The 72089-nt window shown below is 36.0% G+C and overlaps 1 protein-coding gene across 1 annotated transcript; it reads left to right on the top strand.

The window, feature by feature from the left end:
• The first annotated feature begins 38375 nt into the window (after positions 1-38375).
• LOC145587575 (dof zinc finger protein DOF5.3-like) lies at positions 38376-41275 on the top strand. The gene is made up of 2 exons (XM_081644306.1): positions 38376-38739; positions 40099-41275. The coding sequence occupies exons 1-2, from the start codon at positions 38704-38706 to the stop codon at positions 41017-41019; spliced, it is 957 nt and encodes a 318-aa protein (XP_081500432.1). The 5' UTR covers positions 38376-38703; the 3' UTR covers positions 41020-41275.
• Positions 41276-72089: the final 30814 nt, after the last annotated feature.

The raw sequence follows: 72089 nt of genomic DNA on the forward strand, positions 1-72089 counted from the left end.
TTTTAATTTACAGAAAACCAAAAATATTTTTACACTGTAATACTAATTAGATGCATATTTTACAGATATGGCTTATGGAGAGGTTAAAGCTTATTAATCCTCCTGACGATATATACACATACGTCCCAAATTGCATAGTCCGGCGAAAGAAACGGTTTTTGAAGATAGGTCGCCGTGAATGGAGCAAGGTGTTTGCTGCCGGTGATTTTACCATAAGCTGGATCGTTCCTTGGTGGAAGATTGAGGCAATGGTTGGTTGTAGTAACCAAGCATACTGTCGTCTCCCGAGCCTGTCAAGATTAACTTTTTATTTTCCTTGTAGAGTTATGAGACAATATGGTCTCGCACAAACCATTCCTACAGGAGATCTCCGTCGCCCTTATGAATTTCCTGTGTCACAAGAGATCGAGCGTTTTGACAGATATTGGAGTGGTAGGCCCTTATGGGAGGTGATTACCCACAAGGATCCACCTTGTCTTTCAATCAAAGTGAAACAATGGCTTGATGGAAGATTCCAGAAATCTCAAGTCAAAATTGAAAAGACCAATGTGAAGGATCGTCTAGGTGACAAAAAGGTCCCTGCTAAGGAACGCCTAGGGGAAAGGAGTGAATTCAAAACTCCTATTATGCCAAAGAAGAAAAGTTCTAAGAAAGATAAAGGGAAAAGAAAAGTTGATTCTACGAAAAAGGAAACTTGGGTAGAGAAGAAACATGGGGTTTTAGCGGAGGGGGAAACTATCTATACTAAAGTAGAGTGTAGGTCTTCTAATGGTTGTCTCCTAGCAAAGGTTATGGATCAAGAGGAAGAAGATGAAGACAAAAATTGGAAAAGAATCAAGAAAGAGAAAAAAGAATAGAGCATTGCTTTTCTTTTGATTTCTTAGACAAAGTAAATTTGTTTTAGTTAATTTTTTTTTCAGCTTTTATTTTATCAATAATGTAATTTCTTTATCAAATAATAAAATTTCAGCTTTTATTTCAATTAACTTTTAATTAAAGCAATGAGAAACAATTACAATATTTATTTTCGGAGAATTAATTCGAGTACCAAAGTCGAATAAATTTCCAGAATATACGAAACCTGCCCAGACACTCGTAGAAACTTGGCGCTGCTACCCAATTATCTGTCGCTGGGAATTTGGCTCTGTCGCCTGGCGACAAAATTGTCGTCTGGCGACAGAGGCTATCGTCTGGCGCCAGTTTTGAAATTTTGCAGACATGTATTTTTTACTTCGGGGATACAGAATTTGAAAAGATTAAAGTGGCCGCACCCTGTCTGGGTTGCCTACGTATCCTTTGTTTAAGGAATCAGGCCAAACGTAGCTCTCTTGAGTATTTTACTCAAGTACTTATGGGTAGTATTTCTTAAGTTGGTCAAGGTTTGTCATGTTTGAAAATTCATTACCATCCATGTCAGTCAATTTAGCCGCGCCTCCTGACAGGATTGTTTTGACAATATATGGTCCGGACCAATTAGGTCTAAATTTGCCTCTTGGGTCCAAAACATTTTTTCTTAATGCTTTTAATACCAAGTCCCCAACCTTGATATTTCTAGTCTTGACCTTCTTGTTGAAATGTCTAGCCATGCGGGTTTGATAACATTGAGTGTGATGTAGAGCCTCTAGTCGCTTTTCATCTAGTAGGATTAGCTCTTCATACCGTGCTCTAGTCCATTCGACTTCATCGAGTTTACTTTCTAACGCGATGCGTAGCGAAGGTATTTCTAACTCTACAGGTTGTACGGCATCCATTCCATATACTAAGTTGAATGGCGTATTTCCTGTTGATGTTCGGATTGACGTGCGATAACCCCACAGTGCGAAGTGAAGTTTGTCAGGCCAATCCTTATAATTTTCAGTCATTTTCTCGATGATTGTTTTTAAATTTTTATTAGCGGCCTCAACTGCTCCATTTGCTTGAGGTCTATAAGGGGAAGAATGGTGATGTTGAATACCATACTTTTGTAGCAATTCTTCACAATCGGCTTGAAAGTGAGTTCCATTGTCACTTATCATTTCATGTGGGACTCCGTATCGACAAATTATGTTTCTTTCGATAAAGAGCGCTACATGTTTGGCAGTGAGCTTGGCATATGATTGTGCTTCCACCCATTTTGTGAAGTAATCTATTGCAACTAAGATGTATTCGTGACCTCCTGTTCCGGGAGGTGTGATCTTTCCAATTATGTCTATTCCCCATGTAGAGAAAGGCCATGGTGAAGTGTAGGTGTAGAGAAGAGATGGTGGGATATGTTGTAAATTTGCGTAAATTTGACATTTTGGGCATCTTTTTACATATTGATGACAATCTTTAGTCATGGTAGTCCAGTAATATCCTTCTCGCATTATCTTTTGGACTAGCATTTTGCCATTAACATGTGTTCCACATATACCTTCGTGGACTACTCTCATAGCTCTTCGAGCATCCTTTTTGCCTACACATAATAGAGCTCGACCCTTAGGCACCTTTTTGTGTAGTTCATTTCCTATGAGTACAAATTGGGAAGCTAAAAGTCTTAGTGCTCTTTTCGCTCTTTTGTCAGCATGAGGAGGATATTCTCCTTTGGTGACGTAATTTAATATATCTATGAACCATGGTTCTTCTTCATGTTCTTCTTCTTGGATCACTTCATCATCTTCTATAGCTTAGATGTATGCTGGTTCGTGCCTTTTTTCTATGTTTAAAGGCATTTGCTCAATTTCCTTAGGAATTCTAACCATTGAGGCTAGTCTTGCCAAGGCATCGGCGAATTGATTTTCCTCTCTAGGTAGATAAGTGTATTCCACTTTTTCCAGCTGATCGGTGAGAGTTTCCAAATATATTTGGTAGGGAGCCAAGCTTTCACTCCTAACCTTCCATCTTTTGGAGATTTGATTAATGATTAAGGAAGAATCTCCAAATATCCGGAGTTTCTTTACGCCTAAGGCTAAAGCGGTTTCGAGGCCTACCACACATGCTTCATATTCGGCTGCGTTGTTGGTGACGTCGAAATCTAATTTAATGGATATAGGAACATGTTCTTCTTTAGGTGATACTAGTAAGAATCCTACGCCGCATCCCTTTTGATTTGAGGCTCCATCGAAATATAGAGTCCATGTATCGTCCTCCGTCATCATTAAACTTTCATCTGGGAACTCGTTCTCTTCTAAGGGTGTCGAATCTTCTATTGGGAAATCTGCTAGAAAATCCGAGATCACTGATCCTTTAATTGCCTTTTGAGGCATAAACCTTATATCAAATTGGGCCAAATTCACTATCCACCTTGAGATACGCTCGTTAAGTGTAGATTTTTCGAATAAGTATTTAAGGGGGTCCATTCGTGAGACTACGTAAACGGTATGCACGAGCATGTAATGTCTTAATTTAGTTGTGGCCCACACCAATGCGAGGCACAGCTTTTCTAATGGTGTATAGCGTGTCTCATACTCGAGCATTTTCTTACTTAGGTAGTAAATAGCATTTTCTTTATTTTCTACCTCTTGTGCAAGCATAGCTCCCATTGTTTCCTTTGTGACGGTTAAGTATAATCTTAGGGGTATCCCAGGGAGTGCTGGAGCTAATACAGGAGGATTCGAGAGATAGGCTTTGATCTTTTCAAAGGCTTTTTGACACTCATCGTCCCATATAATTGGTACATTTTTCTTAAGCTTCTTGAATATTGGTTCGCATATCGTGGTTAACTTGGATATGAACCTACTTATGTATTGCAACCGGCCAATAAATCCTCGAATTTGCTTTTCGGTTTTGGGCGGTGGCATAGACATTATTGCTTTGATTTTGGTGGGGTCTATCTCTATTCCTCTAGAGCTTATGACATATCCCAAGAGTTTTCCTGAGGTAACTCCAAAAGCACATTTGGAGGGGTTTAATCTCATGTTGTATTTTCTTAGCCTTTCAAAGAACTTTTTTAAGGCTATTGGGTGCCCTTGGCGGTCTTTTGATTTTACAATCATGTCATCCACATAGACCTCCACTTCTTCATGCATCATATCATGGAGTAGGGCAGTTGCTGCTCGTTGGTAAGTAGCACCCGCGTTTTTTAACCCGAATGGCATTACTGTGTAGCAATAAGTACCCCAAGGTGTTATCAATGTTGTCTTTTCCATGTCTTCTTCGGCCATGAGGATTTGATTGTATCCTGCGTACCCATCCATAAACGAGAGAAGTGCATGATTTGTTGTGTTATCTACCAAAATGTCGATGTGTGGTAAAGGGAAGTCGTCCTTTGGACTTGCCTTATTTAGATCTCGATAGTCGACACACATTCGAACTCTACCATCTTTTTTCGGAACCGGGACGACATTGGCGACCCATTCGGGGTATTTGGATACCCTGATAAAACCTGCAGTTATTTGTTTTTGTACTTCTTCTTTTATTTTAAGAGCTACGTCGGGTTTCATTCGACGTAACTTTTGTTTTACAGGTTTCATTCCTGGAATTAATGGTATTGTGTGCTGAGCTATCTCTCTATTAATGCCTGGCATATCTTCGTATGACCAAGCGAATACATCAATAAATTCTTTAAGTAGATTAATTAAATCGGTTCTTTCTTCTTTACTTAGTGTTAGTCCGATTTTAACTTCTCTTTTAATGGTTGGATCTTTTGAGATATCAACCGTTTCTGTATCCTCAATTATTGGTGTCTTGTTTTCAAGTGTTTCCATTGCTTTTATAATTTCTTCATCATTTTCATCATTAGTTAAGCAATGCTCGTCGTCTTTAGATAAAGAGAAACAAGAAGAATACGGGGAAGAAGACATATTATTGAATTCAGAAATCATTACATCAAATAAAGAAATGTCCGTTGGGACTTGATTGCTAACTATCCTAGGAGTAGAAATAGAAGGCGAGGGTGCTACAACTAAAGGTTTAGAAGACTCGATAGGGGAAGACTCTAACTCAGACTCTGACTCAGACGATTCTTCGAACATTGGTCCTTGTCCTGTGGTTACTGAAATCTTCTTTCCATTTGTAGTGGTTATCTTTACCGTCTTGCGCCATCCACGCTCTTGGTCTTCTATTGGGGTGATAAATTCCGAGGGATCAAAGCCTTCACTTTGGAGAACCGTTTGGATAAGTGAAGAATCATCCTCCGCGTATTTTGGTTCATTCTTTTCTCTTCCAAAGAGGAGCCCCATGACATTAAAGTCAAAGCAAGAGGGTGTTTTCTCCTTATAAATTGGAGTTGGTATCTCGTCTAGGAAGTAACAATCCAAAAAGATCTCAAACCCAGGTTGTCTTATACCATTTATAACAAAAGGTTCAGGAAATTCATGACAAGGATAATCTTCTCCTTCTCTTATAAATTGTCCATTTAAGGTGAGAGGATATTGATCCATGGGTATCTCCCTTTTTTGTGTGCGGGCATTCTTTCGTGCTCTTGATTTTTCCCGGGCCCACTTAAGGTCTTCATGAGTTGGTTCAAAACCAAGTCCGAAAGTATCCAATTTAGGGAGGCCAGGTAGTCTCATATGTTTAGCTATTCCTTTCTTCTTTCCTAGAGTCATTCCAGGAAAATGGCCTTGCTTTCTTAGGATAGCATTCGTCGTCATGTTTGAATGGAGGTCGTAATGAAGAGGGGTCCTTTCGTCTTCCTCTATTAAGGAGACCTCTTCGCTAAAGCCCCACAAATCCTCATCATTTTCATCATGTTCCACATTAATTAATGGATTTTCTACTGTTTTGATCCTCATGGATGAAGCATCAATGGTAATTGGAATTCCTCCAACTATGGCTTTTACTTATTGATGAAGAGATGAAGGGACGGCCTTTAAATCATGAAGCCAAGGGCGTCCCAATAGCAAGTTAAAGGATGCCTTGATATCCACTACTTGAAATGTAGTGGCATGCTCAATTGCACCCGCCGTTATATTCATGGTAATTGTCCCTAGTGTCTGACGGCGTGAGTTATTATAAGCTCTTATGCCTTGGGTTGATGGGGATAAATCCTCATCTCTTATTCCTAACATTCTTGCGGTTCTAAGTGGGCACACGTTAATTGCTGAACCATTGTCCACAAGAGTCATAGGAACGTTCATCCTTTTGCATATGACTATGAGGTTTAGAGCTTTATTGTGTTTATCACCTTCCGGTGGTAGATCTTTATCCAAAAAGGTGACTAAATTGATTGGACTTGGAAGGTCACTCGTGAGGAAGTTAGCAAGTCCCTCAGGAGTAGTGTCCGAATCTATGCCTACTTTAGCCAAAGCATCCATGACTGCAACCCTATGCTCTCGAGACGTGGCTAAGAGTTTCCGTACGTTCATTTCCACTTTAGTCCTTTTTAACTGTTTGATGACATCGTTGTCTTCTATAATAGGCACGGGAATTTGCTGGATAGAAGGTATAGGTTGTGTTGAAATGGGAGGTTGTACTCTCCCGGACCTAGTGAGGACATCTATGGGCGAATCCTCCTCGTCCCAAATGTCACTTACTGGGTATATTGTTGATAGAGGAGCCTCTTCAATATCTTTAAGGTAAACATCCTCATCATCACTGTCCCATACTCCATTAATCGTGGCGTCTTGTGGAAGTTGAACTAATTTCTTTTCATCAATCAAACGTTGAACCAAGTCCTTGAACTTGAAGCAGTGTTCTATTGTATGTCCCCCTGATTGATGATATGAACAATAGTATTTGTCCACTCTTTTTAGTGATTCAAATGGTCTCGGTTCGAGGGGTTGAATTTTACCATTTTCGGAGAGCATTTTGAACATGTTTGCATACGACGTCCTAATTGGAGTATATTTACTATTATTCTTTCTGGGAGTGTCAATTACTTGGAGGGAAAAAGGTTTTTGTTTGGGTGGAGGTCTACTTTTAAGTAACTCATTTTTCTCTTTTATAGCCTCAAAGGTTTGTAAGATCAATTTTTTTAATTCTGTCAATATTGATGTCAACGCCACTACTTCTTGCTTGGTTGTAGGTTCCTGGCCATGGAATTCGAGAGCATCTTCGAAGACTTCTTCTTCAATGGTCTCGATAGGCTCTATGAGGCTAGATGGATCCACTTGATTTTCTTCGTCGGAAATAGCCAAGGAATCCGACAGCGGTGCGGTATTGATACTTGGTTTCTTGCTTGCAGGGGGCAACGGGAGCTTGTTACTATCGATCAAGTCTTGAATGGCTTCCTTTAGCCTCCAACAATTTTCCGTAGGATGACCCCTTCCTTGGTGATATTTGCAATGTGCATTTGGGTTCCAGCTAGCCGTTCTCCTTTCGACAGGTGGGTCTCCAAATGGTCCAATGGGAGTTATGAGACCTTTCGCGTGTAGGCGGTCAAATGCGGTGTCATAACTCATACCAATAGGAGTATAATTCTTCCTAAATGGTTTCTTTTGTCCTTGATTATTGTTCATTGTCAAAACTTCATTTAGATTAAAGGTGCTAACATTATTTGAGTGGGTAGATTTGGATGAAGAAGGATTGTCGTTCTTCTTATTTTTCCAGCCACTACTTGAGTTACTATTAGCAGCTTTTTGTTTAGCGAGGTCGTCTTCAATATTAATTCCAATATCATAGACGGCCTTGAAGGTGTTTAGATTGCTTTGGTACCTAAGGTGCTTAGAATATTTTTCTTGGAGATTCTTAATGAACATCCTGACATATTCTTTCTCACTAGGTACTTCAACCATCTTTGCAGTAGTTTCCCTCCATTTATTAAAGAAGGAGGTGAAACCTTCATTTTCTTTTTGTTTTAGCATTTCTAGCTCTCTATGATCGGTTTCAACTTGTATATTGCATTTATACCTCTCAATGAAAGCGCTTACAATAGACTCCCAACTAGAGGTCTTTTCTTTATCAAGTGAAAAGTACCACTGTTGACATACAGCTTCTAAGGATAATGAAAATACAGAGTGAAATGCTTTTCTATCTATCCCCTTAATGTTCATTACAGTTTCAAAAGCTCTTAAATGAAAATAAGGGTTATCCATAGCCTTAAATTTAGGGATGTCATTGGGATTGAACTTTTGTGGGAGAAGGTCCTTATCCACCAAGACCCCTTGGGAGCTAATCTCTTGGAATCTAAAGTCGTTGGACAGCTTGCCTAAGCTTTCCTGGATTAGGTCCATTTGTTTCTGTTTTTCAGGATTACTTATTTGCAGTGATAAGTTTTGTAACATCTCAGCCAAGTTGGCTACCTGTCCCTTGACTTCATTAAGTTCTTCTTGACTAGCCATTGCCTTCTTAGCTTTCCTTTTCCTACCGATTGGTTTGTCAAAAAGTAAGACTTGAACAAAAGTGTTGTCTTTGATTAAACGCCCTTCCTTTCTTGCCCACGCGCTGTAAGTTAAACCATATTTGTTATAATACTTGACTCTAGTTGACTTGACTATGGAAAGAATAGGCAAAAAAATGGGGTATATATTTTAAGGGAAATTTTAATGGAGTTTTAAAATTGGAGGATTAATATCCGACTTACCCCCCAAAAAAAATGATGGAAAACACGCATTCAAGACTCTCTAGACATGGTCATAATGTGACAAACATATTATGTGTGTGCTTTATGTGTGTGTGAGTGACATGCTTTGACTCTTAGTGTATGACCATTGGACTTTAAGTGCCTAAACTCAATTAAAGACTTAAACATGGTTTGAACCATTAATAAATTGATTAACCGATTAGTAAACTGCTTATTAGACTCGGGTGTGATGACTCGAGCAAGAAAACTAGACTGTCGCTAAAACAACAGGACTGTCGCCACTGTTTAGAGCCTGTCGCCAGACGACAAAACTGTCGCCAGGCGACAGACACTAAACTGCAGCGCCACAGTCCAAATTTCTGTGCCATTGCTGGAACATTAATCTAGACTGTTTCCAGTAATTTTACTCTAAATGGACATACCTAAAGTCGTACTAAGTCGAATTGATTATTTTATTAGCCTTTAATTAATTCAAAATTAATTAATTAATTAGACAAAGTCCTTTTAGTCATTAGTCAATTTATTTAGTCTTTAACACAAGTCAAACAAACGGTTAACACACATATAATATATACAAGCAAGGGTACAAGTAGTTCACATAGTCACAAGATGAGTTTGCAACCTAACCATGGCTCTAGTTCTCTAAAGTTCGAGGATATGGGTTAAGTCAAAAAGGTCCATGGTTAAGAATCCATATGCATTGCACACAAGCCTACCGGGAGGGTTGGAGCGAATGGACAGGATTCCGCGAGTTCGTGATGAAATCGAACTCGACTCCATGGTTTGGTGGATTCACAAACTTTGCACGTACCCAAATCTGAACTTTGCACATGATAGTGGGATATTCCATTGGGTAGGTGAAGCAGGAACCCCCAGAGGGTTATTTCCATATGTAGAACACATATGGGTTCAGAAAAGTGAGAAAAGGACTCAATCAATAAGTAAAATCAAGCAAACAATGCTAGAAATGGTCAAAGCAAGAAGGCAGACCCCTGGCTCGGTATTGGAAGAACTTGGCGCCAGACTACAGGGACTGTCGCCGCAAAAAATCTCCTGTCGCCAAGCGACAGAACTGTCGCTAGGCGACAGAAACTTTTTACGGGCGACAAGCCCTGTTTTCTAGACGCTAGTTCCTACATGCCTTGGCAAGTTTCTGTGTTCTTCGAATTTTCCAGATTTCGCATCATCTTTTCGATTCTAGTCATGAAAGATATTTCTCAAATTTCCTACGTGTAAAATTCCTATGGATTGACTCATGGGGTGCTCCCATGAGGACCTTTTAATGCATATGACAATAATGTTAATCAAATCACGCACATGAAATACTTAGAATTTTTCGAGTCTCATCCGCTCATTCTAAATAATTGCCAAAATTAAATAAATTTCAGGAATATAAATAGAAATCCTCCCCAGCGGAGTCGCCAAAAACTGTAGGGAATATTTCAAGCATTACGATAACCCCAAACTTGAACCCCACTGTGATCATACACTAAAGTACGGTGGCGTTCCAAAGGGAAAGACAAAGAGCAAAAAGAGTCGCCAACAAGTTTTAGGAACTTGTAAACCCAAAAGATAATCCAAAAGGACCATCAACTACTCCATAAGGTCTTGAACCAAACAGGGTCCGGGGATGAAGGTACGAATCCAATCTACAAAAGAAAGGACCCGCCCTATAAAATAGGCCTCTACTTTGTTCTGCTCGTATTCATGTGCGCTTTTCGAATAACATACAAACATCATATTAAACCTAACCTGTTTAATCTATGTTGGTTGAAATTTAATGCACAAATAATACTATTATTGGCGATCACTTGAGTTAAAATCACATTAGCCTAAACCAAATTATTAATTATCTTATTAAGCGTGATTTCAAGTACAAATTCCCTTTAAACCTGCATAAAAGGTGTGATCAAGCAATAACAATAAAATATATCAAGCAACATGATAATAAATCAATAACAATAATGATAATAGCATAATAAGGCATAATAAAGCTCAATAATAATAGCAAGATCCTAGGCATGATACTAATGAGATTAATAACGAGTCCCTAGCATGTCACTAAACAATAAAGATCAAAGCTTTAAACCTAACATGGCATTAACATACTAACATGATATTAGAAAGCATAAAGGCATCCTAAACATGATACTAGAAAGCATAAAATAACATCCTAACATGATACTAGGAATTAAACAATAATAAGCATGCAATCTACATTGAAAGAGAGTAATAAGATTACATACTTTGAAGCCTCGTATCTCTTTCTAATAACAAAATACACAAGTTAGTAACTTCAATGAAAATAATAAAGAACAATTAAAGAATTAAATTAAAATCAAACTAAACAAAGTTTAGACTAGTTTTGGACCAAACCCTCAGAAATTATCAACCTTGCACGTCTAGGGCGAAGGCAACTTCGAACTTGGCTAAGAGACTCTAAGTCTTGTGAATGCGGAATATTGTTTGTAAAAAGCTAGTTTAGAAATAGAGGGAGAAAGAAAAGAATTAAGTAATTCTTGATGAGAGAATAGAGAGAATTGATGAAAGAATTGATAATTGTGAATGATTTTTGAAAACAGGAATTCGGACCCTATTTATAAGAAAAATAGTCCGGAAAAACATAGAATTTGATAAGGAATAAAACTACACGCTGTCGCCAGGAATCGACTCTGTCGCGACGCGACAATGTCTGTCGCGAGGCGACAGGGTCTGTCGCGCGGCGACAGGGTCTGTCGCGCGGTGACAGAGTATGTCGCGTGGCGACAGACTTGTCGTTTGGCGACAACCTGTATTAGCGCGTTTTCTTCACGCGGAATCCGATCTTTAATCAACTTGATCTACGGAATCCGTACAGAAGATAAAATATGTATTTTTAAGATGATAAAACGATATTTTACTCCAAATAAAAGTCTATTTTAAAATAATTAATTATTAAATCTAATAATATTAGAATTAAAAAGAACTTTCTAGAAACTTCCAGAAAACTGTAATTAATCCTAATAATTTTAGGAATAATAATTAACATGGGGTTCTCCTCTAGATCATTGGGCCGTATTTAAATAATTAACCAGGCCCAGTTTAGTATCTTGGCCATAACTTCCTCATTATTCATCGGAATTGGGCTTATAATATATCGTTGGAAAGGTCTTTTCAAGCCCCATCCAACTACACCATTATTGGACCCTTATCATGGACCAAACTAAACTGGTTTGGCTATTTTCAAATAAATAAAGTCATTTTCAAAAACAGAGAGAAGAGAATTTGATAAAAACTAAACCGCAACACTTGACTTTCAACCACTTTCACCTTATTCGATAATGGTTCAACGTGAAAGGCATTCATCACCGGGTTTGGTTTTGGGGAGACACAAATGGGTGTCTACACTACTGCATGGCAGAATATTAGCTCCAAGGTATTCCACCTTAGAGTTGGTCCCTCACCAGCATTAACTGCTACCAACAAACTGCAGTGGATATTAAAGGATGTTCACATATCAACGGATGATAGCATTCCATTTCCAATAAGCATAGGACAGTTTGATGCTTCTACAGCAGTAACTGAGAAACATAGAGGCAAAGAATGTGTTGAACATGAAGTGTTTCCTAATTGGTCAGCACATAAGCGGCCACGTTCTTCATCCAACAAAAGAACCTCAAAATTAGTCAATGAAGTTGGATCTCCAAATCTATGCCAACAAAATGCCGAGACAATCACCACAGACTGTTCAACTGTGCAAGCTCCTACATTCAAAAGCAGGAAAACCAAACAGGCAAGTGGTAAGAACATCACAGCAACTTCTTCCAACCCCTCAACCTGAATCCCTAATATGAGAAGGTTTGACGAAGAGCTGCTTTTGCTAATATTAAACTTTAAAATATAGTGCATTTTGCTGATTTTGCAGTAAGTTAATCCAGTATAAAAACCATCGGTAGTAATAGGTTGAGAATTTTTTGCTGGGTTATGAAGGAACATCAGTAATGACTTGTGTTCCTACATAACACTCACCTTAATAGGATGATACTTAGATGTTGCATTTTGCAAACTTAGCAACATAGTGTTTTTAAAAATGAACAAAACTAATCTATTTGTATAGGACTACAGCTCATAAGTCTTTTGAAGGGCTGTGCAGGAACACAAGTAATAGCCTGTGTTCCTACAAAACACTTTGGTTATATATAGATGCAAGTATTTGTATTAGTCACATATGAAATATTCTAAATTTTTTGAACATTCTGGATGACCATGTAGGGTCTAACAAGCTCATTGTGTAGAGGTGTTTCCAGTATTATATGCTATATATATAAATCTATCAAATGTAATGGAAACCAAAATTGTTAATCATGTAATTAATTAGATAGTATGTACTTGGTTATTTTTTTGTCTTCAGTAATATATATTATCTGTGCAATGCATTTAAATCAGTCAAAAAATACAATAGTATATGACATGCCATATACATAATTGATAATTTGTACGCAAAATCCTACTGCCAGCTTAATACTCTATACTCTCAAGTAATTTGTACTCTGAAATTCATATTATGGTTGTATATCGATTTTTAATCACTAAAATACTCGTTCATTTTAACTACACACTATAACAAGAAGATTTTGAGGTCTGAAATTACTAAGGCAAGAAGTCTAATTGTTCAAAACAACACTAAACTTCTATGCAGCCATTTTATTGGTGATCAAAATATTTTGTGATATGTATTTCGTTAATTAGTTAGCTGCAGAAGATGAATATTAGAAATTCTTCATTTCAAAACAAAAAATGAACATGGTCTAATTCAACATAATGTAATAAACTTACACAGGGGTAGGCATTATAGAAAATAACAATTTACTTATGTTAGGAGGTAGCTTTGGGAGTAATTTAAGAATTAGTTATAGTACAAATGAAAAGAAAACAAATTATTCATATATAGTAGTGATCAAGGAGATTAAACAGAATTAGAAAATTACTGAGCAACTTCTCACTTTGTTATGAGCTTGTAGTTAAAAAAACCCTAGGCATTTGGAGGTCTGGAATTGTACGTTCAATTTAGTTTTAAAATCTTATATGATAATGACCAAATTATGTAAAAGTACTTTATTCTTAATAATAAATTCAAGATTATGCAACTCCAACAGTCATTGCTCAACAAAAAAACCAGAGAACTTAAGTTATAAAATATACGTCCCTAATTAAAATGACTCCTACTAATTTCTATAATAATAATTTAAATTAAAAGAGCAGAAAAAATAAATATCATGAAAATCAATTTGGAAATAAATAAATTTCAAACATTGATAAACTACTCATTACACTTTAACCCAGAAATTTAAATTTCTCAATATTCAAGCACACTTTAACCTAGAAATTTAAATTTCCCAATATTCAAGCCCAAGACTTAATATTAAAATTACTGAACAATTTGTCACATTAGAAGTTTTGATAGTTACTAAAAGACTACACCATTGTTTTATGCTACCTTCAAATTAATCAACTATGCTATGTCTAATATCTTTATCTTAATAAGTTCATTTGATTGTAAATTAATTGAATTAGTAGTTGCTACACTTTTTTGGACTTATTACTTTGTTAGTTATCCGTACAATAATACAAGTTGCAAAAATGTTGGAGTCAAAATTCGTTACTTTTTGAACTACCGGTGCAACATATACGGACAATATACGGAGTAATTAAGAATTATGTACAAAGCCATTAAACTAACTTTAAAATTCAATTGCTTATTGATTCAAAATAACGACATCAAACATTGGTATTCAATTGCAAATAAATATTAAAAACAATACAATTGTCCCGACTAAGCTCGAGTACAGCACCTTCATCAATTTGCACTTGATAATAATCAATCAATTCCTCAACTCCTTTCCTAATAAAACACTTGATAATTTTATTTTTAGAAGTCCATATTTTCAATTCAGCTTCATATTCTGTATCATAGAAACGCAACATAATCTTGGTTGTTTCTCTAAGGTTCCGAAAATGTGCTCGAGCAAAATCTACAGGAATATTCTACATTAAAAAAAAAAAAAAAAAAAAAAAAAAAAAAAAGGTATGAGTATCCCTATATAATACCATTCACAAGTGTAAACATTCTACATCTAAACAAAGCAATATAAAAACACAAACTATGATTCCCTGTTAATGATATGATTCAAAAAATACAAATTTAAAATTATGGCCTTCCAAACTAGCTGACATAGTATTCACCCAGGTATTTGCCTCAATCATCATTGTTGAACGACCTTGAATCAAAGGCTTACGACCACGCTTTTTAGCACCATTACCTCCTATATTTGCCATCCTTACGAAACCGATTAACACAAGGGGAAAGAGTCACATGAACGGTAAATTTATAAGCAAAAATTCAACTCAAGATACCAATTCTACACCTAAGTCAAACATACACTTAATAATATATAATAACAACTTTCACATTAATGTTTCACTTTAATATTCATCAAAGTACCTTGTTATAAAAGTATGCCTAAATGAACCTACACTTTATTATGGTATATATCTTTACCATATAAATCAAGTAGCACTGTCAAAACGGTTTGACAGTTCGGTTTCGGTTCGGTTTGAAATCGGTTCGGTATTCAATCGGGTCGGTTTGGAATCGGTTTAATTGTCTCACGGGTCGGTTTTGGTTCGGTTTAAATAGTTATCGGTTCGATTCGGTTTCAGTTTATTCTTAAGCGGTTTTAATTCGGTTCGGGTTGTAAACAGTCCGGGTAGTAAACGGTTCGGTGCAGACGGGTTGCGGTTTGTTAACGGTGCGGTGTAAACGGTTTTTATCCCAGTTCAAACAGTTTCGGGTTGGAAACGGTTTCGAGTTAGAAACAGTTCGGTTCTTTTTTGGTTCAGTTTATAACTGGTTCGGTTCTTTTTCGGTTCAGTTTTTAACTGGTTCGGTTCTTTTTCGGTTCAGTTTTTAACTGGTTCGGTTCTTTTTCGGTTCAGTTTTTAACTGGTTCGGTTCTTCGATGTTTAACCACTTTAACGTTATTCATATCCGTTCCATTTCAAGTTTACTAAATTATGGTTCGGGTCGGTTTCGGTTTCAAAAAATAAATTGTTTATCGAGTTGTTTGGATTCGGGCAATTAAATGGTTTTGGTTTGAAATTTGATAGTACTTGCTAACCTTTTGTGTTCACAAGTTTTATATAAAGTCGCGAATCATTTCATATTTACTATTTAGGCATCATATTATAAACAAATTCTCATTGATTTTATAAATACATATTATGTTCTGTTTCAAGTTTAGTCATACTGATCTTACTAGTTTATTACGAATTAGATTATAAGAGTTAGTGTATTAATGTATTATTGTGTTTACAATTAGGTTATTATATGCTTCTTATTTAATCATTTATATACATGACTAGAGGCAGTAGTGTTGCTAATAGTTTGAGGCAGAGCCTGAGCCTGCTTGTTTTGCTCTTGTTTGTGAACACTGATTATCCTTAATGAATGATTTGCCTTGTTATTTTAAAAAAAATATTCTAAGATTTCTAATATTTAATCCATTTAATTATATTCCCGTCAAAAAAAAATCCATTTAATTATATAAAAAAGTATGTAAATGGTTCGATTTAGAAGCGGTTTAGTTCATAAACGGTTTGGTTTATAACCAGTTCGGTTTACAAACAGTTCGGTTCTTAAATGGTTCGGTGCAAACGGGTAGCAGTTTGCTAACGGTTCGGTGTAAGTGGTTTTTTTGCCAGTTTAAACGGTTTCGGGTTGGAACCGGTTTCGGGTTAGATACGGTTCGGTTCTTTTTCGGTTCGGTTTTCTTTCAGTTCGGTTTATATTTGGTTCGGTTTGTTAACGGGTTCGGTTCTTATACGGTTTAACACTATTCGGGTCGATTCGGTTTCGGGTTTACTAAAATACGGTTCGGGTCGGTTTTCGGTTTCAAAAAAATCGGTTTTTAATCGGTTCGGTTCTCATTTGGGTCGGTCGGTTTCGGTTTGAAATTTGACAGCACTAAAATCAAGACATAATAGGCCACAGATTTCCAATTTACTAAATTATAGGCTTATAATTGACTTAGACTATGTATATATTTGCATACTTTGATTTGATAATGACAAATCAAGGAACATTACATAATATTCAACTCAAGATACCAATTCTACACCTAAGTCAAACATACACACAATAATAACAACAACTTTCACATTAATGTTTGACTTTAAGATTAAGATTCGAAAAAATTAAATAAAAAAAAAGGAATAAGCCAAAAAAACAAAAATTAAAATCAAGAAAAAACATGAAGGGCCTTACAGCTACACAAAAAAAAAAAAAAAAAAAAAAAAAAAAAAAAAAAAAAAGGAAAACAAGCAAAAAAAGAAATCAAGAAAAAGGGAAAGGCACTAATGTGATATACTGTATATGTTTTTAAAAAAATTTAAAAGGCAATATTCACACAGATATTTTTAAAAAACACACCCAAAAAAAAAAAAAAATACAATGTATCAGACCCACTTTTATCAAAAGCAGTATAGATTCCAATAACAAAATACGGAGTATATAAAATTGCACAGATACACATTTAAATATAAAATTTATCATAAAGTGAACAACTTAAAATGATACATCTCAACCACTACCATTAAAAAAAAGTTCAAAGCAGAAAAAGCTTTCTTCATTAGTGAACCTCATTGCTTCTCCAATTTACATACTCAGACATGGAACCCCAGAAAATAGCATCATCACCTAAATCACCACCAAATTACCCAAACAAAGAAATTATACAGTTAGAAATAGACTGTACATTCTTTCGTGGCCAACTCACCCAAGCATTCGATCAAAGGGCTGCAACAGATAAAAAAAATCGAAGAAATTCAGATCAACCTAAATGAAATTGAAGATAAAATGACATTGAAGAAGAAACACTATGCTGAAGATGAACAAAAACAGAAAAAGAAATTCAATTATAATATTGGATATCCAAAAGATGAAACATCAAACAACAAATGACGACTTGCCTTATAATCGAGGTAATATATCTGAACACTATAATGTCTCTGTTTAAATTAATCATCAATTTTCAATTTCATAGTCTATCATCATATATGAATTCTTTAACTGCAACATGCATTCAATTCAATTTTTAAAATTCCATTATTCTATTTATTTAGGGTTTTAGTCAATTAGGGAAAATATTATTAGCAAAAACAGTTTAAATAGCATATAGATGAATAGGGTATCTTAAAATTTGATTTCATGTTGATTAGTTTCGATTGTTTGTTGTTTCATCTTAAATAGCATATAGAGGTTTTGTTCGTTCTTAATAAAGTTTAATTGTGAAGAGTTGTAGATTTCTCTTTTTGAGATTTTTATAGGGACTAAACAAAATTGATGCATTCAGAGTATGATTTATCATTTTCAATTACAATTGATATAGTAGATAACGAACCATCATGTCATACTTTTGCCCAAAAAAAAGAGTGTTTCAGCTTCATGCAATTAGTTTTTTTTTTTTTACAATCTTGGTAGACGTATAATTCAATTGAAGTGTTGAAAGAGGATGATGATATATGTTTTTAGTCACTTGAGAATCTATAGTATTTGATGACTCCAAATTGATTTCGAATTCAACTGATTCCTATTTCAAGCACGAAGTAAGCTTATAGATTGTGAAGCTGATTTATGCATCTCCAGCATACTTGAAATCAGTGAATTCATTAATTTTAAGAATTTAATACCAGAGGTGATAGGACTGGATAAGGGTAAGATATGTTTCTGAGAATTTAGAAAAAAATAGTTATAATGCAATTTAAAATCAAATGCATAGGCTGGTTAGGGCAAAAAGAAAGGCAACTCAAATAGGCTGAGCTTCGGTATAGTAATAGAACAACATTGGGAAATCCTATAATGTTATGATTCTCATACTACATTGCGAAACGAGTTCCTTTAATCACAACCTTTAATAGGAAGTTTATTTCGGTTTTTAACCTACCCTTATCCACATATATCGTAATTTAAGTCCTCAATTCCATGCCTGAAATTTATCACTTTTTAATTAAGATTGGTTATTACTATTAATTATACTACTTTAAATTTATATGCATGCTTTTATTTCTCAATATGAGATATGTTTCTTTTAGTATTCCTGATTTGGTGTATTTATATATTCTTACCTTTTTAATAATCACCTTTTCTGGTTTTGATTTCAATATATTGCAGGATTTTCAAAAATAGAGTAAAACTATGAAGAACTTGTCACATCTCTTAAATCCTTAATGGTTAATGATGCTGGTGCATTATGTGGGAAAAAAAATTGGTCTTTTAGTTTTAATTTACTTGCTTTAATTATCAAGAAGTTGAGGGGAACTAAGACCCAATGTAATCAAAGGTTGCGTTTATACAAACACCCAAGCAAAACAAAAATGTTGCAGAAACAATTATCTTCCTTTTTTGTGTTTTTAAAGTGTATAATTTCTTATTTCACTTTGTTTTTCTTAAAAAAAATGAAATGTAAACAAAACACTCATTTATAATAAACTAATCTTTGATACAAATATGAAGTAACCGATTAAAGTCACTTCGCATGAAACATATTTATAATAAGATTTACAATAGTTATTTAGATTTGGTGCAAATAAAAAATTCCATATACTTATTCACACCTAAACATCTAAATAACACCAAAGGCCAGCATTCAAGCAAATGAAGTTTGGGTTTATCTCAAACAAATGGATTCAACATCCATTTAATAAACCAAACTCTAATACAACGACTTTGGAGAAGTGTGCCAACATGAATTTTGCATGTTGGGTGAAAATAAAAGAGGTTTACTACACATTTGAATACTATTTTTATTTCCCAAAAAAAAAAGGGAAAAATAGGAATTGTATTTCAACTTACTTAGTCAAAAAATTGTTTACATGTATACTTATATTCAAAAATACATCTTAATATTATAATCGCTCTTTTTAGTTTGTTCTCCTTTTTTTATTATTTTTTTTTATTTAAGTGTGTTGTTGTAGATCATTGATTTTTGGAATTTCCCCTGTATTCAATTTACTTATTTGAGCACTTTCTTATTTTCAGTATATTTTGCACTCTTTTTTGGGTTTGTTCGTAGCTTGAATTTGTTGGGCTTGCCCATTTGCTTATTTAATGCTTCATAGCTATTTTGCTTTTAAAATATGAGTAATTTTTAAATCCTCACATAATGAGGAAATTAGATATCCTAAATTTATTGTTTAAATAAGTAACCAATTCTATTAGCTATTATCCTTCTACTAATTCATGATTATCACTAGAATTTAAAAAATATTATACTCCATACTACATAGTGCATACGTACATTGTATGTTAACATTTGTGCAAGAAGCCTACAACACTATATCAATAATTAAAGCATACATATATTTCATCTACATCTACATCTACAATCTTGTGTATTTCCTATTAACTAAACCCGTTGATGAACATACAAACGATGATAGAACGATAACCAAAAAATAACATCGATAACTTGGGGAACTGAGCGCAACGCGCGCGGGTCCACAACTAGTAGTATATAAGGACAACTTTAAATAATCTTAAGCCAACTTTAATTCGTTTTATGACAAATTAATAAAAGTTCGCTTTCATCGAGAATTTGTGAATTAATAATAATTGTGCATGTCAATTACAATTGAAAAAACGTAACAAAAGAACTTTAATACTTCGTATGAAGTAGCTATAATCAATTAATCATGCACATGTCAACCATCCAAGTTATATGCAATACTATTTTCTACCAAATTTTAAATGTTCACATATACCAAGTACTTCATACAAGGAAATGACCATATTGAAAGTATGTCCTCAATATATTTAGAGAGTAACAAATTAAGATTAACCTAAAGGAAAAGAGAACACCTTTCAACTAAGAGGTTGGTGCATATATATTTGGTTTGAATAAAGGAAATGGATGAATAAGAAAGAGAAAGGATAATATAAAGTATTACAATATTTGTTGCTTGGTATATATGCACATGAAGGGGAATTAAGAGAAACATTCTTGTTACCATAAGAGTGGGAGAGGTAACAAATGCACATGAAATTATCCCTAAGAAATGATGTTACCACACTTCTCATACCATACCACACTTCTCATACCAAACTATGGGTGATGGAGATGGTTAATGGATTCTATTACCGCAACTCATAAACTATATACCAAACATGAAAATTTCTTAAATTTTTATTTGATGCATGACAAAAGATCACACAACTTATTAATTATTGATATATCTTTTAATGATTTATTGTGTATGTTTTTTCAAAATATCTTCTTTTTTTCCCTCTTATAGGGTTCTTTAATAAAACAGTATTTCATATTCAATTACAATATAGATCAAGGACATCCAAAAAAAATTCTCCTAATATATGGATAAAAAAAGTCTTAGGCCCTGTTCACTTCACCTTAAGAAAATAATATTGTAGACACCTAATTGTGTCTCCCCAAAAACCAAACCCAGTGATGAATATATTTCACGTCATTCATTATCAAACGAGGTGAAATGTGAAAAATTCTCGTGAATTCCTCTGTTTTTGATAAAAATACTTCTTTCTGTTTTCGAAAATCATTCATTTCGTATCCTATTTATGAAAAACGTCCAATCCATTTTAGCATATTCCATATCACGGTCCAATAATTGAGTAGTTGGATGGGGCTAGAAAAGACCTTTCCAACGATATATTATAAGCCCAATTCTGAGTTATAACGAGGAAGTTATGGTCAAAATACTAAACTGGGCCTAAAACGAGTTTTATGTAGAACCCAATGATCATGTGGAGGGTCCACTAATCTTAATTATATTCCTAAACCAATTAGGATTAATTAGAATCTTATATAATTTTCTAAAAGATCTTTATTATCCTTTTTGAAAAGATAAGATTAAAGAGTTTGAAATTGAATAAAACTTTCCTTTTTTAAGTCCTAATTATATTCGAATTTAAAGATGTTCAAAGACAGACAGATATTATTTTCGTGCCTCATAATTTTTATCCAAATCTTATATGGTTGGATAGATCTTGAAATTATCTTTCCAATGATATATTATAATAGTAATTCCGAGCTGTAACAAAAACGATAGGAAAGAAATACGAAACTCTATCCAAAACTGACACCCTTCCACTATTTCGGCCACATTTTATTCTACAAAATATTTTAATCTGATTCCAATTGAGTTGGAAAGTAGACTTCAAGAGCTTTCCAACTACATATTATATGCCTTATTTGGGCTTCTGGATCAAAAGTTATGATAAAAAAAAATCCGCAAAAAACTGTTTTTATCGCGCTGTGATAATCTTATCGCGCCGCGATAGTCCTTATCTTGCCGCGTCAAAAGGAATTCTATTCCGATTTGAATTCTAACTCTTTTATAATCTTTTACGGTCGTTTTTCTCTATAAATAGGGTCGATTTCCCCCGTTTTTAATCATCAACAATCATCTAATTCTATTCTCTTCTCTCTACAGGCTAGAAGCTTATTCTTTCCCCCTTTTCTAAGCCTTGCCTTTTCAAATACAATATTCCTCCTTCAAGAGACTTAGATACACATAACCAAGCTCGAAGTTGCCTTCGCCCTCGACGTGAAAGGTTGATAATTTCTGAGGGTTTGGTCCCAAATCTCTATTTCAATTATTTAAATTAATTGTTTGATTTAATATTTTTATTGAAGTTACTAACCTGTGTATTGTTTTGATAGAAAGAATTACGAGGCAACAAAGTAAGTAGTTTCATTGATATATCTTTAGAAAGCATGCTTAGATTATTTTCCTAGTATCATGTTAGGATGTTATTTATTGCTTTTATCATGATTAGGTTGCTTCCTATTTTCTTTTATCATGTTAGTATCATGTTAGGGCTAAAGCTTTGATCTTTATTGTTTAGTGACATGCTAGGATTTGTTATTAATCTTGTTAGTATCATGCCTAGGATCTTGCTAATAATATTATTATGCTTTGATGAGATTGATTATGATGATGATGATTGTTGTATTAATAATATTATGTTGCTTGATATATATTATTGTTATTGCTTGATCACGCCCACTCTTGCAAGTTTAAAGAGAATTTGTACTTGAAATCACGCTCAATAAGATAATTAATAATTTTATTTAGGCTAATATGATTTTAATTCAAGTGATCGCCAATAATAGATTTGTTTGTGCATTAATATTCAACCAACATAATTAAATAGGTTTAGGATTAATATATTGATTGTATGTTAGTCAGAAAGAGCACATGAATATGAGAAGAATATAGTAGAGACCTATTTTTAGGGCAGGTTCAATCTCTTTTAGGTTGGATTTATAACTTCATCCCCGAATATCCAGTCATGGTTCAGGACCACTATAGAGTTAGCGATCTCATGGATCGTGAAGGGGTGTAACCTTCACCCTGTGAACGGTTTACAAGTTCCTAAAACTTGTTGGCGACTCTTTTGCTCTAGCTTCCTTCCCTTTGGACGCCACCCTGCTTAAGTCTATGATCACAGTGGGGCTCAAGTGTGGGATGCTTAAAATATTCCCTACAAATATTAAGTAAAAATACTTTCAATTCAATTCAGTAAAAATAAGATCAGTTCAGTAAAAGTAATTCCAGTTCAGTATAAAGAATTTTAGTTAAGTAAAATTCAATAACTATAAAGAGGGAATATAATAGAAAATCAGTAAAAATAATTTCAATTCAACAAAAATAATTTAAATTCAATAAAATTAATTTTAGCTTAGTAAAAATAATTTCAGCTCAGCGAAAATTAGATGAAGTGAACGAAGCCTTAGTATATAAATTTAACCTTGCATAGCTGCATATACTGGTACTTATATGAAGAAGAGCGAGAGTAATGTAGTATTATCGTATGTAAAGAAAGGTCATGTATGTTCTCATTGTAATATCCACTATGCTCGCTTATTTTGGTTAAAGATTGGTTGTCAGCCTACGTGCTAACATGTTATTTCTTATATGTAGTAATTTTATTTGTTAACTAAATTTTACATACTACTCTAATAGTCTAATATCCTATTTTAACTCATTTCTTGTAATTTTATTTTTTTTAACTAAATTTTAATTTTAGAGTATTAATGTGAACTTTCAAGCGATGAGTGATGGGAACTTTTTCTAAATCTCTCTCCTTCTCTCTCTACTTTCTCTCTCTAGAAAGTACACACACTCAATCTACTTTCTCTCTCTTAAAGTACGATTCGCTGACTTAAGTATCAAAGGGGCTTTCTGGAGTCACACACTTCAGGGCAGCTAACCTTCTCTTTCTTGCAAGCCGAGCCCTCAGACGTTCTTGCATGGCGGAGCTCAGGGACTTCTCTAAGAATTTTTAAACAATTGGACTTAGATTCTAAGACATCTTAATACCTTACCCTAACACTTTCAGGAGCATTCTGTTTCCAGAAACATAAGGACATTATTAACATACTCCCTTTGTTTTGCATTTGTTGCAATAGTAGACTTGGTTCATAATTTAAGAAAATTATAGACTAGGCTTATAGGCTTATAATATGAAGCATTATTAGTAAGAAATAGAAATAATAAAAAAAAAAGTAGTGTGGGTGAGGTTAGTAGGAAAGAGAAATAATAAAATATTTGTGAAAGTGGGGTTAATGGGAGAGAGAAATTATAAAATAATGGTGGGTCCTTTCTAAATATAGTAGTGTTACAACTAATTTGAAACGACCGAAAGTGGAAAGTGTTGCAAATAATGCGAAACGAAAGGAGTAATACTTTCTCAGTTTTTTTATATTTACAACACACCTTTTTTACACACTATTTGAGGAAGTGATTTATTAGACTATGTAGACGGGCAAAGTATGTTATTGAATTTTTTTTTTTTTTGACAAGAAGAAACTAAACTAAAAATTACAAAAGGATAACAAATTGGTTCTGCACCCGTTGGCTAGCAAGTGGGATCTAGCCACTTGTTCTCTCCCGACCTTCCAAATGATACACCCCCTAATCATGCTTCCTAGTCTTCGAATTTCCTAACTGTCCACATGAGTCTAATATCCTTATGATCAGGAGTCTGCAATCTATGCACTAGTGTTGTAGAGTCAGTGTAGATCTTTACCTTCCCAAAATTTTTCTGACATGCCCAGGTGAGCGCTTGGTGGCATGCTTGGAATTCTGCCTGCACCGTTGAATTAGTCTTTCCATACGACCCGCCTTCATCCTCAAAATTTGAACCATCTACAGAGAAGCTTCATCCAAACCCTGCATTTCACGTATGCTTCTGCCAGGAACCGTCTATCTCAATCAGCACATCCTTATTCCTATTCCACCCTATACTCCCTTTAAAGCCCAACTCAATTCGTAGAAAGCCTGGTAGGGGTCCCGTGGGCCTATTCCCAAGGTTCTCCTCCCCCTCATAAATTCCTCCCGGCTTCTGGAATGTTTTAAGAAAATTACAATAAGACTCTAAATTTCTCAAAAATCCTGGTAAATCTCCAGCTTCGAACTTAAACACCCTTACATTCCTTGTGATTTAGAGACTCCATAAGACTGCGATGAAAGTCTCAATACGGTCACTATGTATACCATCCTTGCTATAAAAGAGCTAGATATAGCTACGAATCTACTGTCTCAACGGGGTGGACTCGTCAAATTCTGAGTTAATGCCCAAAGAGCATCCTCTCCAAGCATCCCTAGCTAAAGAGCAAATTCTAAACAAGTGTTGACTATCTTCCAGAGGGTCCTAACAAAAGTCACACTCCTCTTCTATGTCTATTCCCGTGTGATGTAAATTTGCCTTCACTGCTATCCCATTCATGAAGATTTTCCACATAAAAAGACTCCACTTTGGAGAGATATTTAGTTTCCAAATCAGTTTGACAAACTCAGTATCCTGTTCTGAAAAAACCTTTTCTCTCTAGTTGAGAAGAAAAGCGTATCCTATTTTGACCGTGTAAACCCCTGACTTGTGATTAAGCCAATATAAAGTCGTCTTCAACCTCTGATTGCAGAAGCTTCATCCTTATAATCTTACTAGCCGACTCCCATTCAAAGCGCTCCCTAATTAGTGCAGCATTCCATCTCCTCGGCTGCTGCAACATCAGATCCTTAACGCTCTAAGCCCCTACCCCTATCAGCACATGATGTGACTTCAGAATAGGGATACTCCCATCCACCCACCTGCTGCTTGCCGCTTTGACCCGCTCCCCATCACCTATCTTCCACGCAAAACCTGCAATAAATTTGTTAGCAACCTGGTGAAAACCCCTTCTCCCCTAGGAGGCATTGCTTCTCAGTCTCGCAAAAGGCCCCCTTGTAAATATAGTGCATGTATGATTTGGTTCATAAGCTCTTGTCAGAAGCAGTTGCGGGTTGCAGTGCATTCTATAAACCTGTTTAAACAAGAGCGCTTCATTCAACACCTCCATTGACCTAATGCCCAGTCCAACCATTCCCTTTGGTAGGTGCAAAGTATCCCTTTTCACCCAATGCAAACCATTATGGCCGTTTGAAGCCCAGAAGAACCTGGCTATCAAGGAGTCAATCCTATTTGTTACCGCAACTGGTAACTTAAAGCACTTCATGACATGAGAAGAGATTCCCACTAGAACCGTATTTATCAATAACAACTTTGCCGATTGCGAAAACCTTAGTGATCCCCAGTTGATTATCTTCCTTGACACCTTATCGATCAAGTAATGGAAGGACTCTTTTTTCCTTCCACACAAGTCTATGGGAGCTCCCAAGTGTCTGTCCATACATGTAACACTGCTGACATTTAAAATGCCTTTCAACAAATTCACATCCTCCAAAGTAGTGTTTGAGCTAAATTTAACAAAGGACTTTGCCAGATTCAACTATTGACCCGAGATGTTGCCAAACCTCTCAAACACCTGCACAATATTTTCACAAGACCTTTTCGTTGCCTTGAAAAAAAAAAGCATTGCATCATTTGCAAAAAAAGAGGTGAGTAGTCGAAGGTGATCTTCTTATCACTCTAATTCCCTTAAAAAGTCGTAGATCCTCTGCAAGGCTCAGCATATGTGATAACACATCCATACAGAAGAGAAAGGGGAATAAGGACAAAGGGTCCCCCTGTCTTAAGCCACAGTCCGGCTTAAAGCTCTCTGACACCTTACTATTGATCAGAGTCTTGTAAGAAACCGTTGAAATACATTGTGAAATCCATTGAGTCCACCTAGCCGGAAATCCATAGGCTTGAAGCACCTTTAAAGGAACAACCAATTAACCCTGTCATAACCCTGTCATAGGCTTTTAACATATCTAACTTCATGGCGGCTTTGGAGGATCGCCCTTTGTTATTGAATTTAAATCATTGCAATATATCCTTTCCAAGACATCTTATTGGTGGTAAATTATTGTTAATTAATTTGTCCATTTTTCTAGTCTATAGTGTGTTGCAAGTAATACAAATGAAGGAAATATGCATTTTGGAAAAAGTAATATTCGTATATAATATAAAAATAATATAATAATGAATATGAATGAAATATTTCTTAAGATACTTTTTGCAGTAACCGGCGTACTATTTTGATTAAATTGTACAAAAGGTGGTACTATTGATAACAAATAGTTGAGGTCGTACCAATATTATTTTGCACATACCACAAATAGTTGAGATTATTTTAAGCTTTTTTTAAAAAAAAAATCATATTAGATCAAAATTTGTATGTTTATCTATTTTAGTTGAAGAGTAATATTGACTGCTTGTCAATTCATTGATTTGAAATTTATAGTAACAAAAGTATAAAACATGCCTATATTGTTGTTATATTTTTTTACATAACTAAAATTTTAAAACTTACAATATTAATTTTAAGGTCCTATTCACTACAATCACCTTAAAAAGGTAATATTAAATAAAAATAATTTTAGTTCAGTAACAATAGGTTTAGTTTAGTAAAAATAATTTCAATTCAATAACAACAAGTTAAGTTCAGTAAATATAATTTCAATTCAGTCAAAATAAGTTCAGTTCAGTAAAATTCGGTAATTATAAAGAAGAAATATAATAGAAAATCAGTATAAATAATTTCAGTTCAGCAAAAATAATTTCAGTTTAGCACAAATAATTTCAATTCAGTAAAATAATTTCAGTGCAGCAAAAATAATTTCAGTTTAGCAAAATTAAGGTGAAGTGAAAAGAGGCTAAATTAGGGGCCCATTTACATCTTTCCCCAAGGCCGCCAAAATCTCATGAATGGGACTCTCAATACTCAATACTCTATAAGGAGTAAGGACAAATAGAAGTGTCAATTCAGGTGTGCGGATCAAGTTCGGTAAGGTCAGGTCAAGTCTAATTTCAAACTTAAATCATGTTAAATTAGAAAATTTTAGATTTTAACACCAGAAAAAAAAAAAAAAACCCAAAATGGTTTTTAACACCCGAAAAAAAAATTATTTTAATTTGGATTTTTTGACTTTTACCACCAAAAAAATTCCAAAAATTGTTTTTTACCACCAACAAAAAATAAAAAAATTATTTTTTACTACATGCCGTCAAAAACCTAACGGAAATTTTTAAATTTTTCGATTTTCGTGTGCAAAACATGTTCTTCATAGGTTTAAGGGGGCATTTTGGTCCAAAGAGTCCAATTTAAGGTCAAAATTGACAAAAAATGATCGAAAATGCCTCGTTTTGCGTGTTTAAAAATACCTTGATTTGCGTGAACACGCAAAATGAGGCATTTTCGATCATTTTTTGTCAATTCTGACCTCAAATTGGTTCCTTTGGGGCAAAACGCCCCCTTAAACCTAGGAATAACATGTTTTGCGCAAGAAAATCGAAGAATTTTTTTAAACCGTTAGATTTAACGATTTTCTTAACGGTAGGTGGTAAAAAAACAATTTTTAGAATTCTTTTTGGTGGTAAAAAACAATTTGTTGATTTTTTTTGTGGGTAAAAGTCAAAAAACCCTTATTTTAACACCAAAACTTTTTTAACAAATTTGATTTTACCACCACTTAACTAATTCCGTCCAATAATCCATTAAGTAGGGGCATAAAACCACGTGTGACTTTGTTATTGGTAAAAAAGAAAAAAGAAAAAAAAATAAAAAAACAAAAACATAAAAAATAAAAATTAAAAACAACCTAAATCTACCCAGCTACCCCAGCCCCACCACCACCATGCACTACCCCACTACTGCTTCCACCTTCACCCAACGCAGTTGGCGGGAAGCCAGCGGTGCATCCCCTTCCCCCGAACCCTCCCCCTCCCTTTTCCGCAACCCTAATCGGCGCCAAAAACCACCAAACCAAAACCCTCCTTCCCCAAAACGACCACAGATGGCTGAAATCGGCCGATTTTGGGGCTGAGTGGTCTTAATCGGCCGATTTCGGCCATTAATGGTCGAATTCGTGGCCGTTTTGGAGAAGGAGGGTTTTGGTTTGGTGGTTTTTGGGGCCAATTAGGGTTACGGGAAAGGGAGGGGGAGGGTTCAGGTGGGTCGGGGGAGGAAATGCGCCGCCAGCTGCGTTGGGTGAAGGTGGCAATGGTGGGGCTGGGGTGACTGGGTAGATTTAGTTTTTTTTTATTTTTTCTTTTTTTTTTAATTTTTTTTAAACAAATAAAATGGGGACACGTGTCACTGTGGACCCCAATTAACGGATTTTTTGGACGGGGACCGTTAAGTGGTGATAAAATCCAATTTTTAAAAATTTTTTTGGTGTTAAAATAATTTTTTTTAGGGGTGTTGAAAACTATTTTCGGGTTTTTTCCTGGTGTTAAAATCCAAAATTTTCAAATTATTGTGTACATGCGAGTCCAAATCTACATTAAGTTTTTTTTTTAGTCTAGTCAGTCAGTTTAGGTTTTAATACCTCTATGGACAAATATTATTGTAAATGACTAGGGGATGTTCTCATTGAGTGAAATGAGCTGAACTGAACTAAACTGAATTTGTTAGAGTTGAACTGAACTGAACTTATTAGAGCTGAACTGAACTGAACTGAAATGAATATTTTATAAGAGAAGAAAATTAAGAGCTGAACTGAACTTATTAGAGTTGAAGTGAAGTGAACTGAATTGAACTGAAAATAATCGTATGAGAACAAGCCCTAAATGTGGCTGATACATAGATGTAACTAACAGTGTAACACTCACTATATTCATATTCTTAATATGGAGTAGAAGTTTTGCTAATATTTTGTAAATTTGATTGTAAAAGTGAAATGTTTTAAGGGAATGTCAGCATCTAAATATTCTTTGCTTCACAATGTTTCCAATCTAAAGATGCTTGCTGGGTCATCCTCTCAAAAAAGAAAAAAGGCATGCTAGGTTCAGTTCCCTACATACTCTCTACACTTTGCTTTCCTTTCTGTCCAACCTAAAATTTTTAAATTGCTTTTTTTTTTTTCGTCACTCATCAAAATAATTTTTTGACTAGTCAAACAACTTGGTATAGTCCAAGGGTGTCATGCTCAATTGCTCATACTATATTATTTTGCATGGCCCGCTTTTAATCCATAATACCTCGATTTTGATGCCACTGAAAATAATGCATATTGTGGTTTGGAGGAGGTTTTTTTCGAAGTAGAATTACTAATTGCTTCGCTTCAAATTGATCACAACATTTAAGCTTAATAAATAGCTTAAGGAAAAAAAGTACAAGGAAGGAGAACAAAGATGGTTTATAATACTCCCTCCCGTCCCTTTTTTACATTCTTGTTTGTAAAATTACACGGGAATTAAGAAACTAAGAATAAAACAAATAACAATTAAACAAAACACAATGGGAAGTACAAAACATTAAATGATGTATTTGAGTAAAACAAAGATAGATTAATATTTAATGATGTCATGTCATCAATTCTTTGCAAAAAAAAAAAAAGAATCAATAACATGCTCCTATTAGAAAATTAAGAACCAATCATATTCATCTAAATTTAGGAGTGAGAATAGGAAAGTAAGAGTGAGAAAATAAGAGTGAGCATTAATTACATAACAGAAAAATAGGGATAATTTGGGATATTTGGAAAAAAAAAATACTTACTAAAAAAGGAAAGAAGGAATGTAATTTTGAAATACCCAAAAAGAAAAGCAGGAATGTAAAAAAGGGACGGAGGGAGTACTACGTATATTTCGTGAAGGATAATTAGTAGGACTATGTATAATAAAAAGTGCTATACATATCTCCAAATGTTATATATAAGAAATTAAAAGAGAAAATTATTAATAAAATATATTCATTAATTACAGGGGCAAAGGGAGAGGGGTGCAAGGGGGACAGCCCGTTTTGAAAAAAAATAGTTTTTTTTAAGAAGAAAAAAAAAATAATGTTAGTAATACAAGTATGAGATATTTTCATCTATGGCGAGTTTATTTGTTTAAATCCCAAATTTCAATTGTTTGAATGATAATATTTGTATATATATAGTTCAGATTACTTGAATTGTTTTGTTAAAATTAATAAAACCTCACACGCTTATTATAGATGAACTATAGAAATTGAAATTTTGATAGAATGTTTGAGTTGTTCGATTGCTATTAACTTGTTAATTGTGTTAATTTGTCTGAAAATTTTGATTGTGTTATATCGTAATTGAATTATTGATTCATATTTTTCAATTCAATTAGGACATGTTAAATTTTCACCTAAATCAAACAAGTCCAAGCCCTAGAAAATTACCCGATCTGCGGCAAGTTTAACGGTTGAAATTCCAAGGAAATAATCCCTTTATTTCGTTTCCTATAAACTCAAGAGAATGATATGAAAATAAGTAGCTCAAGTACTAGTAATATATGATTTTGAACTTCTTCCTCATGGTCCGAAATAAAGAATGAACATAATGAATTATCCCCAAATCAATAAAATGAGTATATTTTTGGCGCCTTTTTTTTTAGTGTGAATTGGTTCAAAAAATAGAAAAGGATTGAAAAATTCTTGACTACCCTCAAAGATAAGTGTCTGATTTATAGAAATTTTTTAAACATTTTGGATTGTATGACTAAGAATTTGGAAAACTACTTAATTATCTATGTGTCAAGTAATTTTTTAAACAATTTTGTCAAATTATACCATGTCCTTCCACCCGATTTGAAATTTCTAGCTTCGCCACTGATTAATTACACTGATTCGCATGTGATTTTGTCATGCATTCCTAGATTAATAATTGTTATTGAAAAAGAGAATAATACAGAGTAATAAAAACTGAAAGAGTAAAAAGATCAATCAAGAAATGTTGTAATTAGTTATAAACAAATGAAAAATAAAAGTGTTGTAATTATTCAAAAATGAGAGTTTAAGCAATTATTATTGCACATAGTTTTAGGTGATAATTTTTTATTAATTAATACGAGTACTTCTTTTGTTTTTATTTAAGTGCTCTATATGTATAACTTTGATTAATGATATTTTTAATAAATACTACGTATAAATTATGAAAAATTGATATCTAAAAAAGTATATTAAGATGATTCTAACAAGTATTAGCTAGTATTAGTAGGTTACAAATTTATGGTCAGAAATAAGTAGACATAGATACAATTAGTAAGACTATGCCAAAAATAGAATTACTATTTGTGGGATGAATGAAAATGAAGTTGTTTAAACTATTTTCATGTTGATGGAGTATATGACTAATATGAGTGATGGTGACCCGATTATCTTCGACTTTATTTTACTACTCCGTATTTTTTTATTGGTTTTTGTCAAATTATAATGTTCACATTCATATGTTAGACTTTACTTGATTACTAGTTTACTACTACTAAGTATGAGATAAGGAATCTTTATGTTCTATGAAATTTGACTTTAAACATTTGTGGACCTCAATCCCTTCAATGTGATTCACATTTTCCAAAATTTTAATGGACAGGACTACACTTTTGATTTCATAAGTGCATCACAAATGAAAATTGAAAAAATAACGAACTATCACAATTTTAAAACTAATATTTATAATTGAATTTATGAATTACTCCCTCTGTCCCCTATTGATGGTCACTTTTGTCATTTTTTGTGACTCAAAATGTTAGTCACATTTGCTTTTTTCAAGTCCATTAATATTATTTTTTTACCAAAGTTCTCTAACATTTGCAAAAATATTTGTGGAAATTTAACTTTCCCATGTAAATTTTACTTTCCCATGTACTTTAATTACTTTCTCTCTCTACTTTTTTGCATACCCAATGTAAATTTACTTTTTCAATGTACTTTCTTTATTTCTCCTTAATTCCCGTGATTTTTTAGCAAAAGTGACCATCAATAAGGGACGGAGGGAGTAACAAATAGATAGAGTACTCCGTATTAAACATTGTAAGCGGATAAATATATATAAAGATTAATTGAAACAATACTAAGTATATTTTTTGAGTGAAACAAAATCATCACGTTACAAATGAGTAATTTTTTAGGTTTCACTTTTAACAGGATCAAGATTTTTGAGATTTCAATCATCCAGTATAAAAGTAAGTGATCTCAAGTTAAGTGTAATGGGGGCCATGGGTAATATACTCTGCCTGATTGGGATTTGAATTATATACATTTTCTATTAACTGATGATTTTTTTTTTAATTAAATGCATTTAATAGGTAAAGATTATACAAAATAGGGAGAGAACAGAGAATTAAAAAAAAAAATTATAAAAAATAGACAATTAAAAGAAAAAGGGAAATTCAACAAAAAAAATAATTCGTTTTTTAAGAGCAACCAATAGATTAATTAATTGACAAAGAGTTCATTAGTAAAAACGAGCAATATCATGGAGAGAATGATTTTGCCAAACTGCAACACTTGTTCAATTCCAAAGGGGACAAGTCTAGCATGATAATGCACAATAAAATTGATACTCCTTTTAACATGCGACCGGCTAATAGACTTTAAGAAAGAACATGTCAATAAGGGGTTGTTTGGTTGCACACAAAAAATGGAGGAATTGAAAATTTTCATGAATTTGGAAATAAGGAACTTGTTTGGTAAACCATAAAAGTGGAGAATGTGAGAAGTGTAAAATCATGGGAATTTCCAATTCCCATAAAACATGGGAATTTAATTACCAAGGTCCCCCTTGTTAACTCAAAATTCCCATGATTTTTAAATACCTATATAACAACCAAACAAGTTTAGTTAATTCCTAGGAAGTTTTACGTAGGATTTTAATTCCCATGAAATGCAAATGCCATAGGAAATTAATTCCTTTGCCAACTAAACAACACCTAAGACTCTGTTCTTTTGAGTTGTTCTGCTCTGCTCTGCTCTACCCTGCTCTGCTCTGCCCTGCTCTACTCTACTCTACTCTACTAAAATTTTCTCTACTCTGTTCTGTAGTGTGTGGAAGCTATGCTCTGCTCTACCCAGAAGCTCAAAAGAATAACATATCTCCTAACATAGAATCAAGGACCCTAATAAGGTGCACTACGACTCCATCGCAAAAACGATTCACCAAAACTTGATAATTTGTTTCCAAAATAACATCTACCAGTATCAGGGGCGGAGCTAGAGGGGGACATGGGGGGCCAGCTGTCCCCCCACTTTTTTTTAAAAAAAAAAAATCAGCTTATAATATGTAGTAGATAAATATAATTGCATGCATAATTTAGAAACAACAATTTAGACGACACAATGGTTAAGTAATTTTCGTTGTCCTTGTTCACTATAAGACGCGGGATCAAAAACCATACTAGTTCATGTTTTACCCTTTTTGCATGTAGCTTCTGTCCGTTTCTTCTCTTTAAATTTTTTTTATTTTTTTTTTATTTTATTTTATTTTATTTTTGGCAGCTTTTCTTTAATTTTTAATACTAGTATAATTATTATGTATGTATAAGACAACTTACCTTTTTTTTTCGTACATTTAATTATTTATATTATGTTGGAATTTGTCAAAATTCGAAGTTGGCCATAAGTAAATTTTTCTAGATTAGTCATTGTTCAGGTACTAGTTTGTATCATCGAAAGAGGAAAAATTAGTATATAAAGTAGGATTTTTGTAGTAAGTGTTTTGGATTCTAAGTTGTAAACTTTAATTATTTGGGTTTTTCACCATATATGTCAGAGTATTTTCAATATTTTGTTTATTCACCATATACCCAAGCTATTTAAAAATTATTATATGTTCCTGACTTTTCACAAAAAAAAAAACACCATATCATGCATATACTCTTGATGACTAATGATTTTTAACTTTGTCAATCATTAGGGTTAATTATGACCCGAAACCACCCTAAATACATTCTCCTACCTCCGAAATCACCCACATTTCTTTTTCCCACCCCTAAAACCACCCCAAATTTCCTTTTCTCATCCCAAAATCAATCATACGGATATGGTTACGGATATTTGGAGTGGTTTAAGGGATTAGACCAAGGAGAAAAGTGGTTTTGGGGATGGGAGAAGAGATGTAAGGTGGTTTCGATGTATAATTAATCAAATTCCATTGATCTTGTTATTATTAGGGGTATATGATGAATAATTGTAACAACTTAGCAGTATATGGTGAATTTGAAATTTTTCATGGGTATATGATGAATAAACAAAAAACTCAGGGATATATATATGGTGAAAAAACTGTTAATTATTTAACAAACTATTTGTTCAAGTATTGATTTTTTTTTTTCCAAATTTTTTTGTCAAACTACTACCTCCTTTTCATATTATTTGCAACGATTAGACATTTTTCCTCTCTACTTTATGTCAAATCGTTGCAAATAATATGAAACCCGGAGGTAGTATAAGATTTTCATTTATATCTCTTCCCTAGTTTCAATGCCATAATAAGATGTTCGTGCTTTGGAAGTCAAGGAGCAAGGGAACTCCTTGTTCAAAACCGGCAAATTTAAACTTGCCTTTTCTAAGTATGAGTTGGCTAGTAAATTGTTGTGTTTTACTATGCCGTGTTCTTTGGAAGCTTTTTCTTCGTTTGTTCTTTGGCATTTGCTTTGCATCTCAATCTTGCAGCTTGTGCTTTGAAACTTCTTAATTATTCTGCTGTAGTTAAATTCTGTTCTTTCGTGTTAGAGTTTGATCCCTGTCATATTAAGGCTCTCTATAGGAGGGCTTCTGCGTATTAAGAATTGGGCAAGCTTCGTTCCGCTAGAAAGGATCTGGTTAAGGCTACTAAAGGTGATCCTAATAATGTAGAGGTGTTAACTAAATTGCATTGTGTTGAAGGTTTGTTAATGTCTTTGGTCGATCAGAAACAGAAGGGTAAGATGGTCCAGTCTGTTACCCAGGTTGAGTCGACCTCTCAAGTTCCCAATGATTGTGTGACTGGTTTTCAGGTCAAAAAGAGTTGTTGTGTTGCAGAAGTTGAAGCTCCGACTACTGTCTTGCAGTGTAGTGTATTAGGTTCAGCTGTTGTTTCAACGCCTGGTTCATTTGGTGGTGATAAACAATGTAATTTCTCACTGTCGATTTTAAAAAGAGCTGATATGGAATGTGATTTCCAATCAGACTCACTTAGTGATGACAGGGAGTGTGAGTCTTTACCACCTTTTCGTCAGGAAGCTGAAGTCTCTCGTATGCATGAGTTTGTTTCTAGACATGGTTCGTGTTCATCCCTTCGGCTTTCTTCCTCTACTTTGCAGCAGGTTAAGCAAGGCAATGTCATTCGTTTTTACCATTCCAAGTCTATGTCGTTAATGTCAATTCGGGTTTGTCCCAGTAAAAATTCTATCCAGATAGAGATCCCCCAAGATGTAATTTCTAGGGAAGCAGCGACCTCTATTTCTTCTTCAGTTAAGTATCACAGTGGATTGGAGCAACAGGCGGTGTCCACTTCAGGGTTCCTGTTAGCTCCTGTTTTGCAGTCCACATATGCTCCGGTGTTGCATTCTTTTCCGGAGGAGGTGATCGCCTCATAGATCTGCCACGATGTGAAGTCCAGTGTAGCAATGTCCTCTATCTTTACTTCATTAAAGGTATGTGATCAGGAACGGCAGACGGTGCCCATAACAGAGTCTCAGCCGGTTCCCATGTTGGAGCAGTCCTCAGATGCTCCCGTGGCGCATAGCAGTTTGGAGTGCATGACTGCTTTTTCTGACGTTGATAGTCATATGGAGGAGATGGATTCACACGAGTTGGTGGGAGAAGTTAGTACTTTCAATTTTCAGTTTTCCACTTTGCATTCAGGTGCCAAGTTTTCAGGTCAACTAGTTCGCCGACAACGGTCTATTTCTCATCCACAGATTAGGAATATAAGTTCTTTGGTGGTTGCCAGGTAGTTCGTGTGGGTGCAAAGCGTGATCGCGGGCCTAGTGTGGACTTCAAGTACTCCAATTGGGCTCGAATAAAGTTTGCTCGCAAGTGTTTTTGCTTAGTCTAGTTTGTTGGTCGTCTTTGTTTTAGTTTTTCTTTATTAGTACTCTTTGTCAAAAATAAAAAAAAAACTCAATTTACATAAAATACAATTTTATTTTTATTTATTTATTTATTATTTTATTTTATTTTTTTTGTGGTAAAGAAATATATCTTATATGAAGTATATGGATTATATATGATTTGTGATGACTAAACCCACAATTAATCAGCGGCATACAAAACTTATTGAATGCTACTATTGATTTTATTTAATTATTTCCTTGTTTTTGTTTTTTTGTTAGTTTATGTTTCACTATTTTCACAATGTTTAATGACACGTTTTAAACTCATTTTTTTTAAACGTTTGTTACTAAAAATACGCTTTAATGTTGAGATTTAAAAACTACATATCCATATAATTTTAACATCCCACATGAATTTTTTTTTGAGCTAAACTGAACTGATTGGAACTGAACTAAATAGAGCTGAAATGAATAGTTTATGAGAGAAGGAAATTAAGAGCTGAATTAAACTGATTGGAGCTGAAGTGAACTGATTGGAGTTGAAGTAAACTGAACTGAACTGAAATTAAGGTGAAGTGAACCTGCTCTATATTAGAGTATTAAAAAATAAACAAGAACTACAAAAAGAAATAGAGAGAGGAGTATTGTTTTGGTGTGTTAGGAGAGAATCAAAATGCAATGGATGAAGCAGCTTTTTTTCTTTTTTTTTTCCTCTCTAATTTTTTTTTATTTTGAAGATACAAAAGCTTAAGTCTTGTAATATATTTATAAACTAAGAGTTGGATGTACAAAAAAAATCATGAATTAAGAGTGCATACAAAGTTTTAGTTTGCAAATCTATGACATTGGTTTTCTTGAGTAATTTTTCAAGAAATAGAAATTTGCAATTAGAGAGTGTAACATTTTATTTTGAGAGATGAAATAACAAAAAAAAAAAAAAGGTGAGTGGATGTTGATTTTCTTGTAGATTTATCAGGAGATTCATTCTCATTTTCATCATTTATTACTGCTTATCAAATGACCCATAATGATGATTTTTTAATATAAGAACCGTTACAATGGGAGGTTGTCATTTAACTGCATTTTGATATACATGCGATGTTATACATGATACTATACTCGATTCCTTTCTCATCTTATAAAACCCACCATGCTAATGAAAATTCTCCAACGATAGCGGCTTTCAAAGCTTTAATATTGTAAAATCGTTGATACCAGTAGTAGTAGTTAATTGTGTTTAAGAGCAATCTTTACGCTTTATTTAGTTCATCTTATTTTAAGACTTTATTACTAATTTCAAATCAGATAAAAAAAAAAAAGTTTAGATGAGATATCTAGAAAAATCGACAAGTATGCCACTCAAACTGTTACTTGATACCCTATCCGACACAAAGAAGTGTAGATAGTAAATATAAATCCAAAAACGAGAAAATAGCCTTACATGAGCCGGTAGCCGAATAATGGACGAAATACTTGACAAGGTGTGACCCCACAAGAATAAAAGACCTAACAAAATGACGCTAGTAGGCTCCACTATGTGAACTACCCTCTGTCTATTCTAACAAACTTTTTTATTTATTTTATTTATTATTTTATTTTAAAATTTATTTTAATACTAATTTTTTTTTTTCAAAAGAGATTTTAGTGAAGTAGTAAAACAGACAACCCTACTGAAGCTGGAATTTTCCATGCTTTTCTCAGCGTGGAAGCCAACCACAATGGTCTTCCCGTACCATTTCCTTGTAATCATTACAATAATAATAATCATAATATTTCATTTTCTCTCTCCTTTTTTTCCTTCTATATATTTACCTCTTCTTTTGCATGACATATTCAATCATACGTTAAATTATATCCTCCCTAATAACATTACTCTTCCTTCAACCTTACTCCTTGCTCTCATCTCATCTTCATCTTATCAATCTCATCGAGTTCGTGGATCGATAGTTCGACTATTAGCCACTAATAATCATCTCACATTAACGAACTCTCGATTGATACTTCAAGTATTAGATACATGTCTATGGATTGTTCGAGCTTACAACGGCACCAGGTAATTATTAGCATTAACAATCTCTAATTGAACTTATTATTGTGTCAATTTGTAGTTAATAAGAGTAGAGTGTTCTACCTTATTTTGTCTTTATTACATATGCTCTTTTTTACAATCTTTTATTAAAAAGGGAATTTTCATCTTAATTAGCTTTAACAATTATTTTTACTATAATCTTTTTAAGTGAGTGCAAATATGATGGTTTGGCAAAAAAATAATAATGGTGTACTCAACATTTTTATTGCACACAACAACATTAATCATCCGAATTGAATTGTATGCGTATATTATTTGACTAATTTGAACATGTTACATACTATACACTCGTTATATTATTTGATTACAGATTACAATACACTCGTTATATAAGACCCATCATATTATTCTCTTATATATCCTCAATAATTCAATATCACTTCTCATTTTTTCTTTTCGGACATCTTAATTTACTTGCTCCACGTCTTTTTTTGAAATTATTTTTTTATTTTAAGTTGGGTCACACATGTTCTCATCCAGACTACCTGTTTTTTCTCTTTAATTTTTCATTTGCATAAAATCTTATACGAGTACAAAAATATGTATGGGACAAGCAATTTGGACGGTGGAAATAATTTAAATTGACAATTAAAATTTCTACCAAATTTGTTGTTGATTTTACTTGATTAGGCACCTCATGCGTTTTGGCAATTCAAGTATCCTTTTAAGATACCTTGCTTCTAAGTGAAGAATATAAACAAATTTCAACTTATATTCATGCATTGATTATTGGTTAATTAATTAGTCATTAATCTCTTCCGCCCCACATTAAATTTATCACCTGTTTAACTTTTCATTTCTTTAGATAAAGTGGCAACACTATAATTACAAAGACCATTTTTTCAACTAATCTAATCAATCGATCATTTTTGTTTTCTTTTGTCTTTTGTATTTCCATTTTACACTCCTTTTAATTCTTTCATTCGATTTTGATAGATAGCTAGTGTCTATGTTTAAATTACTAGGTATGTCCTATTAAAAAATTCTCTAGTGTAACCCTTAACATATAAAAAAAAAAAAAAATCACATAAGCACGAACTCAAACATTTATATACCTTATATTTTGGCCTAGTAACAAAGATTAATAACCAGTTTAAAATACGTTACAATTTCAAATCCACCCTTTTTTATGTGTAATTTGAAATGATGTTATGACTCATTTGTTAAAATTGATTATTTAATTTGTGACAATGAAATAATCTATCGGTATAAATTAAATAAAAGTAATATAATCATGTCGCTTGATGATTAAAAGTTGAAGCTAGAAATTTATGTTCATGTGCGCTTTCTAATCAAAGATTATATATGCTTTCGAAAATCCAGGAAGCAATGGCCTCACAATCGCTAGACAGCATGTTGATGTGCACAAAACCCGAAAACGGCAGCCAACAATCTCAACAAGAGAAGAAACCAAGGCCAGCAGATGAGCAAGCAATGAAATGTCCTAGATGTGATTCAACAAACACCAAATTTTGCTACTACAACAATTACAGCCTCACTCAACCAAGGTACTTTTGCAAGTCTTGTAGAAGGTATTGGACAAAAGGCGGTACCCTAAGGAATGTACCGGTTGGAGGAGGGTGTAGGAGGAACAAAAGATCTTCATCAATGTCGAAACGAGGTACTAGCTCATCGGATTGTCACCTCCAAGTACCCGAACTCATGATCACAAACCCAACTTCTTCATCGTCGCAAAGCTTGCTCTCACCCTTATGCTCCTATGATCAAACCCTAGCTCTTGCTCATCATGGAAACCTTTCTATTTTGGGAAACCATGGGAATGGTCATTTTGACCTTTTTGGTAACCCTAGTGGTAATAATAATAATAGCAACTTTCTTGATACACTAAGAAGTGGTCTCATTGAGAATAATAATAACCACTTCTTGTACTATGGTCATGGAGGAAATGGTGCCAATTTCGGGGATGTCCGAGGGACAAACAATAATGTTGATGTTCATCATAACCATGAGGATCGTCATGAACTTGCTATGAATTTTGTTAATCATAGCAATAATCGTGACATTATGAGTAATGCTTCTTCGGGTTCTTCAACACCCGAAATTAAGCATGAATTTGGTGGTGACAACAAAATCTTATGGGGTCTTCCTTGGCAACTTAATGGTGAAAGGAATTACATGATGAATGGTGCAAACATCAATGAGATTGATACACTCAAAGAAAGCTGGAATAGTGCTATTGTTGGTTCTACTTGGAACAATCTTCTTAATAGTCCTTTAATGTAGTTCTTAGATTTTTATAAACTTAAATTATAACTTGATATTTTGGAGAGCTAAAAGGAGAGGAACTCATATTTTTAGTTTCATCTCTTGCTAATATGGGTGTTTTTTTTTTTTGTTTAGTTGTTTCACTAAATACTTAGTCTTTGGTTTTTTACTTCTTTTGGAATACCTTAGTTTTGTCTAGGGGATTTTTTGTTGGATTGTCTTGGTTGGTAAGCTAAGGTGATGTAATGAAGTTCAAGATTTATATTCTAATTAATGTTACAAGTATTTCTTTACCACTTTTCTTTTATATATAATATTAATAATACACGACGACTCATCTATCATATCCAATACATTTATTGATTTATACGTGTGAGAATACCTATCTCTAGGTAACTCAATCATTGATTGAAAAATAATAACATTGCTCATTTGCCAAAACAAGAAATTATGGTAATGAATCAAAAGACTATAATTTTGTACATGGGTTTAAATTGAGCAAGGAAGTAAACAAAATTCAATTATCTACTTTACTTCAATCCCCAAGCTACTTTAATTCAATATTTCACCCAAAAATTTAAAGACACCCTCTATGTCTAATCTATTCCTCTTTTTATTCTTGATAAGTCCTTAATATATAAACAACTAAAAGAAAAAAATAGTCTTAATAAGATATTTTGTGTTTTCTCTTAGCTTTAAATATTACCTACAATAATATCTCGTAAGGAACTTTCACTCGATATTTTCTTACTAACATCTCCTAAGTTTCATATTCACTTGGTTTTGTGGGTGATTCACGTGATATCAGTCTCTCTAACCTTATACCCACTGTCTGAACTTAGTCTCTCTAACCTTATACCCACTGTCTGAACTTAATATACTATGTACTCCTCCGTATATGTTTTCCCAATGTTTGTAATGTATCTAAAGTGAAAACAGTATAAAATAGACAATGCTCTACAATCAAGTCTTAATATACTATGTAACTAAAGATATTGATACATAAAAATGTATCTTTGAAATCACATAAAACAAAACATGGACACTATATTATGTGACATATTACAATTTGACAATTTGTTGATTACTTTTCTTACATTTATTGATAAAACAAACAAATTAAAGGTATAATTTATGTTTGTGTTAAATCCAATGCATATGCATGATATGTTGGGAAACTTATCTAGAGATCGGTGGAGATTGAAGAATGTTTTCCCGTTAATAGGAAAAGTGGGTAAATAAAGAAGAAATATTGAAAGTGATGTTTCATTTGTCTAAAAGATGTGAAACCTCTCTATTTTATGTTGGCAAAATATTTTCTTTGTCAAGTGGTTGGATTTGAAACCATGGTTGTGTTCTCAAGAAATTCGTGCATGATAATTGTGGTACTCATCAACTTTATCGTAGTGGAGTAGTATTATTTATTCATTTTATCATATGATAAGATAATATAATATAATATATATTGATATTATTTTATATTATAAGGTTAGAAATTATAATGATTTTGGAATCAATTGAAGGCATAGCATCACATATTTGGATGTGTGAGAATTTGAGGGATCAGTAAAATATGATGGATGTATGAGAGCACTAATTTCGGTAGAGATTTAGTAGTGTTAGTCGACAAGATCTAAGTTAGGATTTGAGCGTGATGATAATTTGTCAGTAATCAGTGGAAAATCTTGTTATTAGATGACTACAACAAATTAACGAATCTTACGTTTGACGTAGTGTAGTAACTTTGGTTGGTTAATTACATGACTAGACAAACCTATGCATATTATTTGTGATTTTGTGGTTACTAAATTAATAAAGTATTAAGAGATGGTGCTTTAAAAGTAAGGAAATGTGATTAAATTTTGTCTTTATTATGTCAATAGTTTTATGTCCCGTACAATGTCCGGGTTATTTATTAAATTTTAAAATAAATTTTTAATCTGTATGTCAAATTTTAAAATATATTATTAATACAAAATTAGTTAGTATAGGCACCAAATTGTGTCTCCGCAAAAACCAAACCCAGTGATGAATACTTTTCACGTCGCTTGATTATCGAATAAGGTGAAAGTGTGAAAAGTCTTGTGATGTGTTAGTTTTAATAAAAATCTTTCTTTCTGTTTTAAAAAAGAACTCTATTTTATGAAAATAGCCAGTCCAATTTAGCTTGGTCCATAATAAGGGTCCATTAATAATGTAGTTGGGTTGGGCTCGTAAAGAGCTTTCCAATGATATATTATAAGCCCAATTCCGATGAATAATGAGGATGTTACGGTCCAAATACTAATTTGGGTCTGAAATGGTTTTATGGCCCAATGATCTAGTGGAGGACCTATTAATTATTATTCCTAAATTTATTAGGATTGATTATAGTCTTTTAGAATAGTCTAGAAAGTTATTTTGAGTTCTAATAGCGTTAGGATTGATAATTAATATTTTAGAAAAATAATGAATTTGGTTTAAAATAAAACAAGTGTTTATTATGATAAAATCTGATTTTAAAATTGATTAAACGAAGTTTTAGTTGCTTAATTATATTAAGAAAAGGATTCCGTACAAAAGTGCGTTTATCTTTTAATTGTCGCATAATGATAAGCCTGTCGCCATGCGTGATTCCTGTCACATGGCGACAGGCTCTGTCGCTCGCGACAGGGAGCAGTTTTATTCCGATTCAAATTTTAATTTGTTTCTATCGATTCCGAAATATTTTCCTATAAATAGGGGTCGTATTTCCCCGTTTTTATTCATTCACAATCACCATCTAATCTTTATTCTCTCTCTAAAAGCTAGAAGCTTATTCTCTCTTTATTCTTTTTCTAAACCTTCCCTCTTACAAAATTCCACATTCACGATTTCTAGACACACCTATCCAAGTTCGAAGTTGCCTTTGCCCTAGACGTGAAAGGTTGATAATTTATGAGGGTTTGGTCCCAAATCTCTATTATTTAATTTAATTGTTTGATTTAATATTTTCCTTGAAGTTATTAACGCATGTATTTTGTTATTAGAAAGAGATACGAGGCATCCAAGTAAGTAATTTAATTGTTATTCTTTTGATGTAAAAATCATGCTTTGATTATTTTGATTCCTAGTATCATGTTAGGATGTTTTTATTGCTTCATAGTATCATGTTTAGGGTAATAACTAAGATTTCTAATATCATGTATGTTTCTATGATGCTTCCCATTTCTTCTATCATGTTAGTATCATGTTAGGGTTAAAGATTTGATCTTTTTGTTTAGTGACATGCTAGGATTTGTTATTAATCTTGTTAGTATCATGTCTAAGATCTTGCTATTATTATTATGCTTTATTGAGATTATTATGATGATGATTGTTATTATGTTGCTTGATGTATATTATTGTTATTGCTTGATCACGCCTTTTATGATGTTTAAAGGGAATTTGTACTTGTAATCGTACTTAATAAGATAATTAATAATCTTGTTTAGGCTAATATGATTATAATTCAAGTGATCGCCAGTAATAGCTTTGTTTGTGCATTAATATTCAACCAACATAGATTAAACAGGTTTAGGGTTAACCTATTGATTGTATGTTAGTCAGAAAGCGCACATGAATATGAGAAGAATAAAGTAGAGGCCTATTATTAGGGCAGGTTCAATCTCTTTTAGGTTGAAAAAACGCTACGAAAAATCGGAAAATTCGAAGAACAGAAAGCTGCTGAGGCATGTAGGAACCGGTGTCGAGAAAACAGAGCCAGCGCCATGCGATGGCTCTGTCGCTGCGCGACAGCAATGTCGTTTGGCGACAGAGCTATCTTTTGGCGCCAGACTCTGTTGTCTCGCGCCATGTTCTTCCAATACCGAGCCAGAAATCTACCTTCTTTGTTTCGACTGATTCTAATACTGTTCGCTCGATTCTACTTCCTGATAGAGTTTTTCTCACTTTTCTAAACCCATATGTGTTCTACATATGGCCATAATCCTCTGGGAATTCACACTCCATCTACCCAATCGAACGCTCATGGCAACGAAGGGTACATCCGAGTTTGTTGAATTCACCAAACCGTGGAAGTGAGTTTAACTCGCGGGGTCCCATCCACTTGCGCCAACCCTTCCAAAGGTAAGGCTTCCGCGCGGTGCATACGGACTCATAACCAGGGACCCTCTTTGACTAACCCATATCCTGAACTTTAGAGAACTAGAGTCACGGTTATGTTGCAAACTCATTGCATCATATTGTGCTTACTTGACTACTTGTGCATTCTTACTTGTGCACAGCCTATGTGTGCTTATACTAACCATTTTTTTGACTTGTGAATGAGTCTAATAAAATTAATTAATGACTGAAGGACTTTGCTTAATTAATTAATTAATTAATGTGAGTCTAAATAAACTGATTAAATCGGACTTAGTACGATTATAGGCTGTCCCTTTAGAGTAAATTACTGGTAACAGACCTAAACGACTGCTCCAGTAATGGCGCAGGAGTTTGGACTGTGGCGCAACACGCCAGTGTCCAGCGTTACACGACAACTCTGTCGCATGGCGCTGAGTCTTAGCATGTGGCGACAGTCCTGTTGCTTCAGCGATAGTCCAGTTTCTCGCTCAAGTCCTCACGCCGAGTCTAATTAATCAATTTATTAAAAATCAGAATATTTATTTAGTCCTTAATTGAGTCTAAGCACATAGTCTGATGGTCTTACATAAGTGTCAAAGCATGCCACCATTAAAAGCACACACCTTATGTATGTTTCACATTGACCATGTCTAGAGAGTCTTGTGTGCGCGTGTTTTCCGTCATTTTTTTAGGGGGGTAAGTCGGATATTAATCCTCCAATTAAACCATACTTGTTGATTCCCAAAAATATCTACCCTTTTTTTTTTTTTTAAAAAAAAAATAAACAACCAATAAAATCAAAGTCAATTTGAGTCAAGTCATTAAAAATAAATGATTTAATTTACAGTACTTGGGCAAGAAGAGAAGGTTGGCTAATCAAGGAAAATACTTTCATCCAAGTACTACTTTTTGATAAACCGATCCGTCAAAAGAGAAAGGCTAAGAGGATAATGGCAACTCAAGAAGAAGTCGATCAACTTAGGAAAGACTTGGCTAACGTGACTGAAACGATGAAGACTATGGCTCTTCAAGTCAATGACCCTGCGAGACAACTACAAATGCAACGAATGGAGGAAAGTTTGAACCAACTCTCCAATGACTATAAGTTCCAGGGCATTAGCTCACAAGGGGTCTCGGTGGACAAGGAGCTTCTTCCGCAGAAATTCAATGCCAATGACATCCCTAGGTTCAAACCTACTGACAATCCTTACTTCCACTTAAGAGCTTTCGAACTATAATGAATATTAAGGGGATAAATAGGAAAGTCTTCCATTCTTTGTTCTTTCTATCTCTTGAAACCGTTTGCCAACAATGGTTCTTTTCCCTTGATAAAGAAAAGATTTCTACTTGGGATGGGATAGTGAACGCTTTCATTGATAGATACAAGTGTAACATTCAAGTTGAGATTGATCATAAAGAACTTGAAATGTTAAAGCAAAAAGAGAATGAAGGTTTCACCTCCTTCTTTAATAAGTGGAGGGAAACTTCTGCCAAAATGGTCGAGGTGCCTAGTGAAAAAGAATATGTAAGGATGTTCGTTAAGAACCTCCAGGAAAAATATTCTAAGCATCTCAAGTACCAAAGCAATTTGAGTAATTTCAAGGCCATTTACGACGTAGGAATCAACATTAAAGACGACCTTGCAAAGTAAAAAGCTGTTAACAATTCCAACAGTGGCTGGAAAGGAAAGAAGAATGACAATCCTTCTTCTTCCAAAACCACCCACTGAAACAACGTTAGCACCTTCAATCTGAATGAAGTCCTTGCTATGAATAATCAAGGACAAAAGAAGCCATTTAGGAAGAACTTTACTCCTATTGGCATGAGTTATGACACCGCATTTGATCGCCTTCATGCAAAAGGTCTTATAACTCCCATTAGACCATTTGGAGATCCACCGGTCGAAAGGAGGACGGCTAATTGGAACCCAATGCACATTGTAAGTACCATCAAGGTAGGGGTCACCTTACTGAAAACTGTTGGAAGGTAAAGGAAGCTATTCAAGATCTGATTGATAGCAACAAGCTTCCATTACCTCTTGCAAGAAAGAAGCAAAGTATTAATAATGCTCCACTTTTAGATTCCTTGGCTATTTCCTATGAGGAAAATGACATTGACCCATCATCCCTCATCGAACCAATCAAAGAAACTCATGTCCTTGAAGAAGCGGAGGAAACCTTCTTCGACGCCATGAGTGACCTTCCTCCAACTTAACAACTCGCCACAAAAGAGGAATTAAGGGCCCTTAATCAACTGATGAAGGAAGTGATGGCCGTCTGTAGCAAGGCCCTTGATTACATAAAGACAACTCAAAAGGCGACACCTACAAAGGCCATCAAGAGTAAACCATTTTCTCTACAAGTGGTCGAAATACCTAAAAGGAGTGACAAGTCGTACACTCCAATTGGGACCTCTTACGCCAACATGTTCCAAATGCTCTTCGAGAGTGGGAAGATCAAACCTCTTGAGCCATGACCATTTGAATCATTGAAGAGAACAGACACGTTCTATTGTACATACCATCAATCAGGAGGACATACTATAGAGCACTGTTTTAAATTCAAAGATCTCATCCAGAAACTAATCGACAATAAGAAGTTGGTCCAAATCCCAGTAGAAAGGGATGTTAGCATCAACGGAGTCTGGGAAAGTGATGATGAGGATGTCTACCTCAAAGATGTGGAGGAAACTCCACTTTCCACAATATACCTAATAGATAATATTTGGGATGAAGAGGATTCGCCCATAGATGTCCTCACAAGATCAGGGAGAGTACAACCTCCCATCGCTACACAACCTATCCCTACCACTCAATAAGTTCCCATACCGATCATAGAAGACAACGACGTTGTCAAACAACTAAAGAAGACTAAGGTCGAAATGAACGTATGGAAGCTATTGGCCACATCTCGTGAACATAGAATCGCGGTAATGGATGCTTTGGCTAAAGTAGGGATAGATTCAGAAACCACTCCTGAGGGATTAGCTAATTTTCTCACGAGTGACCTTCCAAGTCCCATCAACTTAATCACCTTTTCTGACAAAGACTTACCTCCATAAGGTGATAAACACAACAAAGCCTTGAACCTCACAGTAGTCTGCAAGAGGATGAATGTCCCAATGACTCTTGTAGATAATGGGTCAGCAATTAATGTTTGTCCATTACAAACTGAGAGGATGTTGGGGATAAGGGACGAAGATTTGTCTCCATCAACACAAGGAATAAGAGCTTATGACAACACTCGTCGCCAAGCTCTTAGGACCATTACTATGAATGTCACTGTGGGAGTTATAGAGCATGCTATAACTTTCTAAGTGGTTGACATCAAAGCCTCCTTCAACTTATTGTTGGGACACCCTTGGCTCCATGACCTTAAGGCCGTCCCTTCATCACTCCATCAACAAGTGAAAGCCATAGTTGGAGGAATCCCTGTCACCATCGATGCTTCCCAATTGAGAATCAAAGCAATTGATAAACCTCTCATAAACGTGGAGCACGATGACAATGATGAAGATTTATGGGGCTTTAACGTGGAAGAGGTCTCCTTAATCGAGGAAGATAGAAGGACCCCTCTTTGCCACGACCTCCATTCAAATATGATAGTCAATGGCATACTCCGAAAACAAGGACACTTTCCCGGAATGACTCTAGGAAAGAAGAAAGGAGTAGCCATGCAAACGAAATTGCCTGGCCTTCCTAAATTAGATACTTTTGGACTTGGTTTTGAACCGACTCTGAAAGACTATAAGCAAGCCCGGGAAAAGGCTAACGCGTGGAGGAATGCTCGTACCCATAAGAAAGTAATCCCAATGGATGAATATCCCCTCACACTAAATGGACAATTTGTGAGAGAGGGTGAAAATTATCCATGCTATGAATTTCCCGAGCCCTTTGTCAAAAATGGAATTAGACAACCTGGGTTCGAGATCTTCCTAGATTGCCACTTCCTAGATGACATCCCAACTCCTATCTATAATGAGAAAGCATCCCCATGCTTTGACTTCAATGTCATGGGACTTCTTTACGGGCACGAGAAAAATGAGCTAAAATATATTGAAGATAACTCCGTGCTCATTCAGACGGCACTACAAAGTGATGGTTTTGACCCCTCAAAGCTTATCACTTCAGTAGAGGGACTAGTCAAGGGATGGCGAAAGACTGTGAAAGTGACTACACCAAGTGGACGGAAGATCTCTATAACGACAGGACAAAGACCCATGTTTGAAGAGTCGTCTGAGTTAGAGTCTGAGTCTGAGTCTTCCCCTATTGAATCTTCAAAATCTCTAGATATAACACATCTCCCTAACTCTTCTTCTTTAATTTCTTCTCCTAGGATAGTTAGTAGTCAAGTCCCAACTGACATCTCTTTATTTGATGTAATGGTTTCAGAGTTTAATAACATGTCTTCTTTCGCTTACTCCTCATGTCATTCTTTAACTCAAGATGATGAGCGTTGCTTAACTAACAATGAAAATGACAAAGAGATAATTAAAGCAGTGGAAACACTTGAAAACAAAACACCAGTAATAGAAGACTCTGAAACAGTGGATATTTCAAAGGATCCAAACATAAAAAGAGAAGTTAAAATCGGACTAACTCTTACTGAAGAAGAAAGAACCGGTTTAATTAATCTACTAAAAGATTCATCGATGTATTTGCTTGGTCATATGAAGATATGCCAGGAATAAATAGAGAAATAGCTCAACACACAATACCACTAATTCCAGGAATGAAACCTGTAAAACAAAAGTTACGTCGAATGAAACCCGACGCAACTCTTAAAATAAAAGAAGAGGTTCAAAAACAAATTACTGCAGGTTTTATCAAGGTATCCAAATACCTAGAATGGGTTGCAAATGTGGTGCCAGTTCCAAAGAAGGATGGAAGGGTAAGAATGTGTGTCGACTACAGGGATCTAAATAAGGCAAGTCCAAAGGACGACTTCCCTTTACCACACATCGACATTTTGGTAGATAATACAGTAAATCATGCGCTTCTCTCATTTATGGATGGATACACGGGATACAACCAGATTCTCATGGCCGAGGAATATATGGAAAAGACTACATTCATAACGCCATAGGGCACTCATTGTTACACGGTAATGCCATTCGGGTTGAAAAACGCGGGTGCCACTTACTAAAGAGCAGCGACTACCTTGTTGCATGACATGATGCAAAAGGAAGTTGAGGTTTATGTGGATGATATGATTGTAAAATCAAAAGATCGTCCAGGACATTTAGTAGCCTTAAGAAAATTCTTCGAAAGGCTGAGAAAGTATAACATGAGGTTAAATCCATCTAAATGTGCCTTTGGAGTAACCTCAGGAAAACTCTTGGGTTATGTTATTAGCTCTAGAGGAATAGAGATAGACCCAACCAAGATTAAAGCAATCATGTAAATGCCACCGCCCAAGACTAAGAAACAGATTCGAGGATTCATTGGCCGGTTGCAATATATAAGTAGGTTCATATCCAAGTTAATCACAATATGTGAACCTATATTCAAGAAATTGAAGAAGGATGTGCCAGTTATATGGGACGATGAGTGCCAAAAAGCCTTTGAGAAAATTAAAGCCTATCTCGCTAATCCTCCCGTACTAGCACCTGCACTCCCAGGAATCCCTCTAAGGTTATATTTAACAGTCACCAAAGAGACAATGGGGGCTATGCTCGCACAAGAAGTAGAAGGAAAAGATAACGCCATCTACTACTTAAGCAAAAAGATGCTCTAGTATGAAGTACGCTATACACCACTTGAAAAATTGTGCCTCGCGTTAGTGTGGGCCACAACCAAGTTAAGACACTACATGCTCGTTCATACAGTTTATGTAGTATCTCGGATGGATCCATTAAAGTATCTCTTCGAGAAATCTACACTTAACGGGCGAATATCAAGATGGATAGCCAACTTAGCCCAATTCGATGTAAGGTTTATGCCCCAAAAGGCTATTAAAGGATCAGTGTTCTCGGACTTCTTAGCAGATTTCCCAATAGAGGATTCGACTCCCATACATGAAAATAAATTTCCGGATGAAGATCTAATGCTTACAGAGGACGATATATGGACGTTATACTTCGATGGAGCATCAAACCAAAAGAATTGTGGTGTGGGAGTATTGTTAGTATCGCCAAAAGAAGAACATGTCCCAATCTCTATAAAGTTAGATTTTGACTTTACCAATAATGCTACAGAATATGAAGCATGTGTGGTAGGCCTCAAAACAGCTTTAGCATTGGGAGTAAAGAAGCTTCAAATATTCGGAGATTCTTCTCTAATCATCAACCAAATTTCCAAAAGGTGGAAAGTAAGGAGCGAGAGCTTGGCCCCTTACCAAACATATCTGGAAACTCTGACTAATTAGTTAGAAAAGGTAGAATACACCTATCTACCAAGGGAGGAAAACAAATTTGCTGATGCCTTGGCAAGGCTAGCTTTGATAGTTAGAATTCCCACAAAAATCGAGCAAATGCCCTTGACAATAGAAAAGAGGCATAAACCGGCTTACATTTAAGCAATAGAGGATGATGAGATAGTTCAAGAAGAAGAAGAAGAAGAAGAAGAAGAAGAAGAGCCTTGGTATACAGACATCCTCAACTACGTCACCAAAGGAGAATATCCACTCCACGCTGACAAAAGAGCAAAACGAGCCCTAAGGCTTTTAGCTCCCCAATATGTACTCATAGACAATGAGCTACACAAAAGGGTACCTAAAGGTCGAGCTCTCTTATGCATAGGCAAAAAGGAAGCCCAAAGGGTAATGAGAATAGTCCACAAAGGAGTTTGTGGAACTCACGTGAATGGCAAGATGCTAGTCCAAAAGATAATGCGTAAAGGATATTATTGGACTACCATGAATAAGGATTGTTATCACTATGTGAAAAGGTGTCCTAAATGCCAAATATACGCCAACTTGTAGCACGTTCCTCCATCACTCCTTTACACCTACACTTCACCATGGTCATTCTCAACATGGGGAATAGATATTATTGGAAAGATTACTCCTCCTGGGACAGGAGAACACGAATACATCCTAGTAGCAATCGACTATTTTACAAAATGGTTTGAGGCAGCATCGTATGCAAAACTCACTGCAAAGCACATAGCACTCTTTATCGAAAGAAACAACATATGTCGATATGGAGTCCCACATGAAATGATAAGTGACAATGGAACTCACTTTCAAGCAGAATGTGAAGAATTGCTACAAAAATATGGAATTCAACACCATCATTCTTCCCCATATAGGCCTCAAGCGAATGGTGCGGTAGAGGCAGCTAATAAAAATTTAAAAACTATCATCGAGAAAATGACGAAAAATTACAAAGATTGGCCTGACAAACTCCACTTTTCTTTTTGGGGTTATCGCACGTCAATTCGCTCATCAACAGGAAATACGCCATTCTCCTTAGTCTATGGAATGGATGTCGTACAACCTGTAGAGCTAAAAATACCTTCCCTACGCATTGCGTTGGAAAGTAAACTCGATGAAGTCGAATGGACTAGAGCAAGATATGAAGAGCTAATTCTACTTGATGAGAAGAGACTAGAAGCTCTACATCATACTCAATGCTACCAAACTCGTATGGCTAGGCACTTTAATAAGAAGGTCAAGACAAGAAACATCAAAGTAGGAGACTTGGTGTTAAAAGCATTAAGGAAGAATGTTCTAGACCCAAGAGGCAAATTTAGGCCTAATTAGCCCGGACCATACATTGTCAAAACCATCCTATCAGGAGGTGCTACAAAGTTAACTGACATGGATGGTAATGAATTTTCAAACATGACAAATCTTGACCAACTTAAGAAGTACTACCCATAATTACTTGAGTAGGAAACTCAAGAGAGTTACATTTAGCCTGATTCCTTAGGAAAGGATACGTAGGCAACCCTTTATAGGGTGCGGCCACTTTAATTCTCACAAAATTCGATTCTCCAGCAACAGAACAGTCGACGCACAAAGATTATGTCCAGCGCGACGAAACCTAGCTGTCGCACAGCGACAAACTCCAGCGCATCGCGACAATTGTTGTGGATGGCAACAAAGTCAAAATTGAAGCGCTAGGTGTTCCGCATTGATCTGGGAAAATTTCGGTGTTTTTTGGAAATTTTCGAATTTCGTACTCGCATAATTTTTAGAATAATTCAAGTTGTTTTCATTGCTTTAAGAAAGAATTTTAAATGTAAAAAAGTTAATTTAATTTTAAAAGCTGAAATTGCATTAATAAAATAAAGTAAAAATTACATTATTGATGGAATTTTAAATAAAGCTTAAAAATAAAATTGACTTAAATTAAATTTGTCTAATAAAATTGAAAGAAAAGCAATGCTCTAATCTATCTTCTCCTTCCTAGCTCTCTTCCAATTCTTTTCCGTTTCCTCTTCATCATCCATTACTTTCGCTAATAAGCATCCCTTTGAAGACCTACATTCAATCTTGGTGTCAATAGTTTCTCCAATAGCCATTACACCATGTTTCTTTTCAATCCACACTTTTTTTTCTGTAGAGTCAGCTTTTCTTTTCTCTTTGCTTTTAGGACACTTCTTTTTAGGCATGACAGGAGTCTTGAATTCAACTTTTTCACCCAGACGCTCCTTAGGAGGTATTTTCTTGTCCCCTAAGCGGTCTTTCACATTGGTCTTATTCAGTTTTCGAGCTTTGTTCTTGTCCTTTTGAGATCTATCAAGTAACCATTGCTTCACATCCTTGGACAAAGAAGGAGGAACCTTTGGGTAACAACTTCCCATAAAGGTCTAGCACACCAATAATCATCAAATCTTTCTACATCCTGTGAAACAAGAAATTCATAGGGACGACGAAGATCACCGAATGGGACGGTTTGAGTTAGACCATATTGTCTCCTCACCCTGGAAGGATAATAAAAGGTCAACTTTGACAAGTTAGGAAGACGGTAGAAAGGTTGGCTATTGACACCAACCATCTTCTCAATTTTCCACCAAGGAACGACCCACTTGATGGTAAAGTCGCAAGATTCAAAGATTCTACTCCACTCCCGGCGGCCCATCTTTTTGGAAAAACGTTTCTTCCGTCTCACAATGCAATTTGGAGTATAGTTGTCAACATTGTCATGAGGGCTAATTAATTCAAGCCTCTCCATTAGCCACATCTGTGAAAATTCAAATGCAAATAATTATTATTACTATACAAAGTTAAATATTTTTGATTTCTGTAATTAAAAGTATTGATTTTCTACCTGTAATAATATTGGAGAACCTCGAAGAGGTGCTTTTGGATCCTTTTTTAGTGCATCTAAACCAAGCATAGTTTCTCCAACAATCAAAGGCATTGGATTCCTACCTAATTCAATCTGCTCCATGACAGGTGCTAAAATAGCTTGGCCCTCATTAATATTACCACTAGTAAGCAACTATTGATTTAACATGCAAAAAAGGAAGGCTCTTCTCCTATAAACATGAAAAGATTCGTAGCGTGGTCTATAAAAATAAAAACATGCAAATTCTTTCAAATTAACATTATTTCCATGCACAATATTTTTCAAATCCTTATCCTTAAGGTTAAGGAAACGCTCAAAATCTTTATAATAATACTTGCTTACTTTTGGAATTACCGCAAGATTTAGGGAAGGGAAGCCTAGTATGGCCCCAAATTCTTCCGGTAAAGGACAAATTTCATCATAACCAAGTCTAAAGCAATGAGTATCTGAATCCCAATACTCCAAGGCGGTATGAATAAAGTCTATGTCAAGATCTACCCTTTTTATACCATATATACCCCCCATATGGAAAAAGTCAAGTTCTTTTCTCTCTTTAGCAGTCAGAGATCGGCACCACTCACGAGTGAAATCGCTAAAACTCTTAGACATGATTAAGAAATCATCAAATTTGGGGGCTATTTATGCACAAAATTGGCGCAATCCAAATCCTGTTCGGATTCGAAAAAATTATTCCAGCGCCATGCGACAGAACTCACACATGGCGTGATGCCTGTCGAATCGCGCCAGCCGAGATTCTGTCGCGCTAGACTTGTTCGCTACGCTAACCAAGTTTTTCTTGACTTCGACTCGATTTTGTACTGCGATTTTATGGTTTTAACCTTTCTTTTCAGAAAATTAGCCAAATCCTTCATGGTAAAATTTTTGTAACATTTTGAGGTTAATTAAATTTAAGCTCGATTTTTATTTTTCATTTTTTCTTTTGGGGGAGAAAGTCGGATACCCTCCTTAGATAATAAAAATAACGGAAATTTTTACGCAAAATTAGTCATAATTTTTCACTTGCATGCCTAATAAAACGAAAAATAAAAATGCAAATGTTGAAAATTAGCATAGAATCATATATACATATATACAAGTGTCTGAGTCAAATAAGCAAAGTCCTACAATGTCAAAATAAAAACAAGTGCAGGTACACCTATGATGGCGGACCCCACAAATGAGGAGGAAAACCAACATGTCAAAAAACTCTACAGTACGAGGAGACAAACCCTCGCCCGCAGCCTAATCAGAAGGAGCCGGAATCGAGAGAGTAGGGCCAACCCATCCAGGATCACCCTGCTGCACTCCTAAATGCTGAGGCTGTTGTGGCTGCTGTGATGACGAGCCAACCTCGTACGTCCCACCAACCACCAAAGGAGCTAACGTCATGCTTCCTTGGCCAGTCAGTCCCCCTGACGTACCCTCAGACGAAGAGCTAGAACCCTCTAATCTGACAGTACGATCTGAGTCTGCACGCCCGCCCTGGCTCCCAGCAGAGGTCCGACGACTCCTCGAGTCAGACCCCGATCTCTCTTTCCTAGCCTCGGGTCTCACACGAGCGCGCGTCGGAGGAATGGGCTGATACAGGAAAAGTAAATCAAGTCAAGTACAGAAAGGCAAATATAAACATAAAAGAAGTCAAGAGAAATACCTTCACGCCATCATCACTGTGATGGCACATAGCTCGGTGGCTCAACCTCACGAGCTGGTAGCGGAAGGCGTCCATGCCCTTCGCCATCCTCAGCATCACCTCACGAGAAAACTGCCAAGTCATAAAGTCATAAATAATCCAAGTATACACATAAATAAGATAACAGATAAAGTGACTCATCGAGGTCTGGTGTCGAGGTATTGACTCCTCTATGAAGCGCCATGGCTCAGGAGCCAGGGGAACCATCTCCTGAACAGGACCAAAAGTGCCCCAGTAGACGATGTACACCGGCGAAGGCACAAACTCTCTGATCGAAGCCTGTCAAGTCAAACCCGAATGATTAGGATTGGCTCGGGGGCTATCAAGTAAATAAAAAATACAAAAGATACCTCTCTCGGCTCTAGCAAGCAAGGTGGAGGAGCCAAGCACGGCAAAAGCCTCTCCTCATAACTACGGTTCGAATGGATATGGCTCTTCCACTCCGAACTCGCAGGTGTCCTAGCCGCCCGAGCTCTCAGCCTCGTCTGATCGAACATGTGACTAGGAGGGCGAGAAGGAACAACAGGAGAATCCGAGGAGTGCTGAATCGCAACTCTCTCACCCAAGTAGACCACAACGTCGTACGTCCCCTGAAAATACCGACGCTGGGCAGTGTACTTCACAGCCAATGCAGGAAAGATAAAGCCATCCCACGGCCGAAATCGAACCTCGGGCTCCTACAAAATGAACATTCATGAGCTCAAGTCCTGTTAAGGGTAATATAAACACAGAGTGTTAAGAAGCATACCGAGAGAAGTAACTCTCGAACACAAACAGTAGCAGTCTGGTCGTTCACACGACCTCCCCAACTGGCAGCGATGGGGAGCCTACGAGGCGAAGGCCTTGCCGGTGAAAAAGAAGGGAAATACTCATAGAACCAGACCTATGAGACAGGATGAAGTGTCAGCAAAAGCTAAACACAAAACCTAAAGCAAGCTCTAGTTAAAAGAAATATACCTCTACGATCCCCTAGAAACCAGAAAGTGTAACCTCCCCCTCGAAACTGCGATGACGACAAGCAAGTCGCAATCCAAGCAGGAAGTCAGCATAGGCCAAGCTGGCCCAATCGTATGATCCGACCATACAAAGGTCACGAAGAGCAGGCAAGTAGTAGAGTAGCACACGGCTACCCTTGTCAGGGGAGAAGGTCCCCGACAAAACAATCAAAGCAAAGATGCGTACCCACTGCTCAAGGGTAGTCGCACCGTCTTGAAAGGCCTCCATCAGCATGGTCTGGCGAATGCATCGAGCGCTAATCTGAGTCAGTTGAGCCTCAACACGAGCTCGAATAGCTATGGGGCCGATTAACTCCTCTACCTCTAGAGAGTAGACGGAAAGTGAAAAGTCGCCCGGAACTCTAAACCGGTGATAAGAGAAAAGTCGAGAGGAGTGATAGTCATCTCGCCCCACGGAAAGTGAAAAGTGTTGGTGGTGTCCTAAAAGAACTCCACCAGAGCTCGAACCAAACAGCGGCCCGACGAGAAAGAATGTATGGCCCGCGTAGCCAGAAGAAAAGGAGTCAGGCCGCAAGACTCCCAAAGCTCGCGCAACTCGATATGGTCGCGAAAGTATAGGTCGTATATCTGACCGAGAGCTGCGTTGCCTGAGCCGTGGAAACGAATGAGGTCACTTGTCATCTCGAGCCGTACGCGCTCCGAGATGTGAAAGTGAGGAGCAAAGTAGAGAATGCGCTCGTCCCATTCAGGGAACTTCCCGAGACTGGTAGAAGCTCCCTCGCATGTGTCAATAGGCTCGTCCTCCCGATGAGCGTTGCGGGAGTGAGAACCAGAGCCGTGATGTTTAGCCATTCTAAATTATGAAAAACAATAATAAATCAAAGGTTTTATGGTATCTAAGGTTCGCCTAGCCGCATGATATTATGTTCGAACAAAAAACAGAGTACGTAGTACTAAAACAGAGTACGATTTTGATTCAAGTAGAAATAGCATTTTCAAGCAAGAAAACAATTTCTTACAACAATATAACAAATATTGTGACAAATTGAGCATGAATAGCTAGCAAGAACATCAAGAATGAGCCACATTGTTCTCACGAACTTGAAGGGGTCAACAATGGCAAAATGTTCATTTCTTCACCAAATTGAGTCAAGCAAGTCTCAAAACACTCCCAAGGCAATATACAAGCATAAGAAAAAGGATTCATGGCATAAAATTCAACAAATAAAGCAAAATTGGGGTGTGAATTTTTGAAAACCCACGAGTAAAGATGCACGAAATTGAGAAAAACCAGAGTGAACTTGGAGAAAACTTACATAGATCGTGAAACTAGAGATCAAAAGCTTCGATTTGCAAAAAACTTGAGCGAATTCGGTTGAGAAACAAGCAAGAACGAGCAAGAGGAAGTTTTTTCGGAAACTTGAGCAAAAATGAGCAGCAACGGCGAAATGAAGAAGGGGTTTAAATATGGAAAACCCGACTCTATTGCCAAACGACAGAAATCACGCGCAACATGATCCTTGTCGCATCGCGACAAAGCAAATGCGTCGCGACAGGAGGTTCCTGCGCGCGCTGGCTCAGTGACAGGACACATGGCCCCCATACTCGTCTATGCGGACCTCATGCAGCAGTTTGGGTTCCTTGGTACGCCAGTTAGCCCATATAAGCGAATTGACATGATTAGTGGTCGGCTTGATTACAATTGCAGAAAGTGATTGACTTGACAAGATCGTCTCACTTAGCTTAAAACGCCTAAGTATTGGCTCATCATAAGCACAAAGGTAATGGTTTACAAGCAAGCACAAGCGCCAAAGTACCGGCTCATTACAAAATACGTCGAGGTACTGGCACAGCAAGGAATCACAACGAAGTAACGACAAATAGCGAAGCGAAGTAAAGCACTGAGGATCAACAAGTGGTGGTCTTCGATAACTTTCCTAGGAAGGTTATCATTATAAAACTGAAAATGGCTACAAGCAGCGGTCTTCGACGATGTCTTGAGGCATAGAGGAGATTGTCTACAGCGGCGAGGCACAACCGTAGCAAGGTACTGCCACAACTTTGAAGATAGCTACAAGTAGCGGTCTTCGACGATGTCCCGAGGCAGAGAGGATATTGTCTATAGCGGTGAGGCACTGCCGCAACCATAAAGATGACGAGGCACGGTCAACTTCGATGATGTTCCCAAGGCACTGTGGAGGATTGTCACAAGCAAATGAAGATAGCGAGGCACTATTACCTTCAGATGGCGTTCACGAGGCACTGTGGAGGTCGTCACCAACAAATGTAGCAAAGAAAATCGGTTACTCCACAGACGTGTGCTCGACGGTGCAAGATACGCGTTTCTTAACTCTTTTATCTGTTTAACTAACGTTAGTTTGCAGGTATCGGAGTTACAAGAATGATTTAGGATCACAGAACGTTCTGAATCATTCTCTGTCCCTATCGCTACTTTGACTTTTGTTTATGAAACACACGTTTCTCCAAACTCAGTCAAAGTGGGGGCTTCTGTAGACACCCAATTGTGTCTCCCCAAAAACCAAACCCAATGATGAATACTTTTCACGTCGCTTGATTATCGAATAAGGTGAAAGTGTGAAAATTCTTGTGATGTGTTAGTTTTAATAAAAATCTTTCTTTCTGTTTTCAAAAAGAACTCTATTTTATGAAAATAGCCAGATCAATTTAGATTGGTCCATGATAAGGGTCCATTAATAGTGTAGTTGGGTTGGGCTCGTAAAGAGTTTTCCAATGGTATATTATAAGCCCAATTCCGATAAATAATGAGGAGGTTACGGTCCAAATACTAATTTGGGTTTGAAATGGTTTTATGGCCCAATGATCTAGTGGAGGGCCTATTAATTATTATTCCTAAAATTATTAGGATTGATTATAGTCTTCTAGAATAGTCTAGAAGGTTAGTTTGAGTTCTAATAGCGTTAGGATTGATAATTAATATTTTAGAAAAATAATGAATTTGGTTTAAAATAAAACAAGTGTTTATTATGATAAAATATGATTTTAAAATTGATTAAACGGAGTTTTAATTGCTTAATTATATTAAGAAAAGGATTCCGTACAAAAGTGCGTTTATCTTTTAATTGTCACATAACGACAAGCCTGTCGCCAAACGACAAGGCTTATCGCCATGCGTGATTCCTGTCGCATGGCGACAGGCTTTGTCGCTCGCGACAGGGAGCAGTTTTATTTCGATTCAAATTCTGATTTATTTCTATCGATTCCGGACTATTTTCCTATAAATAGGGGTCGTATTTCCCCGTTTTTATTCATTCACAATCACCATCTAATCTCTATTCTCTTTCTAAAAGCTAGAAGCTTATTCTCTCTTTATTCTTTTTCTAAACCTTTCCTCTTACAAAATTCCACATTCACGAGTTCTAGACACACCTAGCCAAGTTCGAAGTTGCCTTCGCCCTAGACGTGAAAGGTTGATAATTTATGAGGGTTTGGTCCCAAATCTCTATTATTTAATTTAATTGTTTGATTTAATATTTTCCTTGAAGTTACTAACGCATGTATTTTGTTATTAGAAAGAGATACAAGGCATCCAAGTAAGTAATTTAATTGTTATTTTTTTGTTGTAGAAATCATGCTTTGATTATTTTGATTCCTAATATCATGTTAGGATGTTTTTATTGCTTCCTAGTATCATGTTTAGGGTAATAACTAAGATTTCTAATATCATGTATGTTTCTATGATGCTTCCTATTTCTTCTATCATGTTAGTATCATGTTAGGGTTAAAGATTTGATCTTTTTGTTTAGTGACATGGTAGGATTTGTTATTAATCTTGTTAGTATCATGCTTAGGATCTTGCTATTATTATTATGCTTTATTGAGATTATTATGATGATGATTGTTATTATGTTGCTTGATATATATTATTTTTATTGCTTGATCACGCCTTTTATGATGTTTAAAAGGAATTTGTACTTGTAATCACGCTTAATAAGATAATTAATAATCTTGTTTAGGCTAATATGATTATAATTCAAGTGATCGCCAATAATTGCTTTGTTTGTGCATTAATATTCAACCAACATAGATTAAACAGGTTTAGGGTTAACCTATTGATTGTATGTTAGTTAGAAAGCGCACATGAATATGAGAAGAATAAAGTAGAGGCCTATTATTAGGGTAGGTTCAATCTCTTTTAGGTTGAATTTGTACCTTCATCCCCGAATATCCAGTCATGGTTCCAGACCACTATGGAGTTAGCGATCTCATGGATCGTGAAGGGGTGTAACCTTCACCCTGTTGTAGACACCCAAATGTGTCTCCCCAAAACCAAACCCAGTGATGAATACCTTTCACGTCATTTGATTATCGAACAAGGTGAAAGTGTGAAAAGTGTAGTGATGAGAATGTTTTTATTAAAATATTTCTCTTTCTGTTTTCAAAAATATTTCTTCTCTTACTCTATTTATGAAAAATAGTCAGTCCAATTTGGTTTGGTCCATGGTAAGGGTCCAATAATAGTGTAGTTGGATTGGGCTCGAAAAGAGCTTTCCAACGATATATTATAAGCCCAATTTCAATGAATAATGAGGAAGTTATGGATTAAATTAAATAGGCCCAATGATTTTAAATGTGGCCCAATGATCTAGAGGAGGGCCTATTAATTATTATTCCTAAAGTTGTTAGGATTGATTTTATTCTTCTAGAAAATCTACAAGGTTCTTTTTAATTCTAATGGAATTAGGAGTGATAATTATATTTTAAAGAGTTTTATTTTGAATAAAATACGTGATTTGGCAAAAATATGATTTTAATCTGATAAACACGGAATTTGTTGCTTAATCATATTAAGAAGAAGATTCCGTACAAAAGCGCGTTTTATCTTTTAATTAGCGCCAAACGACAAAGTCTGTAGCCTGGCGCTAAGATCTGTCGCCTGGCGACAGATGCCAGTTTTATTCCGAATTGGACTTGATTTGTTTCCGGACTATTTTCTATATAAATAGGGGTCGTATCTCCTCCATGAGGAATACACAATCATTAATCATCAACAATCATCTAATTCTATTATCTCTAAAAGCTAGAAGCTCTCTCTATTCTTTTTCTAAACCTTCCCTCTCACAAAATTCCACATTCACAAGTTCTAGACACACCTAGCCAAGTTCGAAGTTGCCTTCGCCCTACACGTGAAAGGTTTAATATTTCTGAGGGTTTGGTCCCAAATCTTTATTTCAATTATTTGATTTAATTGTTTGATTTTATTATTTTCCTTGAAGTTACTAACGCGTGTATTTTGTTATTAGAAAGAGGTACGAGGCATCAAAGTAAGTACTTTAATTGTTTTATTGATCTTTTGATATAGAAATCATGCTTAGATTGTTTTGTTAATTCCTAGTATCATGTTAGGATGTCTTTGTGATTCCTAGTATCATGTTTAGGGTATTAATTAATATTTCTGATGTTATTATTATGCTTCCTACTCTTTCTTCTATTATATTAGTGTCATGTTAGGAGTAAAGCTTTGATCTTTAATGTTTAGTGACATGCTAGGGTTTGTTATTAATCTTGTTAGTATCATGCCTAGGATCTTGCTATTAATATTATGCTTTAACATGATTATGATGATTATAATTATTATGATTGTTATTATTATTATGATTATAATTATAATGATTATCATGTTGCTTGATATATATGGTTATTGTTATTGCTTGATCACGCCTTTTATGCGTGTTTAAAGGGAATTTGTACTTGTAATCACGCTTAATAAGATAATTAATAATCTTGTTTAGGGCTAATATGATTATAATTCAAGTGATCGCAAATAATAGTTTTATTTGTGCATTAAATTCAACCGACATAGATAAACAGGTTTAGGGTTAATCTGTTGATTGCATGCTAGTCAGAAAGCGACATGAATACGAGAAGAATGAAGTAGAGGCCTATTATTTAGGGCAGGTTCAATCTCTTTTAGGTTGGATTTGTACCTTCATCCCCGAACCCTATTTGGTTCAAGACCTTTTGGAGTTGACGATCTCATGGATCGTTAAGGGGTGTAATCTTCACCTGGTGAACGGTTTACAAGTTCCTAAAACTTGTTGGCGACTCTTTTGCTCTAGCTTCCTTCCCTTTGGACGCCACCATGCTTAAGTGTATGATCACAGTGGGGTTCAAGTTTGGGGTAATGCTTGAAATATTCCCTATAGTTTTTGGCGACTCCACTGGGGAGGATTTCTATTTTAATTCCTGAAATTTATTTTGGCAATGATTTAGAATGAGTGGATGAGACTCGAAAAGTTCTAAGTATTTCATGTGCGTAATTTTGATTAGCATTATTGTCATATGCATAAAAAAGGTCCTCATTGGATAGGCCATCCGAAATTAGTAAAAAACATAGGATTTTTACACGTAGGAAATTTGAGAAATATCTTTCACAACTAGAATTGAAATAATGCTGCGAAATCTGGAAAATTCTAAGAACGTAGATACCTGCTGAGGCATGTAGGAACTATCGTCTAGAAAACAGGGCTTGTCGCCTGTAAAGTGATTCTGTCGCCTGGCGACAGGGGTACTTTTGCGGCGACAATCCCTGTAGTCTGACGCCAAGTTCTTCCAATACCGAGCCAGAACTCTGCCTTCTTATTTTGACCAACTGTTGGCTCGATTCTACTTCCTGATTGAGTTTTTCTCACTTTTCTGAAACCCATATGTGTTCTACATATGGACATAACCCTCTGGGGGTTCACGCTCCATCTACCCAATCGAACGCTCCTGGCAACGACGGGTACATCTGAGTTTGTGAATCCACCAAACTGTGGAAGCAAGTTTTTAACTTGCGGGGTCCCATCCACTCGCGCCAACCCTTCCAAAGGTAAGGCTTTCGCGCGGTGTATCCGGACTCATAACCATGGACCCTCTTTGACTAACCCATATCCTTGAACTTTAGAAAACTAGAGCCATGGTTAGGATGCAAACTCATTGCATCATATTGTGACTATTTGAACTATTTGTGCATACCCTATATGTGCTAACCGTTTGTTTGACTTGTGCTTAAGTTTAAATAAACCAATTAATGACTAAAAAGGACTTTGTTTAACTAATTAATTAATTTGACTAATTAAAGACTAATAAAGTAATTAATCTGACTTAGTACGACTGTAGGCATGTCCCCTTAAAGTAAGCTTACTGGAAACAGTCCCAGATTAATGTTCCAGCAATGGCGCAGAAATTTGGGTTGTGGTGCCACAGTTTACTGCTTGTCTCCTGGCAACAGATTTGTCGTTTGGCGACAAGCTTCAAACTATGGCGACAGTTCTGTTGCTCCGGCGATAGTCCAGATTCTTACTCGAGTCATCACGACGAGTCTAATTAAACAGTCTGCTAATCAGTTTAACCAATTTGTTAATGGCTTTAGCCATGTTTAAGTCCTTAATTAAGTCTAGGCACTTAGTCCCATGGTCATACATAAGAGTCAAAGCATGCCACTTGCATTCACTTATAAAGCACACACTTAACATGTATATCACACCTTGACCATGTCTAGAGAGTCTTGAATGCATGTTTTTCCGTCATTTTTTTAGGGGGGTAAGTCGGATATTAATCCTCCAATTGAACCACTTGTTTGAACCCATTCCCAAAAATATGCACCCTATTTTTGCTTTTTTTTTTAAAACCATAAAAATCAAAGTCAACTTGAGTCAAGTCATTAAAACAAATATGGTTTAATCTACAGCGCGTGGTTAAGAAAGGAAGTGCGTTTAATCAAGGATAACACTTTCGTTCAAGTCTCACTTTTTGATAAGCCAATCGGTCGAAAAAGGAAAGCTAAGAAGATAATGGCAAGTCAGGAAGAAGTCAACGAACTCAAGGGACAGGTGGCTAACATGGCTGAAATGTTGAAGAATTTGACTCTTCAAATCAATGACCCTGTGAGACAACAAAAAATGGAGCTCATCTAGGAATGTTTGAGCAGATTATCCAATGACTATAGATTGCAGGGCATTAGCTCACAAGGGGTCTCGGTGGACAAGGATCTTCTTCCGCAGAAGTTCAATGCTAACGACATCCCGAAATTCAAGGAAATGGATAACCCTTATTTTCATTTAAGAGCCTTTGAAACTATAATGAATATTAAGGGAATAGACAAGAAAGATTTTCATTCTGTGTTTTCTCTATCTTTAGAAACCGTTTGTCAGCAATGGTACTTTTCTCTTGATAAAGAGAAAACCTCTAGTTGGGAGTCAATTGTAAACGCTTTCATTGATAGATATAAATGCAATATTCAAGTTGAAACTGATCATAGGGAACTTGAAATACTTAAGCAGAAAGAGAATGAAGGATTTACTTCTTTCTTTAATAAATGGAGGGAAACTTCTGCAAAGATGGTTGAGGTGCCTAGTGAGAAAGAATCTGTGAGGATGTTCATCAAGAACCTCCAAGAAAAATATTCTAAGCATCTCAAATACCAAAATAACTTGCACACTTTCAAGGCCGTCTATGACATCGGTATCAATATTGAAGACGACCTAGCTAAACAAAAAACTGCTAACAACAGTAACTTTAATAGTGGCTGGAAAGGCAAGAAGAACGACAATCCTTCTTCTTCCAAAACCACCCACTCAAATAATGTTAGCGCCTTTAATTTGAATGAAGTCCTCGCCATGAATAATCAAGGACAAAAGAAACCATTTAGGAGAAACTTTACTCCTATTGGTATGAGTTATGACACCGCATTCGATCGCTTACATGCAAAAGGTTTTATAACTCCCATTGGACCGTTTGGGGACCCACATGTCGAAAAGAGAACGGCTAGCTGGAACCCCAATGCACATTGCAAGTATCATCAGGGTAGGGGCCATCTCACAGAAAATTGTTGGAATCTAAAGGAAGCAATCCAAGATTTAATTGATAACAACAAACTTCCATTGCCCCCTGCAAGCAAGAAGCCAATTATCAATAATGCACCACTGTCGGATTCCTTGGCTATTTACGATGAGAAAAATCAAGTTGACCCCTCGAAACTCATTAAATCTGTCGAATCCATTGAAGAAGAGGAGGAAGTCTTCGAGGATGCCGAGGATCATTTTCCTTGTGGACAAGAACCTGCGACTAAACAAGAAGTGTGTATCCTTATTCAGGTTGTGTTGGAAGCAAGAGAATTATTATGCGAGGCCATGGAGGTTGTAAAGGAACGAAACGAACTACTCAAAAGTAGACCTCTACCTAAGGAGAAGAAATCGTTCTCCCTCCAAGCAATTGACACACCCAAAAGGAGCAATAGGCCATACACTCCAATTGGGACTTCTTATGCAAATATGTTCAAAATGCTCTCCGAGAATGGTAAAATTCAACCTTCTGAACCGAGACCATTTGAATCACTGAAAAGGACAGATAGGTACTACTGTCCATATCATCAATCAGGAGGACATACTATAGAAAATTGTTTCAAGTTCAAAGACTTGGTCCAAAGATTGATTGATAACAAGAAACTAGTTCAAATCCCACAAGAACAAGATGCTACCATTAATGGGGTTTGGGATAGTGATGACGAGGATGTCTACCTCAAGGACGTCGAAGAAACTCCACTTTCGACAATATATCCAGTAGGTGACATTTGGGATGAAGAGGATTCACCTATAGATGTCCTCATAAGATCCGGGAGAATGCAACCTCCCATTACTACACAACCTATTCCCACTACTCAGCAAGTTCCCATACCAATCATAGAAGACAACGATCTTGTCAAACAATTAAAAAAGACTAAGATCGAAATGAACGTATGGAAACTTCTAGCTACATCCCAAGAACATAGAGTTGCGGTCATGGATGCCTTAGCCAAAGTAGGGATAGAATCGGACACCACTCCTGAGGGGTTGGCTAACTTCCTCACGAGTGATCTCCCAAGTCCTACTAATTTGATCACTTTTTCCGACAAAGACCTACCGCCGGAAGGTGACAAGCACAACAAAGCTCTCAACCTCACAGTAATTTGCAAGAGAATGAACGTCCTTATGACTCTTGTAGATAATGGATCGGCAATTAACGTTTGCCCACTTAGAACTGCGAGGATGTTAGGAATAAGAGACGAAGATTTATCTCCATCAATACAAGGAATAAGAGCCTACGATAACTCACGTCGCCAAGCATTAGGCACAATTACTATGAACATAACGGCGGGAGTAATTGAACATGCCACCACATTCCAAGTGGTAGATATTAAGGCCTCGTTCAACTTACTGTTGGGACGCCCTTGGCTTCATGACCTCAAGGCCATCCCTTCATCTCTTCACCAACAAGTGAAAGCCATAGTTGGAGGAGTACCTATTACAATCGATACTTCACCCATGAGGATCAAAACAGTAGAAAATCCACTAATCAATGTGGAGCACGATGAGAATGACGAAGATCTGTGGGGCTTTAATGAAGAGGTCTCCTAAATCGAGGAAGATGAAAGGACCCCTCTTCGCTATGACCTCCACTCCAACATGATAACCAATGCTATCCTGAGAAAACAAGGATACTTCCCTGGAATGACTCTAGGAAAGAAGAGAGGGATAGCAAAACATATGGGACTACCTGGCCTCCCTAAATTAGATACTTTCGGACTTGGTTTCGAACCGACTCTCGAAGATCTAAAGCGAGCCCGGGAAAGATCAAAAGCACGTAGAAATGCTCGCGTACAAAAGAAAGTAATCCCAATGGATCAATACCCTCTTACTTTAAATGGACAGTTCATAAGAGAGGGAGAATATTATCAATACCCTCTTACTTTAAACGGCATAAGACAACCTGGGTTCGAAATATTTCTGGATTGCTGCTTTCTAAATGAAATCCCAACTCCTATCCATAAAGAAAAAGCACCCCCATGCTTTGACTTTAATGTCATGGGACTTCTCTTTGGGCAAGAAAAGAATGAACCAAGATATATAGAGGATAACTCTTCACTCATTCAAACAGTCCTACAAAGCGAGAACTTTGATCCCTCCAAGCTCATCACTCCAGCAGAGGATTTAGTACGAGGATGGCGCAAGACAGTGAAGGTAACTACTGCAAGTGGAAAAAAGATCTTAATAACTACAGGACAAGGGCCAATGTTCGAAGAATCGTCTGAGTCTGAGTCTGAGTCTTCCCCTATCGAGTCCTCTAAGTCTCTAGTTGTAGCACCTCCCTCTAATTCTTCTATTTCAGCATCTACTCCTAGGATAGTTAGCAATCAAGTCCCAACGGACATTTCTTTATTCGATGTAATGATTTATGAGTTTAATAATATGTCTTCTTCCCCTTATTCCTCGTGTCTTTCTTTGACTCAAGATGACGAGTATTGCTTAACTAACGATGAAAATGACAAAGAAATTATCAAAGCAATGGAAACACTTGAAAATAAGACACCAATAATTGAGGACACTGAAACGGTTGATATCTCAAAGGATCTGACCATTAAAAGAGAAGTTAAAATCAGACTCACGCTAAACAAAGATGAAAGAATCGATTTAATTAATCTACTTAAAGAATTCATCGAGGTATTCTCCTGGTCATATGAAGATATGCCAGGCATTAATAGAGAAATAGCTCAGCACACTATACCACTAATCCCAGGAATGAAACCTGTAAAACAAAAGTTACGTCGAATAAAACCCGACGTAGCTCTTAAAATAAAAGAAGAAGTACAAAAACAAATAACTGCAGGTTTTATCAGGGTATCCAAATACCCCGAATGGGTTGCAAATGTAGTCCCAGTCCCAAAAAAGGATGGTAGGGTTCGAATGTGTGTCGACTATCGAGATCTAAATAAGGTAAGTCCAAAGGACGACTTCCCTTTACCATACATCGATATTTTGGTAGATAATGCAGCGAATCACGCTCTTCTCTCATTTATGGATGGATACACAGGGTACAACCAGATTCTCATGGACGAAGAAGACATGGAGAAAACAACATTCATAACACCTTGGGGTACTTACTGTTACACGGTAATTCCATTCGGGTTGAAAAACGCGGGTGCCACTTACCAACGAGCAGCAACTGCCCTACTCCATGACATGATGCACAAAGAAGTCAAAGTATATGTGGATGACATGATTGTGAAATCTAAAGACCGTCCAGGACATCAATTGGCCTTAAGAAAATTCTTCGAGAGGCTAAGAAAATACAACATGAGGTTGAATCCATCCAAGTGTGCTTTTGGAGTAACCTCAGGCAAACTCTTGGGATATGTCATAAGCTCTAGAGGAATAGAGATAGACCCAACCAAGATTAAAGCAATCATGTCAATGCCACCGCCCAAAACCGAGAAGCAAATTCGAGGATTTATTGGCTGGTTGCAATATATAAGTAGGTTCATATCTAAGCTAACAACAATATGCGAACCGATATTCAAGAAGCTTAAGAAAAACGTGCCAGTAACATGGGACGACGAGTGTCAAAAAGCCTTTGAGAAGATCAAAGCCTATCTCGCCAATCCTCCCGTATTAGCCCCAACGCTTCCAGGAATCCCTCTAAGGTTGTACTTAACAGTCACCAAAGAAACAATGGGAGCTATGCTCGCACAAGAGGTAGAAGGGAAAGAAAACGCCATCTACTACCTAAGCAAAAAGATGCTCGAATATGAAGCACGCTATACACCACTTGAGAAATTGTGCCTCGCATTGGTGTGGGCCACAACCAAGTTAAGACACTACATGCTTGTACACACAGTCTTTGTAGTATCACGAACGGATCCTCTCAAGTACTTATTCGAGAAATCCACGCTTAACGGACGCATCTCAAGGTGGATAGTCAACCTAGCCCAGTTTGATGTAAGATTCATGCTTCAAAAGGCCATTAAAGGATATGTAGTCTCGGACTTCTAAGCGGACTTTCCAATAGAAGATTCAACACCAATACACGACAATGAATTTCCAGATGAAGACTTGATGGTCACAGAAGATGATACTTGGACTTTATACTTCGATGGAGCCTCGAACCAAAAGGGATGTGGCGTAGGAGTCCTATTAGTATCACCTAAAGAAGAGCATGTTCCAATTTCGATAAAATTAGATTTCGACGTTACCAACAACGCTGCAGAATATGAAGCATGCGTAGTAGGCCTCGAAACTGCTTTAGCATTGGGTGTAAAGAAACTTCGAATATTCGGAGATTCTTCCTTGATCATCAACTAAATCTCCAAAAGATGGAAAGTAAGGAGCGAAAGCTAAGCCCCTTACCAAACCTATCTGGAAACTCTCACCGATCAACTGGAAAAGGTAGAATACACATATCTACCTAGAGAAGAAAACCAATTTGCCGATGCCTTGGCAAGACTAGCCTCAATGGTTAGGATTCCTAAGGAAATTGAGCAAATGCCTCTAACTATAGAGAAAAGACACAAACCAGCATACATTCAAACTATAGAGGATGATGAAACAATCCAAGAAGAAGAAGAAGAAGAAGAACCATGGTATACTGATATACTCAATTATGTCACCAAAGTAGAATACCCTCCTCATGCTGATAATAGAGCAAAATGAGCCTTAAGACTTTTGGCTTCTCAATACGTACTCATAAATGATGAGTTACACAAAAGGGTACCTAAAGGTCGAGCCCTATTATGTGTAGGCAAGAAAGACGCTCAAAGAACTATGAGAATAGTCCACGAAGGAGTATATGGAACGCACGTTAATGACAAAATGCTAGTCCAAAAGATAATGCGAGAAGGATATTATTGGACTACCATGAATAGGGACTGTCATCAATATGTAAAAAGATGCCCTAAGTGCCAAATTTATGCAAACTTGCAACATATTCCTCCATCTCTTCTCTACACCTACACCTACACCTCACCACGGCCATTCTCAACATGGGGAATCGATATAATCGGAAAAATCACACCTCCTGGAACAAGAGATCACGAGTACATCTTGGTAGCGATCGATTACTTCACAAAGTGGGTTGAAGCACAATCATATGCTAAACTCACTGCAAAACATGTAGCACTCTTTATTGAAAAGAACATAATTTGTCGATATGGAGTCCCACATGAGATGATAACTGACATTGGAACTCACTTTCAAGCCGAATGTGAAGAATTGTTACAAAAGTATGGTATTCAACATCACCATTCTTCCCCTTACAGACCTCAAGCAAATGGAGCTGTTGAGGCAGCTAATAAAAATTTAAAAACTATCATCGAGAAAATGACAGAAAATTACAAGGATTGGCCTGACAAACTCCATTTTGCACTTTGGGGTTATCGCATGTCAATTCGAACGTCAACAGAAAACACGCCATTCGCCCTAGTCTATGGAATGGATGTCGTGCACCCTGTAGAGCTAGAAATACCTTCTCTACGCATTGCGTTAGAAAGTAAACTCGATGAAGTCGAATGGACTAGAGCACGGTATGAAGAGTTAATTCTACTTGATGAAAAACGACTAGAAGCTCTACATCATACCCAATGCTACCAAACACGTATGGCTAGACACTTCAACAAGAAGGTCAAGACAAGAAACATCAAGGTTGGAGACTTGGTACTAAAAGCACTAAGGAAAAACGTTTTGGATCCAAGAGGCAAATTCAGGCCCAACTGGTCCGGACCATACATTGTCAAAACAATCTTGTCAGGAGGTGCAACTCAATTAACTGACATGGACGACAATGAATTCTCTAACATGACCAATTTTGACCAACTTAAGAAGTACTACCCATAATTACTTGAGTAGGATACTCAAGAGAGCTACGTTTTCCTGATTCCTTAAGAAAGGATATGTAGGCAACCCTTTAAAGGGTGCGACCACTTTAATTATTAAGAATTTTGCGTCCCAACATCGAAAAAAAAAGACCTTGTCGCCAAACGACAAGCGTGTCGCCAGGCGACAGCTGGTAAAGTCTGGCGACAGACTCGCATGAGCAGCGCCGATTTTCTGCGGACATCTAGACAACTTTGGTGCATTCTGGAAAATTTTTTCGACTTCCGTACTTGAAGAAATTTTTTCTAAAAAAAATATTTTAAGTTGTTTTCATTGCTTTAATGTAAAGTTAATTTAATTAAAAAGCTGAAATTACATTAATAAATAAAGAATTACATTATTGATGGAATTTAAATAAAGCTTAAAAAAATTAAAATTAACTTAAATTGTCTAATAAATTGAAGGAAAAGCAATACTCTA

The sequence above is a fragment of the Chenopodium album genome, chromosome 17 (genome assembly GCF_948465745.1).
Source record: "Chenopodium album chromosome 17, dcCheAlbu1.1, whole genome shotgun sequence".
Lineage (NCBI taxonomy): Eukaryota > Viridiplantae > Streptophyta > Magnoliopsida > Caryophyllales > Amaranthaceae > Chenopodium > Chenopodium album.

Coding starts and splice junctions, on each gene's coding strand:
- LOC145587575 (XM_081644306.1), top strand. CDS start 38,704: ATGTCTATGGATTGTTCGAGCTTACAACGGCACCAG. Junction 38,740..40,098: donor CGAGCTTACAACGGCACCAG/GTAATTATTAGC, acceptor TCGAAAATCCAG/GAAGCAATGGCCTCACAATC.